Source organism: Epinephelus lanceolatus, chromosome 10 (assembly GCF_041903045.1).
Source record: "Epinephelus lanceolatus isolate andai-2023 chromosome 10, ASM4190304v1, whole genome shotgun sequence".
Lineage (NCBI taxonomy): Eukaryota > Metazoa > Chordata > Actinopteri > Perciformes > Serranidae > Epinephelus > Epinephelus lanceolatus.
In genome coordinates, this window is record NC_135743.1 from 42,088,386 (window position 1) to 42,160,474 (window position 72,089).

General features: G+C 40.5%; 2 protein-coding genes across 2 annotated transcripts in view; both read right to left on the minus strand.

The window, feature by feature from the left end:
* Window positions 1-472: 472 nt before the first annotated feature.
* Window positions 473-43,407, minus strand: popdc1 (popeye domain cAMP effector 1). The gene is made up of 10 exons (XM_078171233.1): window positions 42,767-43,407; window positions 37,810-37,918; window positions 33,800-34,072; window positions 14,770-15,010; window positions 12,696-12,820; window positions 8,963-9,150; window positions 7,964-8,072; window positions 7,079-7,246; window positions 6,775-6,916; window positions 473-1,882 (listed from the first exon to the last, which is right to left on the minus strand). Exons 1-10 carry the CDS (start codon window positions 43,270-43,272, stop codon window positions 1,767-1,769), a joined length of 1,977 nt encoding a protein of 658 aa, XP_078027359.1. The 5' UTR covers window positions 43,273-43,407; the 3' UTR covers window positions 473-1,766.
* Window positions 43,408-66,974: 23,567 nt separating this feature from the next.
* The window catches only part of stx12l (syntaxin 12, like), a 21,859-nt gene continuing 16,744 nt past the window's right edge, over window positions 66,975-72,089 (minus strand). Inside the window, exon 10 of the mRNA XM_033639600.2 lies at window positions 66,975-67,911. Coding sequence (XP_033495491.1) covers window positions 67,819-67,911 — 93 coding nt within the window. The 3' untranslated portion in view covers window positions 66,975-67,818. The remainder of the gene's footprint in view (window positions 67,912-72,089) is intronic.

The window sequence follows — 72,089 nt, forward strand, 5'->3', positions numbered from 1 at the left end:
AAAACGACAAGAGGCCAGGGGCCAGTCAGCAGCCCACACATGTCAGGTGTACACAGAGGCATTTCAAGGATTTGAAGACAGTTCCATCCCCAGCACCTTTTTTTTTGATAAACAAGCCACATTTTAACTTTTTTTTTTATCTTCATTGTGAAATAGAAAATGGCTGGGAGGCCACTTGGCACCCTATGTTGGGCTAAGGTCAGTATAAGATAAGATAGGATAAGATATACTTTATTGATCCCCCAGGGGGGAAATTCAAGTATCACAGCAACACAAGACAAAATCAAAGGACATTAAATAGAATAAGATTAAAGAGAAAAAATAAAAAAAATTAAAGATAATAATTGATAAATAAAAGATGAAATAAAGTTGCTACATCATCTCATCATCTGGAAAAGATAGAGATGAGAAGAAGAAAGAAGAGATAATTACTGAATATAAAGATTTGACACACAGCAAACACACAGACAAATCTTTTTTCTTTAAATGTTTATTTAACACCCAAAGTGCACTTCTGTTTCAAACATTTTAAAAAGAATACATTGTTAAATAAAATAATATTTCCAAAGAAAATCCTCACTAACAAAGATTAAGATGTGAAAGTTATGAAATGTGAGCTTGTGGATAAAACAGGAAAATGTTTGTCTACATAATCAAAAACATAATAATGGATTTGCATCAGTGCTGACCAGTTATGTTTTTCAGAAACAATTTGAAGAGTTTATATAGATCTGTCACTTATGAGCAGCTGTTAGAGCCTGACCAGTGCAGGATTTCTGAGACAGATTTAGATAATTATATTTGAGAATTGAAAGCTGCACTGATCAATGTCTTCACATTATCAATAGATCCAATAACTGTATGTAATGTGAACACTCTTTATGATGAACACACAAAGAATTATCCCAATCCTGCCATTCCCCTCAGCTCTACAGAGATTTATAGCATTTTTTAGCTCATCATTTTGGTTTTCCAGCTCCCATTTTTATATTTGGTTCAGTCTCAGTATTCTCATCAGCCTTGTTTCCAACAGGCAGCTGTTTTCCGTGGAAAAAGCTCTAAGGGACCTCACTATTTATGAAGGGGGCATGTCAAATAATGTTTTAAGCACCGGGGAGGGATTTGTTTGTTACTTTGGCTTGAGGGAGGGGCATACAAATTTAAATGGTTGTATTTTGTTTTGAGTTCTAAAAAAAAACATGCCTTCATGTTTTCTTTAAAAATCTAAAGAAAATATTAAAACAGTTGACCTTAGATTGGAAGGCATGTGTTATTTGTGTCTGTTCGATGGGCTATTGCTAGCAAACAATGGTCATCACAAAGCCTTTGTAAGGTGATAATATGTCCATTATGTGTTTTACAGCATGATCTGCTGCTCACAAGTGGTCAAGGAAATCAATTAAGGTAGCTTTAAAAAACTGATAATAATATATCTGCCTTTTTTTTTTTTTACATAAACACATAAACAAAGCAGATATGCACATTCTGCAACATTTTACATTTAAAAGTAAAAAATAATCTTGCCAGTGCTCTGTGGTGGACAAACTATGTACTGGAGACATTTGTTTCTAAATGACCTTAAACATATCTTTAACATTTCTGTACTGACATCTGTTGCCAACATATAGGCAGATCTAAGTTCACTGAGAAAATGGCACAGATGATGATTTCCCTCATGCCTGTGTATCAATCAGGCTCTTGTTTGGTTGCAGAGCTAACAGACCTATATAATAGAAATTTCATCCTATATATTCTTGCAGTGCTAGCTACATTTCATCAGTGGAAGTGCTGGGTATATTACAAGACTCTTCGAAGACGTCATCCTCCATGCCTTCCTCTATGGGTTTCATCTTTGAGGAGGCCTTGGTGCCTGGTGATTTTTCTAAAAAAACAAAACAAAAAAAAAAAGATTATCCGGGCTCAATAACCAGCAGAATTACTCACATGTCACAAAGGACACAGTTATCACATTTATAATCAAATGTGCATTCATACACACAGAGACACACACACCCCAGAGCCCAACACAGGATGAGTGGCTGAACAGATAATGTAAAACTAGAAAAAGCCCTGTGAATGTGTTTCCATTACCACTAACAGCTACTGCATTAGAGCCCTTCTGCTGAAGAGAAACTGAGCCACTCTTCACGGCTAAAAGCATTTTGAAGAATAACACTTTACTACAGGTGCTTTTAGTCTGTATCCAGGCTATGACTGATACAAAAACTGTATTTGGCCTCACAATGTGTTCCCTCCTAATACACATGATGCTTTTACTCTTTTTTCCGAGAATGTTAATGAGTGATGTCACTTGGGTTCAACAAATATGTGTTGTGGAGGGAAGAACTGGTTGCCTAACATCAGACAGAATTATTACCTCCTAACACTCCTTTCCCATTTTCAATCTGACACTGTCCAGTCTTACCAATTTCGATGGAGGAGGGAGTATTTGATTTTCCCTAAACAATCACTAGAAACCCACAAATATGTCTGAATCTAACATAACTTCAGGTCCACACTGATGCATAGCCATGCCAACATAATGGTTTGGACTGGGTAATAAGAGTGGAGCAGAGTGAAGTAAAACAAGATACAATGTTTGGCAATGTAGAGAAGACGTATCGATTTACAACAGCCTTGATAGCAGCGTCTACCTGGTCTATTGCACTTGCCATTGTTGTTGCTTTTTAACAACTTGACAATGACGTTATTCCCACCCCGTGTGGTGATTGGCCAATTTTGTGGCGTGTCTCAAACTTCTAAGGTGAATGTTTCATGTTCTTTGGTAGTACCTTAACACAGATCTAGAAACAGCAAGGTAGAAGTAAGCAGAAATGATTAGTGAATGAAAACAGTATAGTAGAGATACTGAGAAAGAACAGCTCCCTCCTCCATGGAAGCATAGTTTTATTCTGTGGGTATTTATTTCCTGCATTGTGTTGAGTGTTGAATAAGAATTAGGGATCGACCGATATGGTTTTTTCAGAGCCGATGCCAATACCGATTATTATGTAACAGAGATACCGATAGCTGATATTTACAACCGATATACGTCTGCTGTAAAAATCATAGTTGACACAGAATTTAAAAAAAAAACAAAAAAAAACACTGACAAAGCACTACATTCAAATGCAATTAAGCATATATTTGTTCTGAGAACTTTTCCAGTGAAACAGTACAGCATTTGACAAGTAAACAAATGAATGGAAAATATAAAAGTACTTAAAGAGGTTTAAAGTACTGTAATTAGTAAAACACTGAACAGTAAATGAGTACAACAATGAACAGAAAAATGAAAATGAAAAGTGCAGGGAGCTGCCCATAGCATTTTTAAAAGTTCATATATATATATATATACAGTACAGGCCAAAAGTTTGGACACACCTTCTCATTCAATGCGTTTTCTTTATTTTCATGACTATTTACATTGTAGATTCTCACTGAAGGCATCAAAACTATGAATGAACACATGTGGAGTTATGTACTTAACAAAAAAAGGTGAAATAACTGAAAACATGTTTTATATTCTAGTTTCTTCAAAATAGCCACCCTTTGCTCTGATTACTGCTTTGCACACTCTTGGCATTCTCTCCATGAGCTTCAAGAGGTAGTCACCTGAAATGGTTTTCCAACAGTCTTGAAGGAGTTCCCAGAGGTGTTTAGCACTTGTTGGCCCCTTTGCCTTCACTCTGCGGTCCAGCTCACCCCAAACCATCTCTATTGGGTTCAGGTCCGGTGACTGTGGAGGCCAGGTCATCTGCCGCAGCACTCCATCACTCTCCTTCTTGGTCAAATAGCCCTTACACAGCCTGGAGGTGTGTTTGGGGTCATTGTCCTGTTGAAAAATAAATGATCGTCCAACTAAACGCAAACCGGATGGGATGGCATGTCGCTGCAGGATGCTGTGGTAGCCATGCTGGTTCAGTGTGCCTTCAATTTTGAATAAATCCCCAACAGTGTCACCAGCAAAACACCCCCACACCATCACACCTCCTCCTCCATGCTTCACAGTGGGAACCAGGCATGTGGAATCCATCCGTTCACCTTTTCTGCGTCTCACAAAGACACGGCGGTTGGAACCAAAGATCTCAAATTTGGACTCATCAGACCAAAGCACAGATTTCCACTGGTCTAATGTCCATTCCTTGTGTTTCTTGGCCCAAACAAATCTCTTCTGCTTGTTGCCTCTCCTTAGCAGTGGTTTCCTAGCAGCTATTTGACCATGAAGGCCTGATTGGCGCAGTCTCCTCTTAACAGTTGTTCTAGAGATGGGTCTGCTGCTAGAACTCTGTGTGGCATTCATCTGGTCTCTGATCTGAGCTGCTGTTAACTTGCCATTTCTGAGGCTGGTGACTCGGATGAACTTATCCTCAGAAGCAGAGGTGACTCTTGGTCTTCCTTTCCTGGGTCGGTCCTCATGTGTGCCAGTTTCGTTGTAGCGCTTGATGGTTTTTGCGACTCCACTTGGGGACACATTTAAAGTTTTTGCAATTTTCCGGACTGACTGACCTTCATTTCTTAAAGTAATGATGGCCACTGGTTTTTCTTGAGTTAGCTGATTGGTTCTTGCCATAATATGAATTTTAACAGTTGTCCAATAGGGCTGTCGGCTGTGTATTAACCTGACTTCTGCACAACACAACTGATGGTCCCAACCCCATTGATAAAGCAAGAAATTCCACTAATTAACCCTGATAAGGCACACCTGTGAAGTGGAAACCATTTCAGGTGACTACCTCTTGAAGCTCATGGAGAGAATGCCAAGAGTGTGCAAAGCAGTAATCAGAGCAAAGGGTGGCTATTTTGAAGAAACTAGAATATAAAACATGTTTTCAGTTATTTCACCTTTTTTTGTTAAGTACATAACTCCACATGTGTTCATTCATAGTTTTGATGCCTTCAGTGAGAATCTACAATGTAAATAGTCATGAAAATAAAGAAAATGCATTGAATAAGAAGGTGTGTCCAAACTTTTGGCCTGTACTGTATATATATACTACACAAAAACTACACAACACTGAAAAGGTAAAACGACTTAAACTCAACTCTTGCGCCACCTAGTGGTGTGGTGGAGTCGCTGCATCAAGAGAGGCGGCACTGTAATTATATGTATATATATACCTCACTGTGGCTATATCCATTATTTTATACAGTCTTTGATTTAAGCTCACATATGTGTGTGTGTGTAAATACATATATATACGCATATATATATACGCACTGTAATTATATGTGTGTGTGTATACATATATATATACACACACACATATAATTACAGTGCCGCCTCTCTTGATGCAGCGGCTCCACCACACCACTAGGTGGCGCACGAGTTGAGTTTAAGTCGTTATACCTTTTCAGTGTTGTGTAGTTTTAGAAGAAGAATATGCAGACTTGCAGTAGTGCACAACAACAAGGTTAAAGTTTAATAGAGCACAGGAAACATATGTCTGTAAGTACAAATATATTGCTCTGAGTTTATTTGCGTACGTTATGTACTTGCACTTTATTGTTTGTCATTGTAATGCCGTTGCGGTGCCATTGCTAATTTCTGTTAATGCGTCTAAGAAGATTTCGATTATATGTTAGTATTATGCTAGTGGACCATGCGCTAATTGTTTTTGTGGCACTCATGCCAGCTATATTTTGAGTTAACTTCTGTCTTCTTTTTATTTAGTAAAGGAGCTCCTGGTCATGTTCACTTGATGACAATTAGCCTACATCGTTTTTTTTTTTTTTTTGCCATGGCTCACGGAACAGTCTGCTTCTCCTCCAAGTCTGTGGCGCTGCATGTAGAAGCTTCAGTGTTGATTGGCTATCACTTGTGCTGTGTAACCAATCAGTGTAACCAATCAGTGTAACCAATCAGTGTAACCAATCAGTGGGGCTGTAGGTGGGACATTGTTACACAGCCAAGAGTGGGGACTTCAGGCATAGAGGCGGCTGCATCAGAGCCAAAGCAACGCGTTTTAAAATAAACATATTTTATCGGTGAAAAAAAATGCTCACGCCGATTATCATAAACATGCTGAATATCGGCTGATATTATCGGCCATGCCGATAATTGGTCGGTCCCTAATTAGAATGAAAGCACTGAATTTTCCATGTTTTCATGGATGACTAAACTGAACCTCTGAACTTTTGTGCTCATAGGCCACATTCATGATACACTTAACCGACACTGACTCTTAAGACACAATACAATATTACTGCAATTTTACACCTTTTGCGATATGCTGAGTACTGCGATAACCTATACCCCGTTTCCATCAAAATCAGTGCGTGTACTTGAGTTTTTAAAACACGGGTAAAACGTGATAGACTCCTTTTCCGTTGCCAGCTGACCAGGGCTATGTACAGCTCTGCAGCAGACGAGTGGGCCTATCTGTGTGTGTGTGTGTGTGTGTGTGTGAATTTATTTTTTTTTTTGGTGTGTCACATCGACGTCACGAACAGGCCGGAGAATAGGTAAACACTGTGAGAGGAAAGAAAACTTTATGGTAGTTAATTCTTATTATCTCTTACTTATTCATTCTCTCTTTGAAACTTGGTGCAGACTAATTTGGATCGAAGTTTCTAAACATACTATCTGCAACAGCTTTAAAAGTGCAATTATTTGTACTACTATAAAACATCTGACAATTTTGAGGTTTAGATTTAGATTAAGGAATCAACCAATGGAACACTCTCCTGTAAACTGGTGTGATGTGAGGCACTCTCGGTAACAGTTCCCTGGAAAGACAAGAAAACATGTTAGTGGGTGATACTGTGACTTACGGAGCGATGATCCAGCAGACCCTCCTCGTAGGATCTGGTTAAGGACATCATCAGTGTCACTGGTGCTCGCCATGCTGTTCCTCATCTGCATCATAGACAGCTGAGAGCACAGGCTGGGCTGACGGTCCATCTTCTTCACTGCCTGGGACACATCCACCAACAACATCATCATCATCACCACCATCAGTACAATGAGGCTCACTGTAGCTGTCATACATTATGGTGTTGTTGATGTGTTAATACTTCCAGTGTTTATGCCAATAAAAAGTTTTTCATTATAATTTGAGAGCAGAACTGGACCTACCTTGTCACTGAGTGTGGGGTCATTCAGAGAGTACAGTTTGTTGGTGATGTCTTTGCCGATGAGGTACCTGAACACCTCATTGAGGAAAGTATCTGACTCCAGGAAGTAGGTGAGCCTCTCTCGAGACCAACACAGGAACTTACAGTTCTCCTCTGCCATGATGGTTACCTGGCAATCAAACTCAACATTGGTTTTTCAAGAAATGAGGATTGTATGATCTATTTATGAAACAGAAGGCGCAGCAGGTGGAATCTCATTTTGCCACTGCAGTCATCATGGCTAAATAGTGGTAAGTCTTTAATTGTATTATAATTCTATTTTTCTATTTGTCAAACCTCCGGGGCTCCTCTAATAACCAGTTGAGTCTGGCTCCAAGAGCAAGTCACTATCCACAGACTCTCATGGTAATACGCCCAACTTTACAGCAGAAATAAAAATGTTTACAGTCTGGTACAAAAAAACCCAACAGGTCTCTGTAGCTAAATCAACATTTATGACAACTGTCTGACAACTGGGGGGTCGCTATTTCAGTGTGTTTTTACTTTATGAAAGACTAAGGAGTGAAAATAAATTTATTAGCAATTAGCATTAGCATTTGTAAAATCACAATGCACAATGCTAACCAAGCTATCAGCTATCGTGTGGTTATCTCCACCCTCTCTTCCAAATTTGGTCACTTCTGGCTCCAAAAATCCAAGCTGGCGATGGCAAAAAGGCCATATTTGAGGCTTTAAAACAGGAATCCACAAACCAATGGGTGTCCTCACTGTGGCTATATCCATTATTTTATACAGTCTTTGATTTAAGCTCAGAGATGTGCAACTGAGCAATGAAGGCACGTAACGGGGTTGTTCATGTCACCGATCGATCTGATTTTCTTCTTACCTGGAACTTCTCTCCTCTGTGCATCTCAGTGGACCTGAACTCTGGAGAGTCAATGAATGAATTGGTGTAGATGTTGTGAAGGAAATGGCCTCGGTATGACACCTTCATCCTGTCACACAAAAAATCATAGAAAACTCTGATTCATCTTAAAAAACAAAAATACAATCTCTTTTAAGTGAGCCTTAAATCTTCTTGTGTTAAAAATGTGGCAGGCACTTGGGTTGGTTGGTGATGCCAAAGGACAAAGTCAGTTCAACTCCCAGTTCCTCTAATGGCCATCTAAAGTAAGTCCTTAATTACTCTCAGAACCAGTGGTGAAATGTGAATAAGTACATTTACTTAAGTGCTGTACTTTATTTATGTATTTAATAATTTCATCCTATTAGGCATTTGTGTGAAGTTTTGTCATAATCAGCATATCAGTTCTTGAGTTATGGCCAGCCATTGTTATCGCAGGTGCGGAGGCATAAAAAGTTTCAAATTCACTCTGAAATGTTAAGACCTGCATTAACTGTTAAGATGATTCCAAAATTTTGTAAACTGACTGGCTAAACCATCAGCCTAAACCACTGCTTTGTGCTTATATTCAATATTTTAAATGTATTATATGCTATGCTAGCAAATTATAAAACATCTATTCTACAGATACACTCCAGCTACAGCTCCTTCTCACTGTTACTGTTTTAAAACTCAATCGTGAACTTTGTTAAGTTTCAAAAGATCATGTGAGGTGAGGTGTAATTACAGTCAATTACAGAATTAATCAATTAACCAACCAAACCATAATATCAAGAACAGTAATAAAAAGATATTCCATGCACATTTCCATTCCAGTGAAATCTTGCACTTAGACTTCATTCGCTTCATCTCTGACAAGTAGACAGCTCAGTATTTACAATTTCTATATAATGAATCAATCACTGAGACATATTCAGCACATAGTGAAGGTGGACAACACAGACCAATGGCTGCATCCAAAGTCAGACACACAGTACATACTTTCCTTTGAGCAGAATGCTGAGGCGTTCGTCCACAGAGGTCTTGTCCTCAGCAGCGTAGGCCTGGCCTTTCTTCAGGGTTTGGATGGTGCAGAACTGTCCTGTGAGCCTCTGGAACAGAGACTCCTGCACATGGAGGGGCTCAAACATCCGCTTGTAGACTGAGCGCAGCTCCCTGTCAATCTTAATCTGACAGAGGAGAGCCACTGCCTTAACTCATCGTTCTACTGAAAATCTGACATTAAGTGTGTGTGTGTGTGTGTGTGTGTGTGAGTGTGTGTGGTCTGAAAATAATAGAAAATAAACAATACACATCAGGAGTCACTAAAGTATTGTAATAAACTCACTTGCAGCTTAACAACTACATTGAAACATATTTGAGAATGATTAGGAGGTTGACTTATTATACAAATGAAATACAGTTTCAAACCTAAGTCTTGCACACTGTAGATTCATTCCAGTACCATTGATTGAAACAGTCTGATTAGAGAACATTAGCATAAGCACAAGAGAAAACATTAGCAACAAGATAATTACACAACAACCATAAAAGGGGCTCTATGTGAAATTCAGTGTATGAGTTGTCTGCACACCCTTCACAGCATGGAGGAGGCTGAACCAGGGGCTAGCAGCTAATGTTACTTACTCATAAAGGGAACTAAACAATGGCAACAGTGCTGACAGAGCCAATGCTGTCAACCACGGGCTGATTCAAAGGGCTGGCAGTACACTTCTGCAGTGACACACACCTGATATCAGATGTTACTGCCGTGTGCATGCAGTGCAAAGCAGCCATGATGAGTTAGCAGTTGATACACACATGCGCTAACATGAAGGCATGGCCAAACTGGCTACCATAGCAAACCACAGAGAAGCTCAGATCACAACACATACAGAGTCAGTGTGACTTCATTCTCTGCTCAGGACTCTCTACTCCATTATATCTTTACATAGCAAATTGAAACAGAACCATTAAGGTTAAGTTCAGTCAAAAGATTCGCAACAAGATGAGTTAAAACAACTACTTGCAATATATTATTCTGCAATGTTCTAAAAACCTGCTGGTCCACACCAGTGCAACTAGAAAAGACAGTGTATCATCATCTGTGTATCATTTCCAGCTATTCAGCCTGATTTTGTGGCTGAGTATAATTTATATCTTCTTAAAATATGAATGAGGATAGTGATAGTGAGATACTAGTTGTATTTGTAGTAGTGATGAAACAGTGAAAACCATCAACAAAGCATCAGATGAACTGTATTTATAAGAAATACACCACAATAATATGAATAACCAGTGCCAATTAATCAGTCAATGAGAATGTGTGTGTGTGATGGGGGGGCATAAGCACATGGAGCGAGCAGCAGCAGTGACCCACTGTCCGACACAGGCACACCGTGAGAATGGAAACAGAGGGCTCGGCGGGGATGGAGCATCTGCTGCAGCACGGTTTTGTCTCGTCACCAATCATTGGTCTGAACGGGGCTTAACAAACCAATAACAAGTGCATTTTTCAAATGGTACGTATCAAGGCTAATGATTACTCAGAGGTATGTCATTCATGCATACAATGACTATGTTTACATGCACACTAATATTACACTGATATTCTGAATAAAACAATATTCTGAATATGATACCGGTCATGTGAACAGCATATGCTGTTCAGATGACTTAGGCTTTTTATAGAATGTCACATTTTCCCATCAAGACGTGGGTAAAGCATTCTCTGGACATGCATCTCAGTAAGGGGTGTTTCCACAGTTTGTGGTACTCGGCCTTCTGTTTAAGGTTTGCTTTGTGTGTTTTCATGGCTGCACTGTACCCTACATGAACCACCTTGCCAACTGTTTGGAAGGCTGGGGTAGAGATGCAGGCCCACAAGAAATCAGCCCTTCCTCATTCCAAGGGTGTCAAATACTGCTGCTTTGTCATGTCCCTTCTGCATGTGATATTGACGCCAAATGCACTCTTTAGTATGTTCAAAAGCAGCACTGGGCTTTTAACTAACTTCAATGAATACCCTTCTGCAGCAATACTTGATGCAGAGAGCAACTGACCTGATCCTAGTGAATGGGTCAACGAATCCAGACTTTCATCCAGGAGACCACAGTTCATATATTCCTGTGTGAAGCGTTGCTTTGACATAAAGTTATGCGATTTACATACGGTCGTCACGTGACGTATTTACATTGCATTATTACAGCACCTGTCGTGGTGGTATGATACCCTGCTGGATTTGCTTACCATTTAAATGTAGAGCCAAACCATGATGTGTCTTTCTAAATCTAACCATGTGCTTTTGTTGACATCCCTGATTAGGCAGTAGCATTCCGGAACATCAACTGCAAACAAAGGAGGAGCACGTAATATGTATGTAGCTCGTGACATGCAGACGTGAGAGGACATTTACAGCAGCGATTTGTGAAGACTTGGAATGAGAATGTGTTGCCATTTTACAACATTAACGACGTGTTACAATGAGTTTCAGCTGTGCATCACACAGAGACGCTAAAGGGTGCCCTTTGCATCGTTATGAGATCCGGGAGGTGTGACAAAGCATTGGTATTTGACAACCTGGGAATGAGAACAGGTTGAAGTAAAGCCCACATTTCTGGTCAGAAAGAGAAACACACCTACTTTTAAACTTTATGTAAAGACTTGGATATCAGCAGGTTTTTGGGATCGGAGCAAATACCACAGCACTGACCTTTTCAAGAAGGTGGCTGATTGACTGAAAGAGGAAGGCTGTATTCACATGGTCCAACAAATCCTCCATTGGTGGAAAACCATGTATATATGAGACCTGGATACAGCATTGGAGGTGGAGCTTCGTTCATTCCTATGAAAGTTGTGCATGAAGTCCAAAACCACTCTATTTCCGTGGTATGAAATTACCCGAATGATCAACGCTGCTTCCGCATCACTGTGGAGCTCAGCAGGTGACTTCCAGTTTATCGCTCCGCTAGCTCCAGTGGGGGTAATGTAATTTAAATTTGTGGCTCGTTTAAACGTTCCAAATGTTATCAGACTGAATGGATTAAATCTTGATGGTGGAACAAGTCATTTCGCAGGGCTTGTGACCCTAAAAAAAGTTTATCCACTGATTTATAGACAGCTTTTTCCCAATGTAAGTCTATGGGAAAGTTTTTCTTTTTGGGCCTAATGGCATGACGTAACGGACCACAGGAGTATTAGTGGAATATTTGTTTTCATGAGCCATGTAAACAGCTTGATAGAAATATTGTCTTTTTTGGAATGAGGACAAAAAAGATGAATATTTTGTGCATGTAAATGTAGTCATTGTCTGCACACGCAGGTCAGCTGGAGTGATTAACCAGTAGGCGTGGCACTGACTGATTGGCTCTGACCTAATTACAGGCTTTCCTTCAGTAGTGCTGCTGAACTGAGCAGGTGATCTGCAGTGACTGAGGAGGACAGGTCTCCTGTGTCATTATGAAAAGTCCTGGTCTGATTCTATCAGCCTGCCGGAGGCCCCTCACCTACACATGAATTCTATCTGCATCCCATTAGCATAACGTAGGAGCAGACCCAGGAGGATACGCTGCCTCCTGCCCAGGACAGAGCTGACAAACACTGAGACTCAATACAAATGAACAAACTGTTCCCTCAACACCTGGGGCCCGTATTCCAATTTAGTAAAACACTCAAAAAGCCTGAATGTAAAGCGACTGTTGGGATGTGAATGAGGGCATGCTAATGCAAAACTGACCGGTCTGCGCTTGTACAGGAGGAAGGCCAAGTGCATGAAGTTGACCACCAGGAACACCACGTTCCAAACCATCACATCCAGGTTACACCTGTACAGAGTCGCCCACACGATGAAGAGACCACATCCTGTCAGGGTCAAGACACACAACAATGTGGATTTAGGTGAAGATAAGTCCAGACACATAATGTTAACACTTCAAAGTCTTAATTCAAAAGTAAATACTTAAGTCTGGTTTAATTTATTAAGACAACATTAGTATAGCTAGTGTTGGTGTCATTTCAAAAAGTTAATTTATTGTACTGTGGTTTATTACTGCTGGCTTGTACTAATGAACTCAAAACATCCCTAAACAACAAACAAATTAATTAATAAGGATTCAATCCAGCATGAAACACTGAAAAGTACAGACAAGGACTAAAATTAAAATTAAAAAATAATTAACTAAAAAGTAGCACATCACACAAATAAGGTGGTATGCATAAAAACACTACAACAAACATTTAACAAAACTAATTTCTAGAGCAGTCTACAGCTCTGTTCCTTGTATGCGGAATTGTGGATGATTTAGTCTGGATTTTTCCATTCTTACAACTAGTTTACCTGGAGATGCAGGTTATTGACACCTTGTATGACAACACATAAAGACATCTGTTAGTTATGAATGTTATTCCTAGGGAAGCTCTGAGAGACCAAGTGAATTTTTTTTTTTTTGTTTTGGCGTGCAATTTTGGCCATGCATGTTTTGTGCTTTCCCCCATTGCTTGTGTTGGAGCAATCGTCGACGCCGCCCATGGGGGTCTCAGGCCAAAAGGGCTAAGTGGCAACCACTGGTGGTTGAATTATGCACTAGCTCGGATCTGGGAGACGGTGCTTAATGCGCAGAGACATCAGCCTCAAAATGTCACAGGATGAAAAAAAATTAAATGAATAACCATAAATCAGTCTGTCTTTTTCTTCTGTCATTTCTTCGATTACTAAGTAGACTGCTTATGTGCACCTGTGGGAGTCTAGACATTGCAGACTGGCGGTTTTTGTGTGTAATTTGAAATAACATCCAGCCATTTTGTTGATCTCAAAGGTGTAACTACAACTGCCTTGCAGTTGTTGGCCTCTGCAAACCAGTCAAGTTTCTCTTACAGTTAACATCCATGTCTGTGAAAACATGGATGCTTCACACACATCTTCCTCCTGACAGCACAGAAGATCTATACAATCAGCACAGCTCTAAGTTGAACAGCCAAGATTAATGTCACCAATTCAGTATCTCATCAAATATTTCCCCTTCTGTTCCTGAGATATGACGACCTTTGACCTTCAACCACCAAATTCTAATCAGTTAATTTTTGAGTCCAAGTTGACGAGCCAAATTTGAGGAAATTCCCTCAAGGCATTCTTGAGATATTTCATTCACAAGAGTTGGAAGGACAGATGGACGAACAACCTGTAAACATAATATCTCTGGCCACGGCTGTAGCCATCACAAAGGCATAAAAACTGAAAATATTTAATTCAGGTGCAGCTCATACATTTATATTACATTATGCCCCATCTAGTCTTTGATAAAAAACCCCAGATGTTTGTAAAATTACCTTACAAGATGAACTACTACAGCTCTGTTGGTTTATTCTTCCTCTTTCCTCTATTTCTGTTTCTCTTTAAAACCTTCAGAGACTATCTTGCTCCAAAGCGCAATATAAATACATTAACTGTCAAAATATCCCATAAATCAGGCTGCTTCCTGTCTCCACTCTCCTTCCAAGCAAAAGATAAACATGTTGAAAGTGCTTTTTCCATTCTCTCCTTCCTTTATCTGCCATCTGAGCCTTTTAGGGCCTCAGCTCTGATGAAGAGAGCCCTTTGTGTGCACAACAGTTTCCCAGATCTTCTGAATGTTAACCGACTAAACCAAATCCTCAATCAGCCTGTGGAAATTATTGACAAATACTTAAATGCACTTCTGATCAGAGTGAAGATCAGTTGAGGCTGTGATAAATTTAGTATTAATTAGCAAACATCCCCAGCTTCAGTGTTATCAGCACAGGAATGCTGTCAACAGGGGGCGCTGTGGACGAACCTGTCATCAGGAAGAGGCGCAGCAGGATCATGTGCAGGCCCAGGGTGGTGGGGATGACCAGACCCAGCAGCAGGGACAGGCTCCCCAGATGGAAGAGGATGTGGTGGGCCTGCTCCCATTCCTGGCAGAAGGTGGCATTGAGCTCCACAGTCGGGACTCCTGGAGTGGCCGTGGGGAAGGAGGGCAGCGCAGTGAAGAGGACAGGGGGCAGCTCTGGGGTAGAAGACATCCTGCAGCAGGGTCACCTTGAAAACCAGGGCAAGGCTGGAGATAATGTGAGTGGAGGATGATGAATTGCTAAGGGCGTACAGGAAACATGCTGGTCATGGTGGATTTCTGCTCACTGTTAAAAATGTCTTTTAGTTTGTTTCATCATTGTCCTGTTGGCAGAGATGTTTGAAAGAAACTGGTGTATGCTTTTCAATTATGATCTTTCTGTGAGCCCAAAGTTATTTCTACTTGGTGTGTTTTCATATTTTATGTAAATTAAAGCAGCATTACTTATTTTCTCTGTCACTTTGGAACTGAAAAATCAGCTGCAAACACAACATCAGAGATATTATCACCTTATTAAAGGGAAAAAAAAGACAACTTTTCAACTAGTTCCGCTGTCACAAAGACAACTGCTATCCAAGCTAATATCTGCTAATGCACTAAAAAGTTAGCTTTACAGAGAAATCAAATATTCCTCTTAATACCTCCCAAATTTGTGATTAGGTGGACATGATAACCCTTAGTACACATAACGTTATTCATCCCTACAACAGTAAACATTTTTTCCCTAACCTGATATTAAGGTGTGCGCTGCACATGCAAGCATTTTTGATGATCGCCTTCACCTCTATCCAGTCCTTTCGTCTTATTGAATTTAACCATAGTTGTCTTATTTTTTGTGGACGGGCAGTGGCGGCTGTTACGTGATAAAATTTCAATTTCAATTTCAATTTTATTTATAAAGCCCAATATCACAAATCACAATTTGCCTCACAGGGCTTTACAGCATACGACATCCCTCTGTCCTTATGACCCTCACGGCGGATAAGGAAAAACTCCCCAAAAAAAAACCCTTTAACGGGGAAAAAAAAAAACGGTAGAAACCTCAGGAAGAGCAACTGAGGAGGGATCCCTCTTCCAGGACGGACAGACGTGCAATAGATGTCGTACAGAACAGATCAGCATAATAAATTAACAGTAATCCATATGACACAATGAGACAGAGAGAGAGAGAGAGAGAGAGAGAGAGAGAGAGAGAGAGAGAGAGAGAGAGAGAGATGCAGGTAATGACAGTAGCTTACAACAACATTAATGAAAGTAATAATATTATAGTTATAGTTCTGGCTACTGTGGTACAATATGTTGAAAGTATGTATTAATATCTGACAGTATACTTGTGTGACAATAGTTATATGTGTATAATAACAGTAGAAGTATGACTAATGACTAATGATGGCAGCAGCAGCAGGAGGCATCTGGCAGGACCACGGCAGCAGCACAACCACACACGTCACACTGTCCAGGCACCGCTGCTCAAAATGTAAGTTTTGAGTCATGACTCCTTCTTGTTCCCAATAACAAAACAATATGACATTTTAGATATGTAGCCAACAGCTCTGTGGTGGCGAGTCCTGTTTGCCTCCAGCCAACAAACTGATGTCATTGTGACATCGGCCCTAAAATGGTCTATAGGGGGAAAGAGTTGTCTCACCTTAGGGCCAGGGACAGTATCTCCAGCTCATAGAACAACTCTGAGACCTCTGTGAATGGTTTTTACTACCATGTACAGTCTGAACGATATGACATACACATTGTATTTGTCTGGACAAGGGTTGAGCTTTATGGACATAAAATTGGCTTACCTGTTGGCTCTTGTAGCTTTGAACTTTCTTTTTTTTTTTAAATAAGTGCCTCTTGTAGCTTTTACTTTTTAAAAAAAAAAATCTCATATATAAGAAGTTCAGCCCATTCTCATTCACAGGTCTTCAAATACCAACATAATCTTGAAGAATGGTTCTCATGATATCCTATTAAAAAACTGCATGCACAACAGTTCGTATCATATCCTACTAGTTTGCGCCGCACAAATGACATTAAGTCTTTAACATACAGTTACGTAATTAACATAAAGTTACAGAGGTTATGTTTAGGCAATATAGGTTATGGAGGTAAAGTTTAGGAAAAGACACATGGTGAGGATGTACCTTAAAATGACTCAAAGTTCTCTCAGATCTGAACACGTGACTCCAGGGGAGAGTCCCGGGCAAAAGTAATTTTTTTGTGACCCATGCACCACCCCAACCTGCCTCCTGACAAGTGCTCGGGAATGCTTCCTTGTTTACTGCCATCAGCCCACTGGTCACGTGTACGATGATGTGTGCAAATTTGGGTGCATTGGTTTTCATAGGAAAACATCCAAAATCATTTGTGAGAACAGCCTGCAAATACCAAGGCTTCGCCACACCCCTCAGTATGAGATCAATGCCAAAGGCACCCTTAAACATCTTTATGAAGTGCAGCGGGCAGCAGGCTTTGACCTTACTCCATGTTAACCTATCCATAGCAATACTGGCAGCAACTGAGGAAGTAAAGAGTGAGAAAGTCTGTGTAGGGTGGGAGGGAGGGGAAGTGGATGGGTCACACAACACAAGACTTTTACCCAGGGGACCACAGATTGTGTCCCATTTGAAACCAAAAATCAACATTATGCAAACATAACATAACTTATGTATGGTCGTCGCACACTGATGTCACTCAAGTGGCATATTTATGTCACGTTGCATTACCTTAACAAACAACATTATATATTTTTTCTAAACCTAACCAAGTAGTTTTTCCCTAACCTTAACTGTAACTGTTACACAGCATTAACCACGTATCACAGTGTGTTTCAGCTTTGCATCACACTCAGTATATCAGGATTGACGCAGAGTTTATTCAAAAATGTTTAAAAACAAAAGGAGCGAACAACGCGTTTCGCATGTTGCTTCATCAGATTCGCTCTTGATTGTCATCAGGTGTGTGCTTAAATAGTCAGGGCAAGTAACAGCAGACAATCAATCAGTCAATCAATGAGAAACAAATACAAAATACATAACCTAGCTGTAATATTAAAGGGAGAGTGCATACAATATAAATAGAAATAGATATCAAAAGTGATACAAGAAAATACTTTACAATTGCAAAGTTCATCATCTGACAAGTCTCAGCTCTAATTTTGAGGTAGAGTGTGAATCATATAAATAGTATAGATCAAAAAAGAAGAAAAAATGTTTTCACATACTAGTGAAGACCCATTGCAATAATGAGATATAAAAATGCAAAATACATAATCTGGCTGTACCAACTCATATAAACGGGAGAGTGAGTACAGTATAAATAGTCAAATAGTCAAAAAAAATTTAGGGTACAAGGACCACGTCATTGATACAGCCATCAACAAATCTAAAGCTCTCAATAGAGAGGAACTTTTAGGTTCATCTTGTAGACTTGCAGACAACAGAGTCACTTTTGTGTCTGAATACAATACTATCTCTGGGAGGGTGGAGAACATTATTAAAAAACACTGGAGTGTACTTAAATGTGACCCCGCTTTGCAGCATATCTCTGCCTCCATGCCAAGATTCTGCTACAAAAGAGGTAGAAACATATGTGACTCTATTGTTACATCAATGTGACTGTATTGTTATATCAAACCTGACATAAAAACTAACTGGCTTTCTAAGGAAGTATATGGTAATTATAGGTGTGGCAGATGCACCCATTGCTCTAACACGTATGACACCAAAGAGTTCTGTCATCCTCATACAGGGAAGAAGTATAAAATCAAAGAGTTCATTAACTGTATTTCTACACATGTGGTGTATATGCTCAAATGTCCATGTGGACTTATATATGTGGGCCAAACCAGACGTAATCTCAAACTGAGAATAGCTGAACACAAAGCAGCTATAAGAATTGAAAATATGGACTATGCTATTGCAAGACACTACAAGGGCAGAAATCATGGTTCAGCCGCCTCTCTTAAATTTATAGGTATTGAGAGAGTTAATCCCAATCCTAGAGGTGGTAACATCATTAACCAGCTATTGAAGAGAGAAGCCTACTGGATATACACCCTTAACTCTTTAGAACCACATGGACTAAATGAGACATTAGACTTAAGTCCATTTTTGTAAGTTCACTATATGTCTAACTTTTTTCTGCTTCTGTGTCTGCAGGTAATGTATAGGGAAAGTTGAGCCACTTTCACCTCTCCTGGCACATCCCCCTCCCCTCCTCCCCTGTGTAGACAGGAATGCTTGAGTAGATATTGTAGATTGTGGTATAACCTTTGTAACTTCTGGAGTATCTCTTCTTTTGTTTATATCTCTTATATTGGCCCACTTGTTTTTGATATGTATTTCTAAAAAAATCTTTGACTATTTGACTATTTATACTGTACTCACTCTCCCCTGTTTATATGAGGTGGTACAGCCAGATTATGTATTTTGCATTTTTATATCTCATTATTGCAGTGGGTCTTAACTAGTATTTAAAAACATTTTTTCTTCTTTTTTGATCTGTACTATTTATATAATTCACACTCTACCTCAAAATTAGAGTTGAGACTTGTCAGATGATGAACTGTGCAATTGTAAAGTATTTTCTTCACTGTTTCTTTCTATCACTGTTTTGATATCTATTTCTATTTATATTGTATGCACTCTCCCTTTAATATTACAGCTAGGTTATGTATTTTGTGTTTGTTTCTCATTGATTGATTGATTGATTGTCTGGTTGTTACTTGCCCTGACTATTTAAGCACACACCTGATGACAATCAAGAGAGAATCTGATGAAGCAACATGCGAAACACGTTGTTCGCTCCTTTTGTTTTTAAACATTTTTGAATAAACTCTGTGTCAATCCTGATATTCTAGTGTGCGCTGGAAGTTTTTGAACTTTTGACTGTGATTTATCCTGCACCAGCTGGCACCTAGAAGAAGCACTGTGCTACTCTGCACAGGGATTTACTATTTTTTTTTTCACACTCAGTATGTTTAAATGTACAGGTAAGTGGAGCTATGGTTATAGCTCGACTAGGCCATTTAATTGGACTACTGTCCTTGTCCCAGTATACAAGCACTGGAGGGGAATCAATTTAATGACCAAAGTATGTCTGACTCTGCTACAATAGGTGGAGATATGCCCCCTTTCAGCTTGTTAGTAATGGTACCATGGTGGACAACTTTACAGCACTGAACATTTTGTCCATCCAAAAATGCACAGCTCTAGATGTAGATTTCACCATGTTGTTACCAACTTTTTCTGTTATGCATTTAATACGATTCGACTTATGTGCGGAAACTGTGGAGCATGCGCTGAGCGCCAAGGCCTGTTTGGGTCCGATTGACTGTATACATGTGGGAGTAATTCAGCTCCCACCTGCAGTATCTGGGTGTGTTAGTCTGACTTTGAGAAAATGCAGTATGATTTCAGTCAGACTAACATGTTGACATGTATTTTAAAAGTCCGGTTTTAGTTGGACTAACACAATATATCATTTTTTTCTAATGTCATGTAAATGTACAGAGTGAAGGACTCTGAGGGTGAAGTACCTGCACCATGACCCTGCATGAATCAAACATTCATACAATTATCATTATTATACATGACGATATCCAAATACTTTCATATTGAATCTTTTTTTCCATGACTATTTCAATCCATATTGTGACTCTGACATTGCTTTTAAAAATGTGATGATTGAACAAGTAAAACTGGTATAACTCATCTACATTAAAAAAAAGTATCCAAATAGAAGAGATTTTCAAGCAATGACATCAAAACTAAACACACATGTTTACATACACACAGTAGTCAAGCTTAGCTCATAGCTCGGATAATCAGTCAAGTCGGACTTCTCGTCTTGTCTAAGTATACAAGCAGAAGAGAAAATCGAATTTCTTACTCCACCTTGATAGGCGCCGCTGTGTCCTTTTTAATATAGTGCCTATTGAACTAGATGACCCGAAGAGGAAGCTAACAAGGAATGAAGATGGCAGAGCATGAATGTAGCTTCCTCATCCGTCCAGAAGTGAATCTTCTGCTTCTCGGTCGCCATGGTGTTTGTTTGTTTTTCTGGGAGTTACTGCACTGCTATATACTGAGCTGCTGCTACGTCATCTTTTTTCAGGTGAAAGCCCACAAAAGAAAAAATGGTGCATGTGCAGAACGCCGAGTTCCGACTCCAGTCGGACTAAGTGGATACATGCAGCAATAGTTCGATTTTCAATCGAATTGTCTAGGTGTGTTTGTCGAGCATCGGATAGTCCAATTTCAGTCAGACTAAGCTGTTTACTTGCATTTAAAAGTCCGGTTTCTGTCGGAGTAAGTCAATTATTCGATTTTCTCAAGCTGCATGTAAACCTACTGACTGTTACAACTGGCCCTGGTCTCCCCTATCAGCTGCATTTCAAGTGGCAGAGACCAAATGACTCCAATCTTGGGTAAATGTAGATCGTGTAGGGTCAGGGCAATCACATTTCTGGGTGTGGTAGTCTGACTTTGAGAAATCCAATTTATATTATTTCAGTTGGACTAACATGTTAACATGTATTTTAAAAGTCCGGTTTTAGTCACAATAAATCGATTTTCTCTATCATCATGTAAATACACTGGCTGAGACTCTAGACAGTGCCCTATGTGTTGCCATGAAACGCCGGGGGGACTGACAAAGCGTCAGTATGTGATGACCTGGGAATGAAAACAGGTTGAAGATACGTAAAGAGCCTCCCTGCAAACACAACTGCTGTATTTTGAAAAAACCTACAAAAATGAACTTGAAGTCAAATAACTACAAATGTCTTTTTCTGTGAAAAAAATTGAAATTGCAAATGTCCTAGAGTGCCAGTGTTTGTTGAGAGCGTCTAAATTTTTACCATCTTTATGGACAAGAACTTCACTGTATTTATTCATTTAGTAGGTTTTCTCTTTTATATATATACATATATACATATATATCTTTAAGTTTGTGTCTGCCTGACATCGCAGATACAGTTATGTTGGGTTACATTAATTAATTTTAAAAAAAAAAAAAGTCCTGATGTCACATTACATCCTGTGATCATTTCATTATTCGCACAGGAAATCTCCTATACATTTTTGGCTTTATCTGTTCTACTAAATGATTAACGTAAGTAGCCTACGGTGCTCTCAGAATCATCCTCACATTTTGTTAAAAAATGAAACATTTTTACTTTTCCACTGTACATGTCACAATAGACAGTCCAGTCCCTGTAACAACATTCAGCTGCTGTGTTTTTTTGTGTGTCAGCCTGATGTGCTGTAGCTGTGGGAGCGCTCTCATATAAAAATAGCTGTGGGGAAACATGCAGGCAGCGCAGGAATTTCTCCCAGCCACAACTTTCTAACTGCTCGGTACAGTACGGAGAGGAAAAAGCCTTGTTACTCACCGATTCAGCGGCAGTGGCAGCAGCAACAGCAGCCGGTGGTGGGCTACGGTGAGGAAGGAGGAATGATTTCTGTTCAAAACTTGAGACAGAGCTTGAGGCTGCAGGCTGGACCCTCAGATGGGGGCTGCACAGTGTGTGTCGCACATTCCTCACAGCTGACAGGGACAGACTAAAATGGGCAAAAGGGGGAGAGCAGCGCACCTGCAGTGACTCACAGCTGCGGCAGAGGGAGACAGAGCTCATATTAACCCTGTTAATTGCTATGGCAAACCCGTCAATATTATGATCTGTGCAGGGTTCTTTTTTTAATCAGTATTTTTTTTTTATAGCTTTCTTTTGAACAGAAAAAACACCATCAAATATTCTACATCTTAGGGCTATGAAAACCGAAAAAAGACACTGGGCTGTGAATGATACAGCTTGGTATCAAACCTAATTCGTATTTTAAAGTATGCATGAGTGTGTGATTGAATCTTATTTACTCTATCGTATCCTGTCTTTAATGTGTATTTTCTCTTTTTTTATCTTATTTTGTTTTTCATGTAAAGCACTTTGAGTTGCACTTGCTGTATGAACTGTGTTATACAAATAAAATAATAATAGTAATTATTATTATTATTATCATCATAATTAAAATTATTATTACCACCCTGGAACCACAACTCACAGAAAAATTCAAATTAAATTAAAAATGGTGGCATTTGCTATGAAATGCAAACCCATCTTTGTCAATACAGCTACAGTACAGCTACACTCACAGATAACTGAACCTCGTACGTGCCTGTCAGACAGCATCACAAACCTTTCTGAGACAGTCCAAACTGAGTGGAGTCCTGCAGGGATCAACCGATGTGAAGTCCTAAGGCCGTTGGCTGCTTGCACTGCTGCTGTTAAACAGCTAACAAGAGGAGCTAACTGCTAACAGCCACCACTGCATCTAACAAATACCACAAATCCATTCCACAGCTCCACCATCCACAGTCAGACACACACGGCTGATTATTTACTGCTGAATTACAGCTCACAGCTCACACCAATGGCTGACACTGCTCTGATGTGAGTATTTTTGCTGGCATACGAAACATCTTTGCACAGACTATTTACTAGAGTTTACCAGCCTGTCACTCGAGGCATTTGAAGATAATTACAAGCACGGCAAAGCATTCTATGCTTTCGTTGTCCGGTAGTCCACCACTAACATTTTCATCAAGTCTTGTCAACAAAAATGAAACATAGATTTTGTCTTCGTTTTTATTATTAAGATCTATTTTTACCTTGTCATCGCCGTCTTTTCACTGTTGGCGAAAAATTTTCATCATAGTTTTCATCACTGAAATTAACATTTGTGACTAAATAACAATTGTGTCATATGACACATTTCTAAATTATTTTTTAGGATTTGAGCCAGCATGTTATGATATAGTAGTTGGGACCTGACCTGGTAACAGGTCTCCAGATAAAATTCATAATTATTGATAATAATAAATAATTATGTGAAATAATGTGACTTAATTTACATAAAATCACCACGTGGGGACAGGAACTTTGAGTCTATTCTTTGGGTGTAGCTATGTTGAAAGTCAATTTGTGAGTGAGCATATGTGTATGCGATATGTGTTGCAAATGGGTCTGGGTTAGAACAGAGGATGTTTAGTTGCATGCAAGACTGTGTGAGGCATCAGCAAACTAACATCGCTTAGCTTTGGTGAAGCCACCTAACCAATAACCTAACTGCAAACAATCTCAACAATAGCTCAATGAACACCATTAAATCACAATTGACAAAATTAAACAGTCTTCCTTAGCCTGTGCAACTGTAATAATGCTATGCACTGTTGTAACATTACCAATCCTTGAATGGATGGAAGAGTTTCTTTGTGCTGCTTTTGTTAGCCGACAGTTAAATGCTGGAAAGGACTGTGGTTTTCAGATGTAGTCTTTGCTGTGTACTTGTTCCAAATGTCCAGAGTTAGAGGTTGTGATGCTAATTCAACTTGGTTCGCCTCGTTGCTGGAAAGTTAGTTGCAAACCTCGTGTTTGGCACACTCACTTGTCTGGTCTTCAGGATCTGTGTCTGCTGGGAGCAGGCCACATTGAGGAGCGAAACTGCAGCTCCTGCTGTGAGCATTCAGAAGTGAGAAAACAGGGGAAGTGCATAGGAGGCTCTCTTGTGTGATGTCCTATACGTCTTCAGAGGTTTGGGGTTCAGGAGCAGGAGACCCCTTCAATGGTTGAGGGACAAGAGAGGGATGGAAACAGAAACTTCTCTTGAAGTTGGTATGGTGATATCACAGAGTCACATGTCACTGTGCCCAATCAAGAAGACTGGTCTCTCACTTAGGTGTGAGTGACCATGAGGCATCCTGTGGAGATGAGTGCCAAATGGCTGTCCTTTGTTTGATGAACAAAGAAGCCACCATTTCAGATGGCAAGATCCAGAGGGAAAGCCTTCACATGTCCAACATAGATCTATACAAATGACAAAACATGTGGACCAGTGAATCCCAACACAGTTGTATTGGAGACCTTTAATGAAGGAAATGTCATTTGCTGAGTTAGCATAGTATTTCTCTACCTGATTCATGAGCCTAAAGGAGAGGTAGCCACGACACCAAGTCAAGAAAAACCTCGCCCTGGCTGGCGGTAAGGTGATTGCCTTTCATTTTGTTACAATAAGTTTTCTCCCCAACATGAGGGATGTCTGAATCCAGTCTGCTTAAGGTGCAGGCGAGGATTTTAGAGGGACAGGATCACCAAGGACAAACAAGCTTGGGCAGAATGGCATCTCTAATTTAAGGATCATTTTGATATTCTCATGTATGGCAGGCCAGAATTTTGGTGCAACAAGGCAGGACCACAACATGTGGTGGATTGTGCCAACACTCACCCCACACCTCCAGCAATTCTGGCTGTCATATATATATATATATATATATATATATATATATATATATATATATATTTTTTTTTTTTTTTTACAGTTCTTTAAAATGTCGTTTCGTTCCTGCTCTGTGAATGTCACCTTAAGATCATTCTCCCAGGCTGAGTCAAGATAAGAGCCCTGATTGCCAAAAATTTTAAGCAACAAGGAGTAGTATTTCCATGCCTCATGGCCAGTGGTGGTCCTAGCCTATATGGCACCCTGGGCGACCCACAAGCAGTGTTTCCCCCACCCATTATATTAGCCATTATATTATTTCATCCAGTGAATATGAATATTGGCCATTTCCCTTCGAAAATGCCACTTTAACATTCTTCATAAATAAAACAAAAAAACAACAACAAAGAAAACGTCTCACCCCCCATGGAGGGTGGTGTGTCTTCCTCAAGCTCAGGTCCTCTACCAGAGAACTGGGAGTTTGAGGGATCCCAGTTTGTGTGTCACAGCCCCTAATATTCTGATTAAAGGCAACAGTGGTGCCAGTGGTACTCTCCATATCTTTTTTAGCTCCTCTTTCAGATCTTGATATTTTTCCAGCTTCTCGTGTTCTGTCTCCCTGATGTTGCTGTTGCTTGTGATTGCTACATCTATCACCACTGCCTTCTTCTGTTGTTTGTCGATCAACACTATGTCCAGTAGTTTAGCCATCACCAGTTTGTCAGTCTGGATCTCGAAGTTCCACAGGATCTTAGCTTGGTCATTCTCAACCACCTTAGGAGGTGTCTTCCATTCTGACCTTGGGACTTCTAGCCCATACTCAGTGTAGATGTTCCTGTACACTATGCCAGCCACTTGGTTATGGTGTTCCACGCTATTATGTGCTGAACTGTTTTAGGAGCATCTTTGCACAACCTGCACCTGGGGCCAGAGTTCTGCACTGGGTCGGGTACCCGCAAAAACAGCTGATTTGCGGGTGTTTTTTTTTTTTTTTTTTTTAAATTTTCCTGGGTTTGGATCTGGGTGGAAAAAATAACATGCGGGTCAGATCGCGGGTTTTAGATATACACATCAGTCATTAGTTCGGTAAACTACAGATAACTATCTTGGTCATTATTTACTCTCTGAGGATGGCCTCTGCTATTTTGCAACGGTCATTGGTTCAGCTGTTTACACGTGTTTCACCATCTAATAACACAATTTGTGATTGGACGACAGAATCAACATGGCTGCCACCGTCTAACAAGCGCCGCTTCCAAAACAGTAAATAATTATTTAGGTATTTGAGAAATAAGTGGACAAAACGTACAACTATCACTTTATAATGTTTCTGAAGTGTTTCCTTGATGGATTACTTCTCTCCTCGATGGATTCTAAAAACACGTGACGGCTCGTAACTGCTGAACGTCACTCTGGACAGAAAGTAAGTCTATTATTACACATGTAAAGTTCCTTTACATAGATTAAAAGTTTAAAAGCATTAAACGTAACAAACGAGTGCTTTTTCACTCGTACGGGAGAAGAACACAGAGGGTTGATGATGGAGCTGAAGTCAGGTTTTTATTGTGAGAGCTGCTTCATTCAGGTCGTTGTTTACTTACTGGCACCTTAACTGTGGCGATATGCTGTTCAGTATTCAGCCAATATGACCCAAAATGATTACTTTAAATCCGGGTTACAGGTCGGGCTGCGGGTCGTGTTTCAACGGGTCGGGGCGGATCTTGAAAACTGGACCCGTGCAGGACTCTGCCTGGGGCCCCCTCCTTCTACTGATCTTGTACTAAGTGCATGTTCTTGTGCTGCCATGATTAGTGCTTCTGTGCTGTCTTTAAGTCCAGCCTTTCCAGCCACTGGTAGGATTTCTTGATGTTGGCCACTTCTTCAATCTATCAGTGGTACATGCCGTGCAGAAGCTTCTTTGTCTTGATTTCAGTAGCCTCTATCGCCTCCTTTGGCCAGGTTATTATACCAGCAGGGTATCTGATTACTGGCAGGGTGTACATGTTGATGGCTCGGACCTTATTCTTTCCATTCAGCTGACTTTTCAGAACTGTAACATCTGCAATGCTGCCTTCTGGTGGTTTATCCCCCTCGGTTCTGATCATCTTCCCTCTCTTTGACACCATCCGACCACACTTATCTAGTCCGAATATACATATATATGCATATATGTACATATATGCATATATATATATATATATATATATATATATATATATATATATATATATATATATATATATATATATACACATGTATATACATATATATCCATCTGAATGTTGCAGCCAAAATTGACTCATTAGAACAGGCAACATTTTTCCAATCTTCTATTGTCCAATTTCTTTGAGCCCAAGGAAATGTAGACTCAGTTTCCTGTTCTTAGCTGACAGGAGTGGCACCCGATGTGGTCTTCTGCTGCTGTAGCCCATCTACTTCAAAGTTTGTTAATTTAGAGATGGTCTTCTGCATACCTTGGTTGTAACGAGTGGTTATTTGAGTTACTGTTGCTTTGCTATTATCTCGAACCAGTCTGGCAATTCTCCTCTGACCTCTAGCATCAACAAGGCATTTTCACCCGGAGAACTGCCGCTCACTGGATATTTTCTCTCTTTCAGACCATCCTCTGTAAACCCTAGAGATGGTTGTGTGTGAAAATCCCAGTAGAGCAGCAGTTTCTGAAATCCTCAGACCAGCCCGTTTGGCACCAACAACCATGCCATGTTTAATTAAAGTCACTTAAATCTCCTTTCTTTCCCTTTCTGATGCTTGGTTTGACCTTCAGCAGGTCGTCTTGACCATGTTTACTTGCTTAAATGCACTGAGCTGCTGCCACGTGATTGGCTGATAAGCTATCTGCGTTGACAAGCAGTTGAACAGGTGTATCTAATAAAGCTGCCGGTGAGTATACAAATAAGAAAAATCTACACAGTCACATAAAGTCAGGTATAATTTATTATTACATTACAAGACACATCCACACTTCCACATCTGCAGTGTTAGATTAACGGTCGTCTTTGATCTATTGTGTCAATACTACACATTAAAAGACATCTGTAAACACCTTTTAATTTCACTTTATAATTGTATAATGCAGGGGAGACCAGGGGCAGTTGTACCAATGAGAAATTGCTCGGATTGCACCAATCAGAACGAGACAGAACCACGAAACTTATTATGCACATGATCTGTGATGATCCCCCTCTTTTTGGTAAAGGACAAACTGATCTCATACTTGTCACAGTTTGTCTGCCAAGACTCATTTTAAGGTATAAAAGTCTTTTTTTTTCATCTACAGTATTTCTCTCACACTGTCATAGCCTAATGTCTATGACTTTAAATCTGTCTAGTTTTGATGACTATTCAGTTGTCTACAATGTGATGCCTTTGTCAAATGTTAGCTCTGTTTCATTCTAGCCAGCAGGCTAGCTTGTGCCATAGGTTGTGCGGTTAGGGGCAATGGTAACGCTGTGTTGCATTTGACCGTGACACCATTAGTGACGACATCACAGTGTTTCCCCTAAATGCATTTAGCAGCAGCACTGCACCACTGCTAAATGATTAGCGCTACTGCTATATAAAAATCTCCCCACTTGCTATTTTTACTTTAAGCAGCCAAAGTCGGGGACAAGCAAGGACTAATAGAACAAGATGTGCTCCGATCAATCGGCCACTGATTGTTTTTGGCAGAAAATTGCTCTAAACAGTTTGACGGCTGATCAGAGGAGCCAATTAGATGACTTAAAACACTTGAGACAATTTATTTGAACACCACTATAGATGATGACCTGATGAAGCCATGGGCGAAGATTAAATTAAAAGAAGAAGTCCTCCTATGTGCGGTGCATCTATTTATCACCTCCATCACCTGCACCAAGTTATCAGGACTGACAGTGCTGTGCACGGGGCGTGTGCTTTTGACTGAGTTCACTGGTCTGGTAGTTCTGACAAATTGTAGCTCACACTAAATATTCATAATTACATTCATGGTTTACTGCTAACATGACATCCAGCTCACTGTCCCCAATACAAACAGACCGTCTCTCTCTCCCTCCTTGCTCTCCACACACACACACACACACACACACACACAGCACTGAACGTTTCTGTAGAGGCTGCAATACACTCGGCTGTGTCCTGACAGTGTTTACATTTAGTTTTGTCTTGTTGTGTATTGTCCCCACAAGACCAACATGATCTGACCCCAAACAATCAGCATTTCTCCAGGATTTGAGTCGTTTGGTCTCTGCGACTGGAAACGCAGAGTTGATTAGGGGAGACTGGGGCAGTAGTAACAATGTCATTACTCAAAAACCTCTTCTATTTGGATAGAATTTTTTATGTAGATTTGTATCTGTTTGACTTGTTAACAGTCATCACGTTTTTAAAAAGCAATGTCAGGGTCACAATATGGATTGAAAAATGATTCAATATTAAAGTATTTGAATATCATCATGTATAATGATGGTAATTGTATGAATGTATGATTCAAGCAGGGCCATAGTTCAGGTACTTCACCCTTAGAGTCCTTCACTCAGTGGGCTCTAGTTTTGCAGACCTGGCGCGACGGGGGCGCAGCGCACCTGCGCTTCGCCAACTGGGTGCGGCCAGGCGGATTTTGTAAGTTTGGCACACCGTGCGCCCTGGCGCAGCTACTCCTCTTTCCCACCTCCGTCCCTCCTACCTGCGCAAGTCAGAAAGAGGGAGGAGAGAAGGCGTGGAGTGGGTTTTACACACATCACACCAATCAAATGAGCCCCTCTCCTCGCCCTTAAATGCGCCGTGCGAAGGTGTAATGAGAGTTTACTCAATGCACCATGGCAGAAGAGAGCAGCAGCGTCAGACGGCCGAACTTCTCCCAGGAGGAAACTGATGTTTTGGTCCGGGAGGTCCAAGCTGGCAGTGTCCGAATATACGGAACTGCAAGCAGACCTCCACGGGCTGATGATGCAACGGTAGCCTCACCTCAAAGGCAGTCTCACTCTGTTTCTTTTCTTTTGACTTTTCTAAGATGACAGATGCTGAATATATACTCCCTATCTGATGCTGTGGCTGTTTGTGGTTGGCTGAGAGGGATGTGAACTCATTAGTTTGCAGCTGTGTTAATCAAATCAGGTTGGGTTTCCAAACGTGCCAAACGGTGCCAATCCCCTTTGATCTGACATCAGATGTGACGGGACAGTCGATACAGAGATACATTTATGTGCTGATTGCAGATAGTTGCATTGAATAGTGGTTTTGTGGCTATTTATTGCATTGTTAATGTGCCTGATATTCTGGAAACCTGCCTGTGAGGTTTTGGTGACATGTGCGCACTGTCCGCTGGTCAGCCAAACTTCGGCTTACACCAGCTGCGCTCCCCCTGCGCTGACAGTAGACCTGGTTTCAGCTGGCGAGCTTTTAGCGCACCTTCGGTGAAGCCTTTTGGCACGAAACTGTCACTGCGCCAAGCTGGATCTGTCGACACCTCCCCCTGCTGCGCCGCCACACCCATCTCAGCGCACCTCGGTCTGCCAAACTACCAAACTGAGCGCGCCTCGGGTTGCGCTGCTCGAAACTAACTCTGCACGGGGTTCGCCACCCTGTGCCACCTGCGCTGTGCCGGGAAACTAGAGCCCATTATGTTTACGTGACATTAGAGAAATCAATTTATTTTGTTAGTCTGACTAAAACCAGACTTTTAAAGTACATGTCAACATGTTAGTTTGACTGAGATCATACTAAATTGAATTTCTCAAAGTCTGACTAACACACCCACATAATGCAATTGGAAGTGGAATTACTCCCACGTTTACAATCAATTGGATCCATTAAAGGGTTTTTTGGGGGAGTTTTTTCTTATCCGCTGCGAGGGTCCTAAGGACAGAGGGATGTTGTATGTTGTAAAGCCCTGTGAGGCAAATTGTGATTTGTGATATTGGGCTTTATAAATAAAATTGATTGATTGATTGATTGATTGATTGATACTTAAGTGAAATAAATCAACTCCTCTGCTGTGCTTGTATACTGGGACAAGGACAGTAGTCCAATTAAATACCTAGTCAAGCTGGGCCATTTGCTATTATCGACCTTGAAATGTGCACAAGTCAGGACATAGATCATTCATAACCATGATTTGTTATTATTTATTTCTTCTTCTTCTTCTTCTTCTTCTTCTAATTGATTATTGTGAGTTGACTAAAACTGTGAAATATCTGCCTAAATTAGCTTTTCAACTTATCCAAAAACTGGGAGAAATTGAGGCTTTGATACAGAGGATAATAGCCGAAAAACAAAATTCAAACATTAATCTAACCTCACCCCTGTTGTGCCGACTCTCTGTAACATTACACTTAAAAACATTACACTTAAAAACAAACAAAAATTGGCCTCTTTTTATGTATTGTTTTCTCTCCGTAGCACCTCCAGGCTCCATAAAACTCATATTCAAAATTTGGTTAGAGATTTTTTTTTTTACGTTTATAACATTTCAAATTGCACCAATCTGAAACAAGATAGAACCATGAAACTCATGAAACGTGCTCTGTGGTGATCCTTCTTTGTCTGCCAACAGACAGGCTGATGCTTTTATATTTCTTTGATTATATTATTAATTTTGAATAATCTGGAATTAATTGTTTAATGGATGAATTGAACTATATCTACATCTTTGGCAGTTTATTGCTGTACTTGGTATTCATCTGTAGGTATTACACGTTGTTACTGTCACCCCTGTGTGTGAGAGCAGATGTGACATTTGACATCTAATGTTTCAGTCCATTCTGAGACTTTATCATTGCTTGCAAAAACATTCCATGACTGTCAACAAGCAGAACAAAGATACAAGTTACCAACATAACAACTGTCCCTAAATAGTTTTTGAGTAATGACATCAAAACCAAACTAGAATTACTGCCTCCGCACACCAGTCAAGTTATCATTATTGTGTTCATGAGAATGAGACAGATGCAAGGTCACACTGACCTTTGACTACTAAAATCTAATCAGATTTGAGATATCACATTCATGAGAATGAGCAAGACGAGGTCACAGTGGCTCTGACCTTTGACCTATGACCACCCAAAAGTGATCAGTTCGTTGATTAGTCCAAGTAGACATTTGTGCCAAATTTGAAGAAATACCCTTGAGGTGTCCTTGAGATATCTTGTTTACAAGGATGGGACGTGTGGACGGACAACCCGAAAACATGATTCCTGTGGCCACAGCTATTACCGGCATGGATGCATTAAAATGTTAATATTACTCTGGTGATGATGATCCGAGAATAAGAGAAATAGGTTTCAATTTGTCCATGAAGAATGCAACATAACAAAAGGAGCTGCAATAGTACACGGAGGAAGGACTTCATTCGCTGGAAAAACTCACTAAAAACTCAAACACTTTGCAAATATTTTCCAAGAGGATGAGAGAGGATATTAGAGGAGGGAAGAGGCCATCTACAAACCAAGCATAGAGACGCGGGCTACGTAGATAATGACGACAGGATATAGGTATGTCAGGTGTGAATCAAATGTATACAAAGTACCAAATATGCAAACCTTGTTCGGCCTTGGTTTAGACATTGAGGTGTGAAAAGGCCCTTAAACAAATATCAAACACAAGACAAAAAGCACAAGTATCCAAAAAATAGCTCTTCACTTAAAGGGATAGTGCACCCAAAAATGAAAATTCAGCCATTATCTATTCACCCATATGCTGACGGAGGCCCTGGTGAAGTTTTAGAGTCCTCACATCCCTTGCGGAGATCGGCGGGTGGAGCGGCTAGCACACCTAATGGCTGACTGTGCCCCAGACTAACATCCAAGAACACAAAATTGAATCCACAGAGTATCTCCATACTGCTCATCCATAGTGATCCAAGTGTGCTGCAGCTGCGACATAAAAAGTTGTTTCGAAAAACATCATATGAACTCTGTTTTTAGCCTCACTGTAGCCTGTAGCTCTGACTATTTCTGTGCTCCGCATTCACGTGTGCGCGCCTGTGCGAGACCAGCGAAAGCATGAGCTTTGCTCACCTGTGTTTACATCACGTGACACGTGCACCGCAGGGAGAGACTGGGGCACTGTATGCCATTAGGTGTGCTGGCCGCTCCCCCCTGCCGATCTCCGCAAGGGATGTAAGGACTCTAAAACTTCACCAGGGCCTCCGTCGGCATATGGTTGAGTAGATAATGGCTGAATTTTCATTTTTGGGTGCACTATCCCTTTAAAGCCTACATTTGCCCTGAAGGGCACACAGAGTACATCGTCATCACATTATTTACAAAATAATCTGACCCATATGTTGAAAGGCTTCTTCCTGCTATCTCAAACTACCCAACAAAAACCTCCTTCCTAACATTATAAGTTACATTGGCCTAGTTAGTAAGGCTACCTGAAAGCCTGTGGATGTCTCAGGCTTTTTATCAGTCACATGACCCTAGTCTAGTCCCTTGAGAGTATTCTCTTGACCTGGCACACTGTGTTTGTTGACAAGTCTGTCAGCTCCACCTATCTAATTTATATAAATACGTGTAATGATCTTGCAGGCAGATTTAAGATAGCATCACTTGAAACTCTTACCCTTCATGGTACAGATAAAACCACACCAAGCCCTACCTAGCTGACACATATTCCTACATGCAATGAGTCAGTTAAGTGTTTATGGCTTGGAGCAGTGTGTGTGTGTGTGTGTGTGTGTGTGTGTGTGTGTGTGTTCAGGCAGTCCTTGCCCCCTGCACTGGCACTTGCAGTAAGGCATCTGCCTTTTCTAATTCGGTCCCCGGCATGTGACAGTAACTTGGTAAACGGAGATCATAGCGGTGCCCAGCCCTGTTGAAAGCCTTGTCATTAAGGGAGTACAGCTTGTCTGCAATGTCATTGCGTACTACCAGGGCAAAGACTTTAGCTATGTAGCGATGCTTAGCAAAAAGCAGATAAAGTTTCTTCCTCCTCCACGCTACATATCTGCAGGGGTTATCTGCACGCAGGGTCACCTGTGGAGAATGAAAACAGAAAGAGGAAACAGTAAAGACACAAGGCTGAAAGGAAACAAGCCGGCAACCATGTGTGTCAGTTAAAGGCTTCCGGTTTATTACAACATGGATCTAAGCTAGCAGTTGTAATTGCTGTGATCTGGAAACAGATGGACTAAACTGTGAAACCCAGTGTAAAATTAAGAACAAATACTCCATTTAAATTTAGTTTTCAATAATCAAAGTCTGATAATTTATCAAACTGACTAGTACTACAAACACTTATAAGTCATCACCTAGATTGGTTCCAAAAATCAGGTGTACATATAACCTACAATGTGCCTCAAATCACATACTTCTGTACTTGAATGCAGGAGTGCCCTAAGTTTGTTCACACTGCATAGTATGGGAAAATGCAGTGCACTCACTGTTGCCAACTCCTCAGTAAGAAAAGAAGCCAATGGCTGTCCTAAAAGTTGCTTGAAGTCGCTAAATGATGTCATCAACTAATTTGCATAATTTGCCATATGCATGTAATTGTAATGGATGCTGAAGGAGAGAGGAATAATGTTGTGGGAGAGACAAAAACTGAGTAAAAAGCACCCTGAATATGTTTAGAACTACAAATGAACTTTTTTAGACAAAGAAAATTTTACATTTACATCCCGCCCGGACAGTAGGCCAGGGTGGGACCAGGCAGCGGCAGCTTCGTGCATGCGTGATTCATTTGCAGTCTGGATGTGGAGGGGTTGACATCTCCTGCTCTGACTGCAGCTAGGAGGGACTGCTGCGGGAGGACTGGGCTGCCTGTGAGTGATCTGTGACATGCGAGGGGTGCACGGCAGCACCAGCTACTCGTTGAGAAGAGTAAAGCCCTGTACATACTCCGCAAGAACAGAGAAATTTGTTCTTTTTCTCGAGGTGGCAAGAACAAGAACAAAGTTTTTTTCAGGCTAGGACAGTTCAAGAGAAACTCAAGTGCAGAGCTCCTGGGAAGTCCTCACAGGCCCCTCCCGCTGCCGCACACGTCATTAACGCTTTTCCACATTAACCACGCCCACTTCAGATTTTTGACCAATCACACAATAGTTCTCTGACACCACACAAGAAAAAAGTTCTGCCTAGATGATGTGTGGAGAACAAACTGCAAGAACTCCCAGACCAGGGCTGCAAGAAAAAAATGACGTCATTCTTTTCTTGCAGGCTTGCGAGAGAGAGAGCAAATTTCTCCCTTCTTGCAGAGTATGTAAAGGCCTTAAGAACGATATGTGCTTTCAGGTCAGAGTCTCCAAGAGTCTCCAATAACACAAGAAAAAGTCACTAGTCGCATTTTTTGAAAAGCAGTTGCTAGACGGGTCTGAAAACTCACCAAATATAAGACAACGTTGCTAAGTTGGCAACACTGAGTGCACTACTACGGCACTCAAAGCACTCCAAAAGTTGAGTGTGGAATAATGGACACTTCTCACCCTCAACGGTCACCATCTTTGTGATGTAGCAAGCTTCTCAACTTTTGACATGGTGGCTGGGAACAACAAGGAGCCTGTTAGTTATACATGTTTTTTTGCACTAAGTACTAGAGGCCGTCAGTAATGTTTGTTGGGTCTATAATGATTCGGTACAACGAACAATAATGTGAGTGCTAATGTTAGCTTGCTAGCCAATGTTAGCACTCGATAGCTAGCTAACTTGCTATTAGCTACAGCAACACATCTTAATTGACGCTGTGGCATAAGTTTGGTTTATGTGGGCGGAGATAGTGGCCAAGTGTTGCCGATAATGCTCCGTCCATTTGCAATTTGCTGTTTAAATATAAGACAAAGAAGAAGAGGCAGTTAAAACAAAGCCGACATTACTTCTGGTAAGTGCAAAATGGCAGTGCACAATTTGAGACAAAAGTAGCCTACTCTGCTGACATTAATGCACCACGCAAGAAGTACAGTGTACATAGTACACTACTTTGAAGTGTACTAACAGAAGTATGCGATTTGAGACACACTCCTAGTTTGCTACCAATATCCATCTTATTCCTGAGGGCACTACTGTAGAAATAATTATGTGTGCAACTTCCAGTGAGATAGCGGAAGTAGCATTAAGCTAGTTCGTCCCATAGACTGTCTGTGGTTAGTCCCAGTGGCTACTCTTGACGGCTAACTGCCAACACTGGGTCTTTTCTAAAGTAATTTGCCTTCAGTTTAGCAAATACTGATTTACTTTTTAACAAATATTTAACTAATGTTAACTTAGCATTTTCTAAAATGTCTTTGCGGAGCTCTGGGACCTGTTGCACTGTCCGTGTCTGTAACGACTAACAACCAGTCTAAGCTAAATTTTTGTCTTCAGCAACTGTGTGTTGAACATGTAACCAGAACAAAAAGGGATTGTTCCTGTTGCCAAAGGTACCATGAGTAGATAAATAAAACCACAAGAGTTTCACCAGACATAGCCAAAAAGTATTAAATCAGAATCTGCAGAAGAGAATGACACGTAGACTGACAGGACCGTCACTCAATGTCAGTACATGATATCCCTGACTTTCCCCATCTGACTTCATTCTCTCTATACACATATGATTATTATCACACATGTATACTATCAGATATTAATATATACTTTCAACATATTGTACCACAGTAGCCAGAACTATAACTATAATATTATTACTTTCATTAATGTTGTTGTAAGCTACTGTCATTACCGTCAGTCCTGCATCTCCCTCTGTCTCTGAGACTCTCTCTGTCTCTCCCTCTCTCTGTCTCATTGTGTCATACAGATTACTGTTAATTTATTATGTTGATCTGTTCTGTACGACATCTATTGCACGTCTGTCCATCCTGGAAGAGGGATCCCTCCTCAGTTGCTCTTCCTGAGGTTTCTACCGTTTTTTTTCCCCGTTAAAGGGTTTTTTTGGGGGAGTTTTTCCTTATCCGCTGTGAGGGTCCAAAGGACAGAGGGATGTCGTATGCTGTAAAGCCCTCTGAGGCAAATTGTGATTTGTGATATTGGGCTTTATAAATAAAATTGATTGATTGATAAAAAGGTGTTATAATTACTATGTGGTTGCAACAAGCATTACTCAAAAAGGAGGACCTTGTGCATTTGTTGGGGACTATTTTAAGTGGTGGATTAATACACACTTGATGCTCCAGTGAGTATTTGTGGCAGCAGGATGGTGTATGTGAGATTGAGCAAAAATAAACTGCAGTGTGTATATTCATGGTAATGAAGGAACATGTCAGCCAGTACAACAGTGTGACTTATTGATTTGTTTTAATACTTTCCGGACAACAATGGAGCTTTTCCACAACAGCTCAAGTGAGCCGTTCCAGTGACCCACCAGTCACAATACCAGGACCTTAAAAGTGTCTCACCTAAACAGAAAGCAGGCATAATAAATGCTGTTACACCTGTGCTTTTATGCCATGACATGACAAAAGTGTTGTGAAAAAGGCCCATGAATGTCAACAGTATGAAGTAAGAAATATCAGGCTTTGGGTATACACACAATAATTCTCTGTAGGAACAAATCATAGTTGGTTTGAGTCCTTCAGATTTGTTGACAAGATTAAGACAGAATGTGCTGTGGAGCCTTATCCTTTACCTGCATATTAAATTGACTATGAGTTCTTGTTAGGGTAACGAAGATTGAATCTAAAATTCAGTTCCATACTTGCTAACACAGGGTTCAGTGAACTGACACTCCTGAGTTATTAATGTTTGAAAAGTTAGTTTGCACATGTACATGATATAAAATGCACCTGGAAGACGCCCTCCTCTGATGGTCTGAGAGAGTCCCACTCAGGTGAATCCAGAAACTGGAAAGGGTAGATGTAATGCAGAAACTCTCCATTAACTGTCACACGGATTCTGCAGAAGAATGGATGCAAAGTTATTATTCACTAATTCACTCTCCAATGGCCAACACTATAACATAAAGGGCTGGTCAACACTACATCACACCGAACACAAAATCTGCTGCTAACTTAAATCGGTCAGTACGATTATATGGCATTAAAGAAAATTGATTTATTGTGTTAGTCCGACTAAAACCAGACTTTTAAAATACATGTCGGTCTGACTAAAATCATAATAAATCATTAAATAGGTAACAGAAGAAGAAACCGGTAACAACATGGCAAAATCTACATCCAGAGCCGTGCATTTTTGGACAGACGAAATGTACAGACCTTTAAAGTTGTCCACCATGGTACCAGTTTGCCACTGGTTAACTGTAGCTGTGACGTAATGGGTCAACCAGAAAAAGGTCCAATACTAAAAATCTGAAAAGGGGCATATCGCCACCTACTGTAGCAGAGTCAGACACACTTTGGTTCATAAATCAATTCTCCCTCGATGCTTGTATACTGGGACAAGGACAGTAGTCCAATTAAATGGCCTAGTTGAGCTATAACCATAGCTCCACTTGACTGGGCATGTAAACATACTGAGTGATACAGATCACAGCAGCTGTCCTGCCTCCAACAGCTGAGGGAACACAGCTGCTATGTGACATCAGTGTGTGGGGTGTTGCCTTAAGTACAGCAGGCTGAAGAGTTTCAACCTTTACCGACTTTATACAGTTTAGTGTGACAAGGTGTTGAGTTAGGAAGCCCCTTTATGTTGGACATCTAAAGGCCAACATTTATCCTTGACCTCGATGGAAAACATCATGAGGTGAAGGAAAGATGTGAATGAGAACCCAAGGTGACAAGAGAATCCAACTGCTCTTACACTAGACTTCGTAATTATGTGACAGTGGATGTTATCGATGGGGATATGCTGTGGCGAAACCACAATGTTGCGAAGATAGACCACTACTATAAGATTTAGAGCTGGGTTGAAAAAAACAATTTAATCGATTCGAATCGATTTTCCTTTAAATGGCACAATATTGATTCATTAATTAAAAAATCGTTGTTTTACTATGACTATTTTCCTCCGTGGACGTGTTGTACAGCCAGTAGCAGCCTGCAGCAGCCTGCAGTACTATCAACCCAGGTAGTCTCGCGAGATCAGCATTTAACACCTGAGGTCATGGTGAGAGATCTCGCGAGACGGCCGGACACTGAATGAAGACAGAGCAGCAAACAATGGTAGGAGCGCGTCCACTGAAGGCATGGGTCTACGGTGCAAGTATTTTCACTTGCATTTTCCACTAAAATTATAACGCTATAATGTATGCATTATATTGTATGCACATCAGTTTCACAGAAAAGATTAAGAAATACCACTAAGCATCAGCACACTGCTAACTGTAGCCTCAGTTTGTACCTCATACAGATCTGCTGGTAAAGTTAACTTGGCGTTAGGAAGCGTGATAAAAGACGGCAGAGAGGCGACGTTGTGCAAATAAACCAAAGATTTAGTATTTTTCTGTAGCAGTAAACACATGGGCCTAGTGTTGCACGGTATACCAGTACTAAAATAGTACCATGGTACTAGAATATTCCAAACGGTACTATACTGCATTTGGAAAATACCGGTACTTTTTAAATTGATTCAATTCATTCATTTATTTAATTCATTTATGCACACAAACGCCTTCCTTGTTCCTATTGGAGCATATATTGTGCAAGTGGTGTGTATGACAACACCTGTATCAACATTCGCAGCTGGCGTACATGAAAAAAGACGAGACACAGTCTGCCTCGCAAAGAGAGACAACACGAGACAAAACAAACTTGGTGGAACATTTGAGTTACCAAACCGTGATGTCCGTACCGAGGTACTTACCGAACCATGATTTTTTTGGTACCGTTACACCCCTACTATTTATTGTTCTAAAGGTTTGTATCCAAAAGGACTTTTCCTTAGGAAAAGTACCGAAGAGTATCAAAAAGTATCGAAATTTATATTGGTATTGGTACCGAAACAAAGATTTTGGTATCGTGACAACACTACATGGGCCAATAACAAATGTGTTAACTAACTAACTAACTAACTAACTATGCTAAAGCTTTACAAGCTATTCAGGGCTGCCGACGATAACATTAACATGACAAACAGCAAGGCTAACATTACGGCTAACAAGCTAACGTACTGACGCTCCTCAGACACTCAGACACACACACACACACACACACACATACCGGACAGCCTCTCAGTCCTTAGCCGCTAACGTTAGCTCATGTACAACACATGTACCACACAGAAACTTTTACAAAGGGTCATAATGTGCTTGTAGTGACTGTCAAATCGCCAGCGAACGTTGTTTCCAGACATGTCTCACGGACATGGAGAGCAGCGTGCCTGCTCTCATGGGACAAAGATGCTCTGAGAAGAAAGACGGTTCACTCTGCTCTGCCGCCAGGAACAAACTGGGAGGCCAAGATCCTGTCTGAGGAAGAGGGTTCACTTTGCTGCAGGGTTCACCTACGTATATTGTTTCTCTTCTGATACAGTCAATGTGTGCATCACAGCCACTGTCGTGTATTGCGGAAAAAGCTTTATAAGACGGTTACAGGCAGCAAACTTGTGGATGTCCTTTGTTTACATTTTTTGTAGCCACTTCATTTAAATTGTCTGCCTTGTGATTAGATTTAATTTAAAATATTTCTTTTGTATGTGTTGGTCAAGTAATGTTAAATAAAAGTACATGATGACTAATGTACTGCTTTGGGGTCAATTCTTAATGTAAACAAAACTTTTAATAGTAATGCACCAGGTCAGAGGGTTCCTTGTTAAATATACTTTGTTAGTTCTCAGAAAATATCTTAATATCCAAGCAAATTTTGTATCAATAATTGAAATATACTTGACTGAGTCCTTGAAAATCGAATCGAATCAATCTGGAAAATCTGAATCGATACCCAGCCCTAATCAGCAGATGGATTTATTACTGTTTAAGCTGTTAAAATCATGCTAAAATCACATATCTGCGATCATAAAATCCTGTGGTTGGTTCGTTGTCTTTAACACCACAAATGAACCACACCAGAGTCCATCTGGAAGCAGACTGAGACCCACTTGTTTGAGCGGTCTCTGTTTGGTTGTTTGGTGCTCACCAGGGTTCAATCGACAACTTTCGCACCAGACCAAACGAACTGTACTAACCACACAAACAGACCCGAGTTCATTTTAAACTAACCAAACAGGTTAGGTCCTAAAGTACCCTTAGATACTTTGTCCTGCGCGTTTCTACCATCAATTTTACGTCATTGTAAGGTAGGAATTGACAAAGAAAATAAAAAGAATATGGGCTATTGGTCACAAAAGTAAAACCAAATGGTTGTCACATTGAGATTGGTTGCTCACCCGCCTGTCCACTTAAATTTTTTTGGCATGAATCTCACTTAGTATGACTGTATGAAAATAACTGTTAAATTTATGCAAGATAGGCATAATGTGTTAAAAAATGTAGAATTAAAAACACCATCTGGTTAAAAACATCCCTTTTGTTCAAGAAACAGACTTTGATGTTATGGTTGCTGATTATGATCTGGTAGTTTGGTAGAGGTGGGGGAAAAAATAGATAGGCTACATCACAGTATCACAACATTTTTGTGTGGCAATATCGTATCATGACACAGTGCCAAGTACTGATTTTTTATTTTATAAATTATTTCAAATACAAATTAAATTTATGGTAGCCTACTAGAATAATATAATCAATTTCTTTTTCAGTCCACTCTATACATTTGGCTGAAGTGACTGACAATTTCATTTTATTTACATCAGATGTTGACAAAGTTTACTTTGGGGTCATAATTTACAGTTGAAAAAAGGCAATAAGTCAGAAAGGTGAACAGGTAGATGAGCGGCAGCAAATTATATCTAGTGGACTGAAAAAGCAGCTGATTATATTATTCTAGTAGGCTACCTAAAATTTAATTTGTATATTATATTAATCATGTACAGTACAAAACAGATACCTGGCACTGTGTGACGATACCATTGCCACACAAAAATATCGCAATACCATGCTGTATCGATTTTTTTCTCCCACTCCTAGAGTAATATCATAAGTACTGTCTTTTGCTGGCTTCAAACACTGCATTACAGTAAAGTTATGCCATTTTATGATCTCACCATACTGTTGTAGCTGTTCTATTATTTGTCTTGCTTAGTCATTCTAATCATATTACTGATGATTAACCTATTCATCAAAAATCTCACTGTGTAAATATTTTGTGAAAGTGCCAGCCCTGCAATGTCATGGTAATATTGATATTGAGGTATCTGATAAAAAAATAGGCCTATCGGAATATTTAATTTTCTCCATATCACCAAGCCCTGAATGTATCAGATGCTTCCAGTCAAAAACTAAATCATCAGCAGGACCAACATTTTATTTATCAAATATATTAGGCCTACTAGAGATTTATTACTGAGAAGTTAACATGTAGGCCTATGTTAATCAGATCCATGTCTGTTGAGTAAAGATAATGTGCACCAAAATGAAAAGTTGATTTTTATCAGAATGTAGAAAAAGATGCTAAACTAGTTTCCACCCTTTGACCCCCTGTCCCACCGGAGCACTGAGATGTGGAATAAGTGAAATAGTGGCACCTATAACCTCAGCTCAACCTTTGCTGTGGCCTGGTGACCAGTTAGAGGAAAAACTCAATCTGTCAAACTGTCAATGCCGAATTGACAGGATCTGGCAAAACGTCACACTGTGAAAGTTTCGTTTTCTTTCTTTAATCTTTTAGCTTTAAACAAAACATTTTAAAGATGTAGGAATGTATTGGCATAGGGGTGATGGAAGTTAGTCACCTGCCAGACAGGAGCACCGACAGCTTGTCTATCGCGGTTTTCCCTTCTATGGCGAAGCAGTGGTCCCTCTCTATGGTGTGGATGTCTCCGTCACAGCAGGCCACTATCTTCCCAAAATGTGTAAGCGACACTCCGAGTTTTTTAAACATACAGTTGTAAAGCTCCTGGAACTCCTTCTCGAAGGAGACGCTCCTCAGCCGGTAGGCAACATGCAGCACTTGTCCCAAACACACCCCGAACAGCGCGAAACTCCACAGGAACGAGTCGGTGGTGCACGAGTCCGTCCAGGCCCACAGAGTGGTGCAGAAGAAGCCCAGAGTCAGAAAGGTGAACAGGTAGATGAGCCCATAAAAGCCGCTGCCGCCCATGAAGCCGAGGAAGAGGAAAATGTTGGCCAGGTGGAAGACGGAGCCCTCCGAGGAGTCTCTCCACTCCTCACATAACGGGTACGTTGCCGCCGCCGGCTCCACCGTGAAGTTCATGGCTTCGAAATCTGGAGGCTCCATGTCTGTTAAAGTCAATAAAACTACCAGCACATTTCACACAGATGTCCTCCAGGGTCTGTCAGAGCTCAGAGCCCGCACACAGCTCAGAAAACTCCGCAAACACAGCAGCGCAAACACAGAGTAACCTTATACAGTCTATGAGAGTAGCACACACACCTGACTGTGTGAAGAGCACAGAGTTAGCCCAGATACGACAGGAAGTAGAAAAAATAAAATGATAGGAATGTATTCATTGGCAAAAAAAGAAGTTCCAGACTAGGATATATCTTGAAACCGTGTTTCCGTTAATGCCTTGAATTAGGGACTGTTCTTTACATATAGGGTTTTTCATGTGTTGTGCATGCTGGTTAGTTGGTTTAATGGTTTATTTCTGGCCATATTTTAAATGAGATATAGAATAAAGTGACCTACAACAATAACTCTTGTAGCTGATTCAGAATGATCTAGATTTGCACACTTGTCACTCTGGCAGAAATCTTTTCATTTTAACCCAAACTACATTTTTTCCCTAACCTTTACATAAAAAAATCAATTTCCTGCAGAGAGCCCTCTTGGCAAAGTGAATGCAGCCTATTTATTGCATTTATCCAGGGCTGTAATCACCCATTTAACACTGTGAGGGAACATTTAAAATCTGCAACCCAACCCTTGAGGGGGGTCAGGGGAGAATTCTCCACAGGAGAAAGCTAAACTGACCATTTTACAATGTTTTGAAACAAAAATCATTTCAGGGAGGTAGCATATGTACACACTGTGCCTTTTTTAAAGTGACATTATATTATGACATTTTTAATGACATTTGTTATGACAGCACTCGTGCAGCGAAAGTAATGTAAATACAGAGAAAGTACAGTGTTCAACAATGATTGTACCTCAGCAGTCAAACAGTGGCTTCTGCTGGGGTACACCACTTGCCACTTGCACAAGCCACAAGCAGAACTTAAGCAGCCTCATACTAGAACCAGTAATACTGGACTACAACCAGTAATAATAATGGCAATTTGTTACATTTATGTATGATTATCATTACATTTGTTAATGATTATCTCTGGCATTGGTACATGGTTGCCTGTTGCTTGAGCATGTTTGAATATGAGAGGATGTGTTTTCCCTAGTATAGATTATAAGTATTACTAGGACTGTGCAATTAATCAAAATATTTTATTGAAATCGTACTATGGTCAAGTACAAACCCAGATTGCAGAGGTTGCAATTTTTTGGTACAAGTAAAATGTGTCACAACATACCATGACAAATGAAGCATTGTAGCACTGCAGAAATGGCCCGGCCTACAAAAAACATTCTAGATGTGTAAGGTAATATGATTGTTTGGTACAGAACCCAGGAAAAATCATGTCATCATTTAAATTATTTTTCAATTATTTATTCATTGTCTGTATCCGCTTGTCCTGTTCAGGGTAAGAGGTGTGGTGAAGTACACCCTGGGCAGGTCGCCAGACTATCACAGGGCTACTTTTTTTCAGTTAAAATGAAATGCAATAATTACCACTCCCACTGAAATCGCAGTTCACATGCAGTGTCTGTCAAAAACTCACAATATAATTATTTTGCTGCCTAGCCTTTTTTTGGGCCTCATTCTGTTTCTATGGCTTCAGATGAGGGTCACACTAGGAAAAGAATGTTGGAGGGGCTCCAAATACAATACTCAAAATGACAATACTTTTATTCTGACAGTCCAAATGTCTCATTTCCGATGTGTCTGTCTCTGTGTGGGTTGACATAGAAAAACCAAAAGGAAAAAAAAAAAACAGATCTAAAAATGATAGCAGTGGCCCTCTTGATCCTGGCGTCCTCCTTATTATAAATATGAAATGGTGATTGCCATGTAGGGTGGTGAAAAATAAAATTAAAAACCTATAAGATAAGTTAATATTACTATGAATGTATTCATAATAAGTGAGTGTGTAGTAGTGCACCTGAGTGAAAGAGGGCCAGAGATCAACTGGACTGATTTCTCCTCATTAATCAGAAGTATGAGGGCTTCTGAGAGTGACCAGAATAGCAGCATCCCCCCCTGTGTGTCTCTGGTCAAGGTGACTTTGACTATTTGCTGGATGGGAGAAAGCGAGTGTTGGTGAAATATCTGGGGCAGAGGAGGACAGAGCACCCCTAGGTGTGTTTCACATCATGCCAGACATAAGGAGCTGGTCCTGTGTTTTGTTCTTTTTTGTTTGTTTGTTTTGGGGTTTTTCAGATAGGGGTAATGACGAAGGAAACTAATACACAGGGCATCAGGTGCCAGTTTGGAGCTATTTTTAATGAGCACCAGAGAACTTGATAGAATTGTTAAGTTTGTGTCTGGAGTCTGAATACATGACAAAATGCACATGGCTCATTCATCAGGAATTATCTCCATACATGTCACCAGACACCAGCTTTTCCACCCTGGAATCTGTGTGTGTTTATGTGTGGTTATGTGCACTCATAGGAAAGTGTGTGTGCAGACATGCAAACCTGCTTTTGCAGTAAGTCTGGCTGAGCAGCCGAGAGCTCAGATAGCCACAGATGACACATTGCCAATTAGCACTAATGTTGATGTGTATGTAGGGAGCACGGCTGTATTGTCACTGCTGCTGGGAAGGCAGATCTATCCAATCACACACATACACACACACACACCACCTTCTCCAAAACACACTCCTTAGAGACAAACAGCAATAATTAATCTCCGTCAGAAGATGACCCATGGTGTTTTCTGTCAGTGCTCTCCTATTTTTAGCTGTCCCTGGATACAACTCTAACTCACTGGGCAGGGGAGTTGCAGCGATCCATTCTGGTGGCAGAGGCTCTCAGGTTCCATCTTACAAATGACAGCTATCCATGTGTGTTGGATTGCATTCAACAACACACTAAATCTGACTGACTCATTTCCAGCACTACATGACTTCCAGCACTGGAACACTTATGGTTCAATTAATTTGGTTAGAGTAAAGATTGACATTAAGCCAAAAATTAATGGCACATGCTGTGACTTTTTTTCCAGTACCAAATAGTACACCTGATACCCCAAATTTTGTCCAACCCAGTTGCCAGACAAAAGGTTGGCATTTTACGTTTCTGAAAACCACAGATACATTACATTTGCAAATATGATATTATTTGCCAAATAATGACAAAAAACAGCACTTGTTGATAAAACCTTGTTAGAGCAGGTAGACTAATCAGACAATTAAGCAAAATCACAAGAAAGGCAGTGTAGTCTAATGCTGGCATCCATACTCTTTCCCACCTTATGAATGATGGAGGCTTGAGACCATTCAAGGATTGTCAAAGCACATATGATTTATCTAGAACATCTTTTTATTTTGATTTACAATTGAAATCTGCTTTTCAAAGTTATGGAGATCCATCATGCAATATTTCTCTTTCTGTACACCTGCTTCTTAAGCTTCTATGTACTGAACCTAAATATGGGGCTTTCATATCCAATTTATATGAAAAGTTACAGGAAGCTACAGGTCCTGTAATGGGTGTGACCAAAGTCTGGAATGTTGACGTAAAGAAATGGGAACAAGTCACTAATTGGATGAGAGTAAGGGGAAACATCAAAATCTCATCAAGAAATTTGAACCACCAAATGATTTATTACAAATGTATTCACAGACTGTACTTTACTCCCAGGAAACACTATCAACTTCAACTTTGCTCCACACCCATACATACTATGCAGTAACAGACATATAGGAACCTATTTGCATACAATATAGCAATGCCCAGAGGTGGAGTTGTCCTGGTCTCAAGTGGCTTCTTTGATGGGATGTATAATTAAGCAATATCACACGAGAGGGACTGATGTTGTACTGTATATCGTCACGGCAAACATAGTTAAGTAAAAAGTAGGTTACCAGTTTAAAAATATATTTGAGCAATAAGTAAAAGTACACTTCAAAAAAAGGAACATAAAAAGTACTCGTTCCTATAATAAAAAAAAATACATTTTGACTTCCTTTGAATTACTTGTAATGCGTTTCAATGCATTACCCACCCCTGCAACGCCACAAAAAAACAAACAAAAAAGCAGCACGCACTTGCAAAATAGACATAAAGCCCAAATTTAGTACAAATATGGCAGAGCTGCCAGAGAGGCAACTAAATGTCTGAGCTTACATTGTGTCATGCAATATCACACGAGAGGGACTGATGTTGTACTGTATATCGTCACGGTTGTGATTCGGTCCTAGGCACGAGGCCGCAGGTGATATACGATATACAGTACAACATCACGACCCTGAGTGTGATATTGCTTTTATACAACAGTTCAACCACAGCTTAAGCAGCAATGCTGAGTAACGAAATGTTTTAGTGTTTCTGTTAGTCTGACTGCTTGTGTTTCTTCATCTGTCAGAGTAGTTAGGTCATCATGTTCTCAAATAATTGACAAGGTATCTCGAGGAATTACGGCTGTATTGGACGCTTCTGCAAGTACAGATTTATGGTCCTTTATGGTCCTGAATTTATTAGGTGAGGTCTCTAATTACCGTAGCTGCCAGTGGCCATGCAAAATCAACAACATTTTATAGTGAAAAAAAATGGAAAAAGACATGGACAAATTAACCAGCAGTGAGTTCCAGGCTCTACTGCAACAGGGGACAAATGATGCATTTCTGACTCGTCAAAGTAAAAGTGGCATCACTATAGCCTACCAACTGCTGGATGGTGTACAGTACATCTTGTCAGTGTTCCAACTGTATTTTAGTCCGCAGTTCTTGGGGAGCTCCTTAGGCAGTTCCTCTTGCAAGTACCTAGAGCTGTTTGGTCTGAAAACACCTAATGATAACATGATCAGACTTGCATTTACTTCTTATAGCTTTGGATGTTGGGAGCAATGAGCAGGATATTTGCTTGTTAACTCACAGACTTTTCCAGCCCTGCTTTAATTGACCCTGGTCTTCCTTCCCTGTAATAGATTCCCACCTCTGGCATAACAATGAGACGTATTACTACTTGGAGGGTTGTACGCCACAGCTGGACTAAGCAGTCCACAGACATGGTTTGACAGGCCTGCTGTACCTTGTTAAGGGAGCAGGGATTTCCAGGGAGGAGCAGCGCAGACAAAGCATGACATACATTGTGGCTGAGGAGGGACTTTACGTGGGCTTGAGGCGTAGGAAGACAAGATACAAGGGTGAGTAAGAGGCAGGTGACGGGAAAGTGGTGGTCACTCATTATTTTGTCTTTGAAAGCTTTTTGATAATGTGTTGAAAAGGCAAACGGTTCAGGATAGTTTCAAAGAAAGAGGATTTTTTGCTATCTGATGTGACGGTAATATCAAAGATGTTCATAAGGCTTTCCTCCTTGCCCAACCCATCAAACATCCATCGAGAGACATGAAATCTGCAAGAACAAAGAAGCCTTTACTCTTCATTTCCCTCAATAAAACGAGCCACCTTTTCCTCTTTTCATACATGGAGGGGAGAGCATTGTTACTCGTGCTGGCTGTCTGTCCATCAGCGATGCAGAACAGTGTGAAAATGTGTTCAAGTCTTTATCACACAGGAAATGAAAGAAGAGCACAGACGATGGGTTCAACAACCAACAAAGGAGAGTATGGAAATCAGATTCACCCTCCTTTTATCCTCCTTGCATAATGAGAGAAGAGTAGACAGGCGATTTCTTTCTGACCTTTTTTTCTGGATACCCTAGAGACGTCTATTCTTTTAGGGAACACAGACTTTATCTTCTCTAAAGGACAGAGGAACCAAGGAAGAGAAAGCTAACATATATTCACACATACACCAGGAAACCAACAGACATTCAACTGTAACCCCAAATTCCAAAAAAATTGGGATGCTGTGAAAAATGCAAATAAAAACAGAATGCAATAATTTGCAAATCCTTTTTGACCTATATTCAATTAAATACAGTAAAGAGACAAAATAATGTTCAGTCCGATAAATCATTGTTTTTGTAAACATACACTCACTCTAAATGTAATGCCTGCAACACGTTCCTAAAGTTTGGAGTGGTATGTTTACCCCCATGCTAAATCACCTTTAACTTTAACAACACTCAGTAGGTGTTTGGAAACTGAAGACAATAATTGTTGAAGTTGTTGAAAATGAAATTCTTTCTCACTCTTGCTTGATATACGACTTCACTTGCTCACCAGTCCAAGGTCTCTGTTGTCGTATTTTGCACTTCATAATGTGTAACACATGTTCAATGGGAGACGGGTCCAGATTGCAGGCAGTTCAGTCTAGCACCTGCTCTCTTTAATAACGAAGTCACACTGTTGTAACATGTACAGAGTGCGTTTCATTGTCTTGCTGCAATAAGCAGGGACGTCCCTTAAAAAGATGTCGTCTAGACGGTAGCATATGTTGCTCCAAAACCTGTATGTACCTTTGAGCATTAATGGTGCCTTCACAGATGCTGGCTTTAAACTCTGAGCTGGTAGCAGTCTAGATAGTCCGTTTCCACTATGCCTGCAGGACACAATGTCCATGATGGACACTTCTCCACTTTGTGTCAGTCCATTTCAGATGAGCTGTGGCCGAGAGAAGTCAGCTGTGTTTATGGATGTTGTTTTGCTTTGTATGGTAAGAGTCTTAACTTGCATTTGTAGATGCAGTGACAAAGTGTGTTTACTGACAGTGGTTTTCTAAAGTGTTCCTGGGGCCATGTAGTAATATCATTTCTACAATAATGTAGGTTTGTAATGCAGTGTAGTCTGAGAGATCGAAGGTCACGGATATTCAGTGTTGGCTTTTAACCAACCTGATCTCACAGAAATACGTGAAATGACCACGACCTCTTAACACCGCATTCCGTGGTGGCAGCACGTAATGGGTTGAAATTACGTGCTGCCACCACGAAAACAATGCCAATGTAAAGTCAATTAGGATCCTCTCCCGTGGTGGACACACGGATTCCCTGATTCAATCACGTCACGTCAACCTCGTTTTCCTCAATGATATCTTTAACATTCCTGTACACACACAAAAACGCAGAAGTGTCCTTGATAACTCAACAATATGACAGGTTAATGTCAAGGCCATAAAATAAAATAAATGTATTTTGCCAGCTTTTGATAGCGTGGGGCTTTAAGAGCATTGTGCTGTGGGCGGATGGGGGGCGTTCCACTACTGTTTCGTAGCTACTGTCTGCAGTCTGTGGGCTTCATTCCATTTCAGATTGCCATCCGTCTGCCATAACTGAATCCAAACACCAGTAATAAATAAATAAATAAGAAGATAAAAATAAGGCTGAGCACGGAAGAACCAGAGAGGAAACACCATCACATGGAGCCGTCTGCCCCTGGCAACCCGGCCACCCTCCACTCCACCAGGGGAGAGTGGACCCCAAGCAAGCGCCACAGAACCAGCGGCTGCCCCGCTGGTTATACCTCCGACCGTGGCAGCTGTCACACAAACCGCTGCTGAAAATTATACATTTTGATACAGGTAGGCTATATACATATTGCAAAACTCTGTAAAAGTACACCAAAGCATATTTTCGTTTCCAAATATTTATTTGAAAACGAAACCATTCATACGGTCAATATAAAACATTTTGTTAGTAATAAAAAACAAATGTAATCTCAATGTGACCACGCCAGCCGGCAGGACTGTGGCTGAACCACTTCCAATGTTCATTCATTCATTCATTCATTCATTCAATCGCGTGTTCAATGTGTGTGTGTGTGTGTGTGTGTCAGAGAGGAGTATCAATTAAAAAAAAGTAATTATTTCGGTGTTTATTTCTTTTATTTTTCCGTTTTTTTTAATTAAAATGCGTAATATAGCCAACAATATTATAGACCAAATGTTAATCTAATTATTATTGTAGAATGTATTTAGCAAATCACCACTCTCAACTGGAGACAGCACCAAAAAAAAAAAAAAAAAAAAGGCATTATAAAAAGCCGACAAATAGTGTTAATTAATTGACGTGAGACATTGAAGAGGTTGTCTCCTATAGTCTGTAATTTTTTATTTTTTTTATCATAACTTCTCGGAAATTACTCAAAAGTAGAACATGCTGAAAGTATATACAATAATAGGCTAAATAATATTATAATAATAAATATTATCTAAGTTATCTATTAGGCTACCATTCCACTCTGTAAATAGATTTTAACATTTCAATATGATTTTCATATTATTTTTGCTTATTTCATTATTGTTATTATTGGTTTTACTTTTTAGTAGTATTGTATTATCTGAGGATGACTCATTTTAGTAACTATCTACAGTAAAAAAGATAAAAACAAGCAAAGAAACAAACAAAACTCATTTTATACACGGGGCCTTCAAAGTGCTCTCTGAAACTACACCTGGCATGGCTTGTGTCCAAAAAATGAAAAAATCTAAACTTTGTCGTAGAGCTAAACCAAATACATCATTGGAATGGTCTCAACCTGGACAGTGACATATGTCAGTATGAAAGATTCTACATGGCTCCTGCTTTCAGCCATTGACCTTTGAACCTTGACCTCAGTGCATGTTTGAGGGCTTATAACTCAGCAACGAAAGGGGGTACAGACATGGGACCAACTGTTATAGAGAGCTCTTGACCTCAACTATCATGTGAGTGGAGTCAACAACTGTGGGTGCTGTCCGATATGGATAAAATATGGATAAAATTAATTTTCACCCATTTAGAAATTAGATATTTAAAATCTGATTTCACAAATGTGTTTACCATCCCCTTAAAGTCCGCAGTGTACTCTCAATTCAATATTTACAACTTCCAAATCTGGGGAAAACACTTAGATTTTTAAAAAACTACAATTCCCTGGGACCGCGCCATGCAGTTTGATACATATCAGCAACATAGTTGTAGTTCTTCTAATTTGCAAAGTAGGGCTCTAAATAAGGTTGTAAAAAGATATATCTACTGAATATATCTAATATCAAGTAAAGCCGAACTAGTTATTACACTCCACCTAGATGAACTATGGTAAGAAAAAGTAAAGATGTCGGCTAATTTTCGATATTTTAGCTAATACACTAGAAACGGCGTTTTTGGGACAGTAGGTTCGTTTGCGGCTTGTAAAATAGGGTTGTAAAAAGCTAGATCTACTGAATAAATTTAATATCTAGTAAAGCCGAAGTAGTTATTACACTGCACCTTGATGGACTATGTTAAGAAAAAAAGCAAGGATGTTGGCTAATCGTAGTTATTTTAGATAGTAGTCTAAAAACGGCGTTTTTGGGACGGTAGGTTTTTTGCGGCTTGTTGTAAAACAGGGTCGTAAAAAGATACATCTACTGAGTATATCAAATGTCTAGTAAAGCTGAACTAGTAATGACACTGCACCTAGATGAAATATGTTAAGAAAAAGTAGGCATGATGGTTCATTTCAGATATTTTAGCAAGTTCTCTAGAAACGGCGTTTTTGTGATTGAATATTTGAATAGGCTATAACAAATATCTAGAACAGCCGAACTATCACGTTATTATCATTATTATTATTATTGCTGGGAAATTATAACAGGGGAATGTATTTGCCATTTTAATATCAAGAACACTTCCGCGTTTTTGTGTGTATACAGGAATGTTAAAGATATCATTGAGGAAAACGAGGTTGACGTGACGTGATTGAATCAGGGAATCCGTGTGTCCACCACGGGAGAGGACCCTAATTGACTTTACATTGACATTGTTTTCGTGGTGGCAGCACGTAATTTCAACCCATTACGTGCTGCCATCATGGAATGTGGTGTTAAGAGGTCGTGGTCATTTCACGTATTTCTGTGAGATCAGGTTGCTTTTAACCTTGCCCCTTATGTGAAGAGATTTCTCCAGATTCTCAGAATCTTCTGATGATATTCTGGACTGTAGATGTGAAATTCCTAAATTCTTTGCAACTGTGCTTTGACAAAAACACCACTTTTTCACAAAGTGGTGAAGCTCACACAATCCTTACATGTGAATGACTGAGCATCAAGAATGCCCTCTCATACCCAATCATGATACTATCACCTGTTAAGAATTAACAATTAATTACTTGTGGAATTCCTATACTGTTGTTTTTTGAGCATTCAACAGCTTTTCCAGTCTTTTGTTGTGCTCCATACATCAGTGGTTAATTTGAATTAATTGCTTTTTTGGAGCATTTCAGTAATTACAACATTAGCCCCTTTTACACTGCCAGAAGTTCCGCGAACTTAACCTTAGCCTGCGGCTCACAGGCTAAGGTTAAGTTATATGTGGTTAAACCAAAAAGTCTATGCTCAGACATTTTGTTGTATGACGATCATCTTTCCACTCTTACCGCAGTGTCAGATTTAGTGAATGAGGAAGTGGTAGTTAAGGCGAGCTGCTACCGGTCTATGAGGAAGAATGAAGACCCTCACACCCTGCAGGTTACAATACTAGGAAGCCCAGGCCTAAGTCCGAAATCATGCTCTAGTCCCTACACATCAACATGCTTAACTGGCTTTCCATAGACTTTTTTGTATCAATGGGACTTTATTTATACAGTAATCTTTCTGGTCACTTTTGGATTTAATCAGATTTACATTTAGGATCCAGACAATACCTCAAACGTGTAATGTGTAGTGTAGAGCATGGTTTCGGACCTGCACATGTTCAGGTGCATGATCAGTGTATTTTTTGTTTCTTGTTGCTGTTGCAAATGCTCTCTCTTTCTTGCTCCATGTCTGCTGTTGCAGATTCTCTTTCTCATATTTTGTTCCATTTCTGCTATCTGCAATTGCATATGTTCCACTATTATTGTTCCACTGCTGTTAGTGTTGTACATCTTAATTGTCTCACAATTTACCTAGTGTAAAGCAAACAGTATAAGGTAAACGTTTTTTACTTTGTAGCCGGAACATCCAAACTTTCCGTGAAGTACATGTTCTTCATGTCTAGATTGTGCTGTGTGCAGTTACGCCCGTGCAGTTAAATGGATGCTCCTGTTTGTGTGCTGCTGGAGAGGCGTTATGCAATCATGTGGTTGCACTCCTGTTTCAGACGGCTCACTACAGTCAGGATTTAGAGTGCATCATAGCACTGAGACAGCACTAGTTAAAATTACAAATGACCTTCTGATTGCTTTAGACAAAGGACTTGTCTCTGTACTTGTTTTATTAGATCTTAGTGCGGCATTTGACACAATTGACCATCAAATTCTACTGCAGAGACTGGATCACTTAATTGGCCTAAAAGGTTCTGCACTAAGCTGGTTTAAATCTTATTTATCTGAACGTTTTCAGTTTGTTCACGTTCATAATGAATCATCCTTACGTACCAAAGTTTGTTTTGGAGTTCCGCAAGGTTCTGTGCTCGGACTAATCCTATTTACTCTATATATGCTTCCTTTAGGCAACATCATTAGATATCACTCTATAAATTTCCATTGTTACGCGGATGATACTCAGTTGTATTTATCGATGAAGCCAGAAGAAAGTAATCAATTAACTAAACTCCATAACTGCCTTAAAGACTTAAAAACTTGGATGAGCACCAATTTCCTGATGTTAAATTCAGACAAAACTGAAGTTACTGTTCTTGGCCCCAAACAACTCAGAGACTCTTTATCTGATGACATAGTTTCTCTAGATGGCATTGCTCTGGTCTCTAGCACTACCGTAAGAAACCTCGAAGTAATATTTGATCAAGATTTGTCTTTTAATTCTCATTTAAAACAAACCTCACGGACTGCATTTTTTCATCTGCGTAATATTGTGAAAATTAGACCTATCCTGACCCGAAAAGATGCAGAAAAATTGGTCCACGCTTTTGTTACCTCAAGGCTGGATTACTGTAACTCTATTATCTGGTAGCTCTAGTAAGTCCTTAAAAACTCTCCAGCTAATTCAGAATGCAGCAGCACGTGTACTAACAGGAACTAAGAAACAAGATCATATTTCTCCTGTTTTAGCTTCTCTGCACTGGCTCCCTGTAAAATCCAGAATTGAATTTAAAATCCTACTGTTAACTTATAAAGCTCTAAATGGTCAAGCTCCATCATATCTTAGTGAGCTCATAGTGCCATATTATCCCACCAGAACATTGCGCTCCGAGAACGCTGGGTTACTCGTGGTCCCTAAAGTCTCCAAAAGTAGATCAGGAGCCAGAGCCTTCAGCTATCAGGCTCCTCTCCTGTGGAATCATCTTCCTGTTGCGGTCCGGGAGGCAGACACCGTCTCCACATTTAAGACTAGACTTAAGACTTTCCACTTTGATAAAGCTTATAGTTAGGGCTGGCTCAGGCTTGCCTTGTACCAGCCCCTTGTTAGGCTGACTTAGGCCTAGTCTGCCGGAGGACCCCCCTATAATACACCGGGCACCTTCTCTCTCTCTCTCTCTCTCTCTCTCGTATTCTATTACTGCATCTTGCTAACTCGGCCATTCTGGATGTCACTAACTCGGCTTCTTCTCCGGAGCCTTTGTGCTCCACTGTCTCTCAGATTAACTTATACTGCAGCGGTGCCTGGATGGTGTGACGTGTGTGGTTGTGCTGCTGCCGTGGTCCTGCCAGATGCCTCCTGCTGCTGCTGCCATCATTAGTCATTAGTCATACTTCTACTGTTATTATACACATATGACTATTGTCACACATGTATACTGCCAGATATTAATACATACTTTCAACATATTGTACCACAGTAGCCAGAACTATAACTATAATATTATTACTTTCAATAATGTTGTTGTAAGCTACTGTCATTACCTGCATCTCTCTCTCTGTCTCTCTCTCTCTCTCTCTCTCTCTCTCTCTCTGTCTCATTGTGTCATACGGATTACTGTTAATTTATTATGCTGATCTGTCCTGTACGACATCTATTGCACGTCTGTCCATCCTGGAAGAGGGATCCCTCCTCAGTTGCTCTTCCTGAGGTTTCTACCGTTTTTTTCCCCGTTAAAGGGTTTTTTTTGGGGGAGTTTTTCCTTATCCGCTGTGAGGGTCCAAAGGACAGAGGGATGTCGTATGCTGTAAAGCCCTGTGAGGCAAATTGTGATTTGTGATATTGGGCTTTATAAATAAAATTGAATTGAATTGAACTACAGCACCATGGGGGAGAAAAGTGTGCCAACACCTCTGTCGTGCACCAGTGTACTTCAGTCATGGCACCGACCAAGGACACAGGTATGTTTTGTCTGGATCCCTCAGGTATAGCAGGGCATACCTCAGAAAACTTGCTAAGCCTGGTGGTAGGTTGGAAGGGTGTCCCACTGGCGGCGAAACATGTTTTGTTTTGTTTTTTTGTGACGGGGGCTGTTAGGTCAACAGCCATATAGGGTTCCACTGTAGCCAGCCAATATCTGGACAATGGATCTTCTGTGCGCTGGTCATTAGCAAAGTGAGGCGATACAGACACAGATTCATAATGCTCTATAAACAGATACTTGCATATGAATCCAGATCAATAAAAAACAGCTACTAAAAAGCTAAATTGTTGCCAATCAGTTGCTGGATTCCTTTTGCATCTTTATGAATGCGTTTTGCTCTCCACTTGGACAGTATACCTGCTGCTCAAACATGATTGGTCAATATTTCTTGGACTACAAATTAACTACAGACTACAATAAGACACCAGGGTACTTCCAGTAATAAAATTTTGTCCCATTGCCGACAGATTCTGTAGTCTATCAGTACAGGTATTAGCTAGTTGCTAACTGTCTGTCTTATTTTTGGTGTTGGACAGGTTGTAACAGTGGGTATATCAGAGCTTAACAACTGCCCGCTGCTGGAAAGCATCTGCTAATGAGCAACATGTTGCAGGTTGTAAAACTAAAACATACCTGAGAGAGACTCTGAGGGCCGAATTCACAAAAGGATTGCGTGGCTTTTGTGGGCGCTAAACCGGTAAAAATGGAGCAAACAGATACCGTCTAATTCACAAAGCACGCGCAGAGGGTGAAATGCTCCACTAACTGCGCTGCCAAGCAGATTGCGTCTCGGTGCTCCGGTGTTATTTGCATGTATTGAAATGAGGTTATATGCATATATTTGGCGCAAAATATTTGCCCCTTTCTATGCAAATGAGCCTCATTGATAAACAACATCTAATTCACTAACACCAGCACTAATAGCCACACGCAGTTTGAGTGAAGTAAATAACGTCTTTAGAAACCTGGTGCAAACTGGGCGCTCCTCTGTGGAAGCCTCTCGCCCAGACTTTCCAGTGATCATGGCAGCAGTGATCGTCTGTTAAATCAGTCTGTAAATAATATTTTGACATTATTATTATAATCATTATTAGCCTACTTTAATGGCATCTGAAGATATTGATGCGTTGAACAGGTGACAGTCTGCGGTCGTTGTCAAAACGCACTTCTGTCACGCACTTCAAAAGCAACTTTCAATAATTTATTTTACGAAACGGGGGAACAAACGTGAACAAAAACGGTTTCGTAATTCATATTAAATTCAAAAGATAACGAAAAAACAGCTACAAGTGAGAGGGAATAGTGATAAAGTGGTCAAACTTGGTCAAATCCACAGCCTCACCCCATCCGACACTGTTAGACTGACTCACCAGCAGACATCACTACATGAGGGTATACAGTATTCAGTACTTTGCCAAACAAAGTCTGCCATTGTTCTGCCACGTGTTCTTGGCACAAAGCCAGCATTTATACTTTGCCATGTGTGGCTTATTGCAATCAGGGGCAAATCAGGGGCAAATTGCACTCAGCTGCCAAACTTTGTGGGCGTGTTTGCGCTGGTATATCATTAGCGCAATATCCTTTGTGAATAGGACGTTAAGACGGAGCAAACTGCGGGTGCAAATGAAGTGCAATTCAAGGTGCTATCAGCGGCCGCAGTTCATTCTTTGTGAATAGGCCCTGAGAGTTTTAGCAGCAGATCTGCAGATTATCTTTATTTGCATTAATTTGGTTTGTCTATGATAACTTTTGTCTTTGATAACTGTGTCATTTGTGGCATCTGTAGGCTCCTGTGCATGGTGGGTACATTCTAATCCAGTTTATAATGGTCCTTCCAGTTAAGTGTCATTGCTCCACTGTAATCAGCTGTGGGAGTCCTAGGACTTCTTCTGGACATTTTCTAACGAGTGCTGATACAGATGCAGTCTCCTGGTTGGATTTTGTGGCATTGTTTTTCAGTTGGAGGAGACTGGATGGCCTCTACCTAGGATTATCTGAGCAGCTTGGGTTAGGTAACAGTAGGTTGAGATAATTTTCTCATGCAGCACATTGAGATCAAATTTGGGATATCTTCTATCAGGCACTGACATGTGTGTAATTGTATGGATCAAAATGTCTTAAAATCAGTTCAGTTTTCATGAATGATCAAACTAAATTTTTCCTCCACCTTTCCAGAGCTAACAGGTTGTGACTGCTGAGACCCCAGCTTTCATAAAAGCCTCTGAGGACAGATAAAAATCACAGCATCATGGTGAGTCATGTCAGCGGGGGAGCAGGGTACCTGATGACCTTACAGAGATGTTGAGGACCACTCAGTGCTCCTCAAGAGCCACATGACGGTGTGTAACCAAGACAACCCCATCCCACCACACTCTCATTACTACTGCTCATTAGCTATTCTGTCGACACTCATGATTCTTAGTGTCTTATTCAGACATTTCAGTGCTTTCTGCCCTTTGAGTATCTTGACTTTAACTCTGAGGAAACCTGATGCAGGTAACAGCTAAATATCTACAGTACACAAACCAATCGCCAGAATAAATGTTGAGATTGTACATTTCTGCAAGCCCTGAATATGCTTCATTTGTATGTTATTATGTAGTGATATGTTGATATGTATTACTGTGTGGTGTCACTTTAGAAATGTTGATAAAATACATGAAATATAACTTAGCCATGGTTGACAGAAACATACCATGCCAGCATTTTCTTCTGGCACTCTGAAACCACTGCAGAGTGCAATTTACACTTGGTTACTGTTGAGTATAGCCAGCTTACAATTACTTTAGAAATCTTTGTTATGACATCAATTCAAGCTCCACTTTAGTGGCTGCAAGTGCAATTCAGGACTGATTTAATTGGCAATCAAATCATCCAAGTGATTAGCTGAGCTGAAGTACAGGAGGTGCTGTATGTGCTACACTGAAAACATAGTCTTCAAAACTTTCTGTTTCTATGGAAATAGTACAAAAAAAGCCAGTCCTATCTCATTTTGTCCTCAGTGAGCTGAATACTTTACTTACAGTAGAAAATGCAATAACTCTAAACTGTAAAAAAAAAAAAAGAGAGTGCTTTTTTACTGATCACATTTGTGTTTGAGTAATATTAAAGGGTCACTCCAGTAATGTAATGGTGTACTTCCTTGGAGATTGAGGAGTTGCAAGGGACAGAACAGAAATAAATAATGAATTGTTTGATTACACTGGAGTAACCTTAAGCATTTCTTTTATTTTCAATACTTACAGTATACTGTGAGTATAAAAATGTAATACTGTAACTACTGTAGAAGTAGTTGACATAAGTTCCCTTTTGGTATGGTACCTTTGGTACCAAAAGTAACCATTCAGACATGGTACCTAGATCCTAGGTCCATTAGTGTTTCCACCAAAAACAGTACTCTTAAATGTGGGCGCTCGCTGAATTTCCTCATCACCGGAGGGAAGTCTGCACCTCATTTATGGTCCATATAACGAAGTTGCATGCCGACATTTTCAGAACAAAATAGAACAGGCTGCAGTGAGAGTCTCTCTCGATGAGATATTCAAAAATAGAGGGTTTGTGCACATATTCCTTCTCAGGCATGCGCAGAGGTTTAATGTTGCCATAGCCCACAGGAACAATGCTTTTTTTTCTTCAAGTGAGGATTAGAATATATGCAGTTTACATACTCTAGTTGAAATATATAGTTTTAGATGCTTGAAGATTTACTCATTACTAAAAGTGTATGTCATACAAGAGAAGGAAATAAAAACTAATAGAACAGTCAAAGTTGTCATATTGAAATTTAAGGTGAGCTGATGTATTCATGTCATCAGCTTATGCACTGAGTAACATAACAAGTCAATGTTCCACCTTAAAAGTTGCCGTCAGTCAGCCCAGTGAATAAAGTTGTTTTTTTCTCAGTCTACAGCTGCTGTGAGAGGCAGCTAAACATCATCGTTTTATAGCTATAGCTTACTAATATGGGCAAGACTTGCCATGGTATGAACAGTGGTTACATAAGCCTCAAAACCAGCCACAACTCAGACCTGAACAAGAGTGGCCATCCTCTACTGACCAATCATCACACTGTAGTGCAGGGGTCGGCAACCTTAGGCATGCGTGCCACCATTGGCACGTAGCAGTTTAACCAATGGCCCGCCAGCAATAAGTGTGAAAGAGAGATTTTTGGAAATGTTGAAGCGCCCTCTCATCCACATGCCAAATAACCTCTTTGACAGCATTTAGTAGTTGCGCGGCGTGATATTTATGCTAATTTGTTGATATTTTTCCCACATCTGCATGCTGCGATGGCCTGCCCTACTCTGTCTCTGTTTGGCTAGTACCCCCCTTGTGGCCATCTTCCACAAAACAACCGTGGGGAAAATACAACTCTTTCGGACCTAGCTCGGTTGACGATGTCAGGCTCGCTGGCCAAGAGAGCTAAAGTTCGATATTGTCAGTCCTCATGGACAGAAGAATGGGGTTTTGTGCTTCAGAAGGACCGTGCTGTGTGTACTTTATGTTTTGAAAATGTTGTTTGCCAAACGTCGAGTGTTAAACGCTATTTTCAGACCAAACACCAAAATACTTTCAGGGACGAGGCAGACAAGGAAAAAAGTCGGTCACCCCATCATGACACTCTATTGCATTATACATCAAGAAAACCTCTGTGCAAAGATGTCAAATTTAGATCTTAACGAGGTCATGGCTACAGTGGTGAAGGTTGTTAACTGCATAGTTAAGTGATCTGCTTTGACACACCGTTAGTTTCGGTCCCTGCTTGAGGACATGGACTACGCACACAAAGATATCCTGCTCCACTCAGCAGTTCGGTGGCTAAGCTGCGGAAAGGTTTTGGAGCGGTTTGTTGGCTGCTTTGATGCCATGAAGGCCTTCCTGGCTGAGAAAGGCCAAGACTTTCCAGAACTCGAGGACGAGAAGTGGGTTGTGAAACTTATGTTTCTCACGGACATTACGGGACATCTCAACGAGCTCAATCACCAACTGCAAGGTGCAGGGCAAACTGTTTTGGACATGTACCACACATGGGCGACTTTTGTTGGAAAGCTGGCAGTTTTTTCAAGAGACGTTGCAACTTCCACAAGGGAGCTGTCCACACAGCACAGCATCAACACCGCTGACATATGCAAATACATCAGCGGGCTTGAGACCGAGTTCACAATCCCGACAGCTTTGAAGGACATGAACTGGATTTAGCCTATCTCTGATGGACTGGCTGGATACACAGGGCATGGTAATGCAGCTGATTGAGCTGAAAAGTTCCACACTGTGGGCAGCAAAGTTTGCAGAGATACAGAAACAGCTGGAAACCACTGCAGGGCATGATCACAGACCTTGCATCTTCACTTGCTGGACATCTCTACCGGAGAAATTTAGCTGTTTTAAGAACATTGCACTGGCTCTGCTGACAGTCTTTGGATCGACATATCTCTGTGAGCAGATATTCTCACACATGAAAAATGCGCTCAGCCCCTCCCGCAGTCATTTGACAGTTGACCACTCTGAAGCCTGCATGCAAATTAAAGTGACTAAGTACGACCCACAGATAATGGAGCTCAGCAAAGCAAAGCAGGGCCAGGGATCACACTGACTGGTAGGCATCAAAGTATTTAACAAAGTCAGCAAAATGTGTAAAACGTTTAAGTACACAGTACATTAAAGTGTTCAATATTAGTGTTTTATTATTATATCTGATGTTTCTGTATTAATGTTACTGCTCCATTAATGTGTATGATGCATTTGACTGCTGTAGATGTTTAAGGTTGAGCCCATTTGAACTACATTATGTACTGGCTAGTTAAATCTACAGTAGAGCTTCCAAACAAGGAGCAGGGGGGCAGAGGGGGTATGAAAAGCTGTAATTTGAAAAGTAACTAGTGATTAAATTTGTCAGACAAATCTAATGGAGTAAAAATTACAATATTTGCCTCTGAGATGTGGTGGAATAGAGCTATGAAGTTGCAGAAAATGCAAAATACAAGTACCTCAAATCTGCACTTAAGTTCACTACTTGAGTAAATGTACTCAGTTACTGTCATGTGACACATGACTGCACAATGGAGCTCTTTCTCCTGCTTTTCATCCCCTCCATATCAGATGTGACTATACTTACTGTATATAGTGCTTATATTTCTGTATGTAGTACTTATTTTTCACTTTTCAGCATTTAAAAATGTAAAAATGTTGCTATTAAGGAAGGATTATATAAAATGATCTGTTGGCGATATAAATGTCCATGCGATGTGAGGTCATAATTAGAATTAATGTTAACCTTAATGTTGGTATGGCACACTGATTAACAAGAAAAATTAAAAATGGCACTTCATGTCAAAAAGGTTGCCAACCCCTGCTGCAGTGTTTCTAGCTCCACCTTTTAGTATCAGATCAGTGTGCCAGGTACCCCAACAGAGGAGTGACCAAAAATGGTATCGGTAAGGAATGGTTCCATTGGTACCATGCACAACTTTTCACAGCTGAAATGGAAAAAATGCATACTGAGTTGAACTGGACCATACTGGACTGCTTGGTGGAAACCAACCTTGGAAAGATAAGATAAAAATTCAAAGGACTGGCACTTTTCTGAAAGGCTCAGTTCACGTGTGTTACACAAATCCTCCTTTGTCACTTACCTCTGATGATAGGACAGGACAGCAGCATAATGCTGACACACTGACTATATAAATGATTGAATTAAAAGATGTTTGTTTTATCTATCTATCTATCTATCTATCTATCTATCTATCTATCTATCTATCTTAAATCAATGGAACTTGTTAAAACAAGACATTTTCTTGTCATAATGTGGGAAGTTGCTGTTTTAATAGCAGCCAATGCCTAAACAGAGGACACTGTGGCTACATTGGCTGGAGAGACATTGAGGTAGGGGACGCCCCCAACAAGTCTCCAGTCGGTCACAAGATTGGCCCTTACAGGAAGACAATACAGTCATATTTACTTTAGTTTGTGCTGCTCAAACATTACATTTAAAACAACCTAATATTCCTTTACTCCGAACAGCCTGAGATTTATGTGAATCACACATATTTACTGGAATTATTTTCTACTATACTACTCTGATAATCACAGTTAAAGCTGTTTGTTAGAAGCTAATGTTGACATTCTACATTTCTGCAAACCACTAATGTGTTTGTGTGTCATATAATGTTTCTAAAGTGGCGTAGCATGAGCCAGTGGCATAAGGTAGTTACAATGGGCCCCAGTGCACGCTACCATGATAGGTCCTGGTGTACACTATTGTGCACATATCGTCTCATCATCAACACTGGACAACATCAGTATATATATTACCCAGCAATCATCATTGCATCTGTATATGACAAAAAAAAAAACATAAAAAATTGATTTGGGTTTTTCAAGAGCATAAATAGTAAATGGCACCTTTTATAATCTAATGAGAGTTCTTCTTTGAAAAATTGGCATAAATCCAAGCTGGCAATCACTCACAATGGCCCCTTCTCCGCCCAACTCATTGTTGGAGGGCCGGCTCTCTCTATGCCCCCCACCCCACACGCCCCAATGCAACAACACTACCTGCTACCCACACTGTCTATATTTACACCTCTGATATGAGCTTACTTTGTCACTGGCAGTTGGATGGGATGGTGGATGCTGTGCACCTAGGTGAGACACCTGTGAAGCCGCAGAGAACTGTATGACAAACAAACTGCAAAACCAGTTGTTTTTTGGCGACCCCTCGTGGCATTTCCAACGGTGTTTGTAGCAAAGAATCTGGGTGTTTTTTATAGACCACCTCCTGCTTTTCCAGCAGCCTATGTGCCATAAAATGTAGGTGTCTGAAGCCAAAACATTGTCTTTTCCTAACCTTAACCAATTGTTTTTTGAGTTGGTCGAGAAACTTAAAGTTTCAACGTATCAGCTAGGAATAATGTACAATGTACAATCTGGACATTTATTCTGGCAAATGGGTTGCAGTTGTTAAAATAAAAAAGCTAATGTTACATTATCTTAAAGTACCCAGCAGTTTATGTTGCAGACAGTCTGCAACAATGTATAACACTTCATACAGGTTTATGTATTACTAAATACGGTAACTTGTGATGCCTCAATACTTGGTAGATTGTACTGGAGGGATAAGCAAGTACACCATTATCTGTATCTGTGTCTGTATCTGTTTAACCAACTAAATGATCTATGTCCAAATCACATACTTTTTCTTTTTTACTTTTAGAGGGTACTGCAGCTGCCCTTTAAAAAGTACATACTGTTGCAGTATGCACACAATCAGGACATACTACTTTCTCATAACATTACACCCTGAACTTTGACCCTCTGGCTTTTATATCCGTTACCTCAGTGATAAAACAAACGCCACTTACCAAGTTCGCCAGAGACGGAGACCAACCCGGAGAGCTCTGCTGCTGTTACTTTGCAATGTATGTAGTTGAACTTTAAAGTTATAACTGCATACATTGTGGAGTCTAACATATTATGTTTATTTATATATTATTAAATTACATCTGCAGTTCTCTGTCAGTTATTTCTATAGTTATGTCTTATTGTTGTTTGTAGTACTTTTGATTATTTTGTTCACTTAAACAATCAATATTCCTATTGTTACTATTCAGCTTGTCATCAGTACTTGAATACGTTGTCATCTGCAATGTTGGGCACGTTACTCTCAAAATGTAATGTATTACATATTACTACTTACCTTTATTTAAAAGTAATGCTACTTTACAATATTAATGTCTGTGTAGAGTAATAAGTTACTTATTACACTACTTGTGCGTTACTTTGACCAAAATGAGCTCAGAATAACTAATGTTCATTTTAAATGGATGAGTGTCATGTTGTTTCACAGCAGGTAACCAAAGCACAGAAGCTCCAGTTTATTACAGTTCATTTCAAATCCAGTGCTGTGCAGGTCTGACCCATTCATGCATTCACATACAGTGGTTTCCACTTTGGATTAAAGTCCCCTGCTTATATTATATTGAGGTTGGCACAACAAATGGAATGGCATGCAAGTCAGTCACTATGACAAGCGCAAAATAACACTGGAGCTGGAAGACCTGCCTGCTAACAGCTAACTCTGGGACAGTCCATGACTCTCCATTGTCCCTGTTAAATAAACAAATAAATAAATAAATAACAATAAAGTATTTCTCCCACTGCTGGTCATTTTTACAGTTTTTTTCAGTTGCTTTAGTGCATTTCTCTGATCAGAGTTAAAATTCTCATAACTGTTAGTTCAACCTCCGCAACATTTAGTCATTTGTGCACATCATAATAGCAGTTCCTCATTCCTTCCAACAAATTGCAGATGCTTTAGGACATGCATCAATTGCTTTCATACAATTCTCTGCTGTTTTATAACATTATCATTTGCTTATGTCATGTCAGTCAAAATTAACTATACTTATGAATACAATGAATAGTCCTCATTTAATTGCTTGAGTTATTACATACAAAAATGTTGAACTAATTTTCAAAATCTGTCATGCAAATTTTATACATTTCTTTATCATTTTGTCCTGAGAATGTCTCCTAAATTGAACAGTTTCTCTCAGGTGAACCTCAGCTTTCACTGATGAGTGTGTGAAGCATTAGTTGTAACCAATGATAAGCCACTTCTCCACAGTCACTCAAAGCTGAATCCCATTAACCTTCACCTGGCAAACATATATGAACCAAGCAGGACATAGTGTGTACCATTTCTACAATACTGTGACACAGAAATGGAAGGTCAATGTCGTGGAAGAGGGGTGAGGATGTGGGGAGGAAGGGGAAGGGGACAAAACGGGGGAAGAGGAAGAAGAGGCCAAGTATATAGGCGGATTCCTGATGAAATTAGGGCTACAATTGTGGACCATGTTGTCAATCACGGCCTCACAATGGCTGAGGCTGGTCGAAGGGTGCAGCCAAATGTTGGGAGAACCACTGTAAATTCAATTATTCAAACATTTCGTCGGGAGAACAGGTGTGTATATTGGACAGTAATTCAGCACTAAACAATCTGCACTACTGTCATTGTAAGTGTAAGTGTGTATTTTTCTTTTGCACAATGCTGTGAACAAATTAAAATTGCAGTAAAAATGTGAAACACGTATTCAGTGTCTTGTACTCTATTACCTCACTACATACAGTAATGTGTAACTTTATTGTATTTTTCAAATGGCTGTGCAAATAGTGCTGTCTTGAGTATTTTCAGGTAGTGTCACCAAGATCTGACTTTTTTGCATTGGAAAACACTTACAGAGTAAAGTGTCATAATGAAAACATGACAAAGCCATTTGACTCTCTTGTTCATAAACAATGGTGTCAGGACTTTTCATTTTGATGACACTGACACTTTCATTGACATGAATACTTGCTTTTGAGGAATGAACTATCCATTTTGAGCAAGTGACACAGTTTTGCAGGTTATCAACTAGGTTTTGCAGTTTGCACTAATTGTTTTGAGAAATGCACTAACTCTTGTGCAAATGTTAATACTGATGTGAGAAATGCACCAAAGCGACTGAGAAAAACTGTAACATCAGGTCAATTGATTGTCTCTGTTGAAGACATCCTGCTAACTCTCAAAATGCTCTGCTCCCCTCTGGTGGACAACATAAGACACGACACCTGCAGCACTTCATCAGGTGGAACTGTATTAAATTCTCTTTAAGATGGGCACATCCAGTGAAGTAGACAGTTCAGTGAGGATACACATTGTTCCAGCTGCTAACAGTCCATTTTTCTTTCGAAATTTTCTAAGACACTCAGACAGGGGGTAATTGCTGTATATAATGATGTGCACGATTGCATTTGATAGGACATAATCCTACAGTAGTGGTAATGGTTACACAGGAAAACATTGTACTCTTTCTTTTGTTCCCACCCAAATAAATACATCCACACTCAGTCACACACAGAGACTGAATAAAGGAGGAAGAAGGAGGATAATTTGTGCTGGAATTAAGGTTCACATCATACTCACACTAATACACACATACAGCCCTCTCACTCACACAGGCGCGCACACACACACACACACACGCACACACATAGAAAACTAGAGCATTCTTCCCCCTTGAGATAAATATTCTGTGCATGTGTAGGCCATCATCCGACATTCATGAGTTTGTGTTATTAGTAGCAATAGTCACACATGCTTTCAGTGGAGTTTTAATGTCCCAGATAACATCACAACATATTGGCAGATTAGCCTTTAAAAAACCCAACACTTTAAACACCCACTCTTGTTCCCACACATTTACCCTAAATAAATACATCCACATTCAGTCACACACACACTGACTGAATGACGTTAGAAGAAGCAGGAACATTTAGTCAATTTGTGTTGGAATGTACAGTAGGGTTCCTTTGTCAGACTAATGCACACATACAGCTCTCTCTCCCTCTCTCTCTCTCTCTCTCACACACACACACACACACACACACTGGAAGTCATCTGTAGGTGTGCTTCTCCTCTTATTTGATGGCCTGCCAGATGATGATGATGAGGATGATCAGCACCAGTGACAGCACCATGGCCAGCATGCACATCCTCTTACGGGACTTCCTCTGAACACAACAAAGTATCATGTCAGATTTAAACTGCATCAGTGTTTTACATGACAACAGCAGCAGCTTCACACTGACTAAAAAAAATCTAAAAAAAAAAAAATTGCTCGTAATGTAATAGACAATATTCATTTATGATAACAATTGTTTCTAAACAAAAGAAAAACAACAACTCACAAAATACATTTAAACCTAAAATAAGCTCAAGCAGTTCAATGGTGTTCATTATGTCTTTAGTTTCTGATAATGACTTTAGTTGTTCTTTTATCTCAGACATCACGCCAGCCTCCCTAATATCGGCTGTTTGACAGATCAGCTGATAAAGACAACCACCACCAAGTGACACTTCTAAGGAAGGCGTAAGTTTCTGATGAAACATGTCAAGTTAACATCTTAACATGTCTGAGATAAAAGAACAACTAAAGTCATTAAGCTCAAGCAGGCTGAGATAACTACTTTGTAGATTTTAGTAGAAACTTTGAATATGACATTTTATTTAATTGCGAATACTTCAAGAAAAAATGTAAACATTTGTTAGAAAAGTCAATCAACAAAATGTGGGACACATGGCCATTAAAATAGAAGGTTCAATATGGAGCAGAGAGAGCAAACATTTATTTGACAATCTAGTAACAGTAAATCTTATTTTTGACATTTCTTCTCACCACATCTACTGTATATTCCTAAAATCTTGCAGAGTTCTGCGGGTGCAGATTCTGTATAGGCCTGCTTATTACCTTAGTATACCACATGAATCCTGATGTTATTTTATATTTTTGTAATTGTCAACAAATCACATCAAAAGCTCCAAACCAAAAATGTGTTTGTCTGTCTCTTATTACTTTGTGATTCCCTACTGTCTGTGGTTCTCAGCTGTAACACCAACATTTTTTATTGAAGGCAGAAATCTTATAAAACTGATCACAGTTATTTAGTTTTCAGGGTTTCCCACACATTCGTTTGTGGCAGACCACCACGATTAAAACATCTGCTGCCACATTTTGATTTTCTATTTTTTGAGCTGCACTGTTCATTAGGAGCGCTGTTGCGATATTTATACCATTCGCTCATTGCACTGCACCAAACCAGGAGCAGTGAAAGTGAAACGTAACTGTTCATTGCAGTGATACACTTGAGTTTAATCTCTTATCTGTCATATCACTCTGATATGAAACTCCGATATGATGAGTCGTATCAGATCAGTTGCAGCATCCAATCTATACAATACAGGGGCGTGTTGGCTGATACAAGACTTCTGTGAAGGTTGCTCTCGTGTGTCCTCGCTCATCACTCATCGCTCAGCACAAATAAGAGCTTTGGAACTGTGTTTCAAATGGCGCACCAGAATGACTTCTGGTTAAAGCAAGGATCGAGGAGTGAGGAAATGACAAATAAGATTAACAAGATGGCGCCCCCAGTGCGGACGCCTGTTACAGCAGCTCCTGCTCACCACTGAGTTTTTTTTCAATTTCTTTTCATTTAACTTTCTTATTTTGAGTTTTCTTTCAGTTAGCTAGCTAGCACTTATGTTCTGTTTTGTTATAGAGGCGAAGACCGCTCTCTTTAAAGCGGTCTTTCTCCCATTTTGCTATGGATACGATCGTGTGCGGGGACCCGGCGCCCAGCCGTGCCTCCATTGTTTACACCCGGGACCAGCTGTTAGCGCTGCGTCACACCGCGGTGCGGCCCGAGGAGAGGCACGACATTCCCGGCGAGCTGCGGAGAAGGAAACGGGGATGTCGCGCCGGAGTGCAGCGCCGACACCGGAGGAGACAGTACACACCCGTCCTCCCGTCCATCGTCATGGGGAACGTAAGATCACTCCCCAACAAGATGGACGAGCTGTCAGCGCTGACTCACCATCAGAGGGAGTACCAGCAGAGCAGCGTGCTGGTGTTTACCGAGACATGGCTGAATGCGGAAGTACCGGACACGATCGCTGCGCTGGACGGATTCTAGCTTATCAGACGCGACAGGACAGCGGACAGTGGTAAGAGGAAAGGAGGAGGGCTGGCTGTGTTTGTGAATGATAGATGGTGTAACTCTGGGCACATCACTATCAAGGAACAGCATTGCTGCAGGGACATTGAGCTGCTGGCTGTTGGTATGAGACCATATTATCTACCCAGGGAGTTTTCTCATGTCATTATGGTAGCAGTGTATGTCCCCCCGTCTGCAAAGGCTAAGTCTGCTTGTGACATTCTCCACTCTGTTACAAGTAGGCTGCAAACACAGCACCCTCAGGCCCTCCTTCTGATCTCTGGGGACTTCAACCACACCTGTCCATCCACCACCCTGCCCACCTTCACCCAGTATGTTTCCTGCCACACCAGAGACAATAAAACACTGGATTTATTTTATGCCAACACCAAGGAGGCATACCACTCATCCCCCCTGCCCCCCCCCCCCCCCCCCGGGAAAAGCTGATCACAACCTGGTTCATCTTCTGCCTGTCTACAGACCTCTGGTGCAGAGGGAACCAGCAACCACCCGCACTGTGAAGAGGTGGTCTGAGGAGGCCGAGGAGGCCCTGAATGACTGCTTTGAGACCACTGTGTGGGAGGTACTCAGCGATTCCCATGGAGAGGACATTGACAGTATGACATCATGCATTACAGACTACATAAACTTCTGTGTGGAAAACACCGTACCGTACCCACCAGGTCTGTACGCTGCTTCTCAAACAGCAAACCCTGGGTTACTCCAGAGTTAAAAGCTCTCCTGAAGGAGAAGCGGAGAGCTTTTAACTCTGAATGCGGGGAAAACCAAAGAGCTGGTGGTGGATTTCCGCAGGCGCAGACTCCTCCCCCCAACACCGGTGAACATCCAGGGAAAGGACATTGAGATGGTGACATCTTATAAGTACCTGGGTGTTCATCTTAACAATAAACTGGACTGGACTGATGACACAACAGCACTGTACAGGAAAGGCCAAAGCAGACTCTACCTGCTGAGGCGGCTCAGGTCTTTTGGAGTGCAGGGGGCGCTCCTGAAGACCTTCTTTGACACTGTGATGGCATCAGCCATCTTTTACGGAGTGGTCTGCTGGGGCAGCAGCGTCTTGGCTGCAGATAGGAAGAGACTGGACAAGCTGATCAAGAGGGCCAGCTCTGTCCTGGGATGCTCTCTGGACTCTGTGCAGGTGGTGGGAGAAAGGAGGACGACAGCCAAGCTGTCATCTCTGAGGACTAATGACTCCCACCCCCTGCAGGAGGAGATAAAAGCTCTGGAGAGCTCCTTCAGCGATAGACTGATTCACCCAAAGTGTGTGAAGGAACGCTATCGCAGGTCCTTCCTGCCTGCTGCTGTCAGGCTTCACAACCAGCACTGCTCACAGTAAACTGCACCATAGACACTTTATTGACACTATGGACACTTTATGGACACCACAGCTGTCTGCTTTTTGCACATACAATCACTTGCACTAGATGTGCTCCCTTCATCCACTGCTCATTTTCATTCACTGCTGCTCATTATTATCCACTTCCTATTATTTTCATTATTATTATTTTTATTGTTATTGTTATTATTTATCGCCGACTCTTGGATTTTTGTACTTATTTGCATGCCTAGTTATTTAAGTTTTTTAAGTCTAATTTTGAAATCTTTAATCTGACTCTTTTTCCTTGACTGCTGTAACACTGGAATTTCTCAATTATGGGATCAATAAAGGTGTATCTTATCTTATCTTAAGAGATTTGGGATGTACCTCTTGACTTTGAGAAGCACCACCTGTCTCTTAATGGTGCTCAAATACAGCCAAACTCAAGTAGCTGCACTTTTTGGCACTTCTGTATTGACTTCATGCTTCTGTCCCTAAGTTTGCCACTTGCATACTGCAAAATGTGAGTGGATGCAGCAGGACATCCTGGTATTTTCTGGCACATTGTATTTGACATACTATATATTGGGAGATGGGCATACTAAAACTTTTCCTGGCATACTAAACAGTGTGGTTGTATTGGGTATTGGGATGCGCAGAGTACTGTGGAAATGGAAGAAGAGATTGATGAAATGAACAAATCTGTGTGCAGTCTTCTTCCTTCAAACAGGTAAGAGTCCCAAGACTACCAGCATTAATGTGATGTGGTTGAGGTGTTTCTTTATCCAATGCTATGTAATGTAGAATATCAGCTAACTTACCCTTACTTGAAAACATTGTGCATTATTTATGTTCA

What these genes read in the sequence shown, in the direction of transcription:
- popdc1 (XM_078171233.1), bottom strand. Translation starts at nt 43,272, where the DNA reads ATGGAGCCTCCAGATTTCGAAGCCATGAACTTCACGGTGGAGCCGGCG. An exon ending in CAGTGCAGGGGGCAAGGACT is followed by an intron (nt 15,011 to 33,799) that starts GCCTGAACACAC and finishes TTTTCAAGGTGA; the next exon opens with CCCTGCTGCAGGATGTCTTC. An exon ending in ACAGAGGAGAGAAGTTCCAG is followed by an intron (nt 7,247 to 7,963) that starts GTAAGAAGAAAA and finishes TTTGATTGCCAG; the next exon opens with GTAACCATCATGGCAGAGGA.